This window comes from Jaculus jaculus, chromosome 7 (genome assembly GCF_020740685.1).
Source record: "Jaculus jaculus isolate mJacJac1 chromosome 7, mJacJac1.mat.Y.cur, whole genome shotgun sequence".
NCBI lineage: Eukaryota > Metazoa > Chordata > Mammalia > Rodentia > Dipodidae > Jaculus > Jaculus jaculus.
The window spans coordinates 106,824,687-106,896,775 of NC_059108.1; the positions used below are offsets into that span (position 1 = coordinate 106,824,687).

Here is a 72,089-nt window from a genome sequence, read left to right on the forward strand (position 1 = left end):
TAATTCTTTGGATTTTTTTGGTTTCTATTTCATTAATTTCTGCCCTAATCTTTATTATTTCTTCCCATCTACTGATTTTTTGTTTGCCTCGTTATTCTTTTTCCAAGGCTTTAAGGTGAAGCATTAGGTCATTTACTTGTGACCTTTCTAATTTCTTAATATAGGCACTTAAAGCTATACATTTACCTCTTAGAACTGCCTTCATTGTGTCCCAGAGATTTTGATATGTTGTGCTCTCATTATCATTTGACTCTATAAATTATTTGATTTCCTTCTTGATTTCTTCATTGACCCATTCATCATTTAGTAGTGTATTGTTTAGTTTCCATGATTTTGTGTATGCTCTATAGCCTTCTTGCTCTTGGTTTGTAGTTTGATTCCATTGTGGTCAGATAGAATGCAAGGAATTATTTCAATTTTCCTGTATTTTTAAAGATTTGCTTTGTGTCCTAATATATGGTCTATTTTAGAGAATGTTTCATGTGCTGCTGAAAACAATGTATATTCTGTAGCATTTGGATGAAATGTCCTGTATATATCTGTTAGGTCCATTCCTTCTATAACCTCATTTAGTCCAGATGCCTCTCTGTTTATTTTTTCCTGGGATGACCTGTCAATTGATGAGGGTGGGGTGTTAAAGTCACCCACCACCACTGTGTTTGGTGTTATCTGTGACCTTAGTTGTAATAGTGTTTGTTTGATGAATTTTGGTGCCCCCATGTTAGGCTCACATATGTTTGGGATTGTAATGCCCTCCTGTTTGAGTGTACCCTTAATCAATATAAAGTGACCTTCCTTATTTTTCTTGACTAACATTGGACTGAAGTCTACCTTGTCAGATATTAGGATAGCAACCCCTGCTTGTTTTCTAGGCCCATTTGCTGGAAACACCATTTTCCAACTTCTCACCTGAAGATAATGTCCATCCTTTGTAGAATGGTGAGTTTCTTGGAGACAACAAATTGTAGGATCCTGCTTTTTAACCCAGTCTGTAAACCTATGTCTTTTGGTTGGGGCATTGAGGCCATTGATATTAAGTGATATTATTGAAAGGTGTGTGTTTATGTTTGCCATTTTTTGTGTGTGTGGTTCTTGTTTTACCTTTGCTTTCTTGTGTTAATTAGTATTTGAGTATTGCTTGTTTTTTCCAGGTTCCTTATATGTGTGCTTTTCCTTCTCTTTGGCATGGAGGATTCTTTCAAGTATTTTCCATAGAGCTGGTTTTGTCTTCAAATACTCCTTTAACCTGCTTTTGTCATGGAATGTCCTTATTTCTCTGTCTATTTGAATGGATAGCTTTGCAGGATAAAGTAACCTTGGTTGACAGTTGCTATCTTTCAGAATTTGGAATACATCACTCTAAGCCCTTCTGGCTTTTAAAGTTTGTGTTGAGTAATCTGCTGTAATCCTGATGGGCTTGCCTTTGTAGATAACTTGATTTTTCTCTCTGACTGCTTTCAATATTTTTTCTTTGGATTGTGTGTTTGATAGTTTGATTATAATATGGTGAGGAGAGGTTCTTTCCAAGTTTTGTCTGGCTGGTGTTCTAAAGGCTTCCTGTATCTGCATTGGCACCTCTTTCCTAATTTGGGGGAAGTTTTCTTCTATGATTTTGTTGAGGACACTTACTATGCCTTTGGAGTGAAATTCTTCTCCTCTACTATGCCCTGAATTCTTACATTTGACCTTTTCACAGTGCCCTGAATATCTTGAAATTCCCATTCATACTTTTCTATTAGTTTGTCTTTCTCTTTGTTGAAGTATATTAGATCTGCCACCTGGTCTTCTAGCTTAGATATTCTGTCTTCTCCTTCCTCCATTTTGCTGGTGAGATTTTCTACAGTTTTTTATTTCATTAACTGTGTTCTTCATTGATAGTAATTCTGACTGGTTTTTCCTTATTATTTCTATTTCTTTATTTATGTCTTGTATTGCCTTCTTTATTTCATTAAATTGGTGTCCTGCATCTTCTTTGATTCCTTTGATTTCCTCTTTGTTTCTTTTGATTTGTTCTTTGACTTCTTTGAACATATTTACAATCATTCTTTTGAAATCTTTCTCAGGCATTTCCTCCAATTTGTTCTCACTGGAGGTCATCTCTGATGCATTAATACTTTTTGGTGGATTTATATTGTCTTGCTTTTTAGGTGTTTCTTGTGTTATAATGTATATATTTTTGCATCTTGGATTAAGTTAATGCTTAGATTATCTAGTTTTCTGGGTATTTTTAGCTGTATCAATTGATCTGATGTTATATATCTTCAGTGTAGGAGATTAAGATGCTAGGTGTGGCTCTTAACACTCTCACAGTATCTAGAAAAGTGTTCCTAGGGGTTGAGTTTGCCTGCTATGGGAGTATTCAAGTAGGCTAAGTGGAACAAAATACAGGTAGATGCTAAAATTAAACTAAATGCTATATACATTCAATCAACAACAGCACCAAGTATTTATGCAAGAGTTGGTGTTATAACAACCAGATCCTCTATAAACAAAGAGGTTAAGATTTCAGGTCTGTTGAGGGTTACAAGTCAGCTTGTGACCAAGTGAGACCCTTCCCTGGTGCAATCCCAGTTACCTTTTTGGATGATTTTGGTCTCAGTCAAGTAGGATGGCTGGGTTGCAGGACTGCTGTTCTGTTTTCTGGAGCTGGGCACTGCTTTTCTTGTGGGGCAAACCGAGCCTGGAAACTGAGGCCCTGCAGATGGGCACCCCCGCTGCTGAAACCACCACTGCTGCTGCTGAAGCTGCTGGAGCCGCTGCTGCTGCTGGGTCCGCCACTGCCGCTCCTGGAGCCGCTGTTGCTGGTGCTGGAGCTGCGGCTTCCACCGCCACTTCCACTGCTGGAGCCCGGTGGCCGCTGCCTGAGCTGCTTCGGCCTGCCTGTGCAGGCTCTGGATGCTCTGCGACTCTCCTACTTCTCTGCTGCCATTTTAATTTCTCAGACACCTCACTTTTTAGTAAAAGTGTTTATTTTGCTGGGTTTTCTTTCGCTTTTTCTCCCCTAGGCTGCTTTGGCGTGGTTCCTATGCCACCATCTTAACCCAGAACCAGAGATCTTCAACAACCACATGCAGGTTGGAAGTCAATCCTTCTAAGTCCAGCTTTGAGCTGACTCAGCACTAGCTTTTTTCCCCTAACATATAATAATTATAAATATTTGTGGAGTACAGTGAGATATTTGACACATATATACAATGTGCAATGGCCAAATTGAGCATTCCATGATTAATATATTCATCACCTCAAATGTTCATTCTTTCTTTGCATTGGAAATACTAGGTTTTTTTTTTCTTTGTTTTTTTGAGGTAGGGTCTCACTCTAGTCCTGGCTGACCTGAAATTCACTATGTGGTTTCAGGGTGGCCTCAAACTCAGCAATCCTCCCACCTCTGCCTCCTGAGTGCTGGTATTAAAGGCATAAGCCACCATGCCTGGCTAAAAGGTTTTTTTTTTTTTTTTTTCTTTTAGCTGTGTTGAATCATACAATAATTGTTAACTCCACTTTACCTTAGAACACTCGAACTTAATCTTACCTAACTGTATTTTTGTACTTAATAATCAATCTTGTCTACCGACTTCTGCTTCTGCTGCACCCTTCCACTGTTTTCCTCTTTCCTCCTGTGAGGCCCACCTTTCTAGCTTCCACATACAAGTAAGACCATGAGGTATTTGCCTTTCTGTGCTGGTTTACTTCATGTAACAAGTCCTCCTAATACATCTGTGCTGCACAAGTTGCAGGACTTCGTTTCTTTGTATGCCTGGCTGACATCTTGACTGTGGTCATGTCAGAGACTCTGAGTCTAAAACCAGCTTCCTGGCCCCATAGAGCATGAGAAATATTTTAAGTTGCTAAATTTTTGGATAATTTTTTCAATTTTTATCACTAATGCAACTAGTTTTATTGTCACTCAATTAAACACACTATTTAATCTACAAATCTATAGCACATCTTGTTAAAAATATGACATATAAAATATTTATATAAAAATAAAAATGAAAGAAAAATTTTAGGTGAGTTGGTATTCATTATGTTACATAATCTATTTTCTAGAACTTTTCCTGTTTGACTTGTTTTATATATAAATAAAATAATAAACTTTTATAATACTCTCTTATAGCAAAAATGTCTATATACATTGATTGTACAGTAGGCTTTAAAGAACATCTGAATAAATGTAAGATGGCAAAAACTGAACAATTCATTTTTTTCTGATTAGAAAACACATTTTTAGGACCGAAGAAGTGGCGTAGTGGGTACAGTGCTCATCATAAAAGCATGAGGAACTGAGTTTGAATCCTAGAACTCATGTGGAAAAGTGGGCCTAGCAGCACATACTTGCACTGCCAGCACTGGGGAGGAGACAGGGAGACAGCTGGGGCTGCCTGGTCTCCTCCAGTCTAGCCTACTTGGTGAGCTCCATGCTAATGAGAAACGCTGTCTCAAAATAAGAAAAGTAGGGCTGGAGAGGTGGCTTAGTGGTTAAGCGCTTGCCTGTGAAGCCTAAGGACCCCGGTTCGAGGCTCGATTCCCCAGGACCCACGTTAGCCAGATGCACAAGGGGGCGCACGCGTCTGGAGTTCGTTTGCAGTGGCTGGAAGCCCTGGCGCGCCCATCCTCTCTCTCTCCCTCTATCTGTCTTTCTCTCTGTGTCTGTCGCTCTCAAATAAATAAATAAAAAATGAACAAAAATTTTAAAAAAATAAGAAAAGTGGTGCAAGATACAAGAGGAACAATAGTTCAGGTTGTCCTCTGATCTCCACATACACATACACCCACATACACACGTACCTCCAACACATACAAAATGAAGTACATACTTAAGTTAAACAAAAAAAGTCAATTACATTGTTTGTTATTTCTTATGTGTGTATTATGCCTGCTATAGTAGTTTGATTGTAAGTGACTCCCATAGACTCACATGTTTGAACACCTAATCGTCAGTTGGTGACATTGGGAATGTTGTAGAACCTTTAAGAGGGCGAGCCTTTGCTAGAGAAAGTGTGTCTTTGGGGGTGGACCCTGAGGTGTTACACCCAAGCACCACTTACTGGCTCATGCTCTCTTGACTTTCTCCCTGCTGATGTGAAGGTGGGACACCAGTTTCCTGCTCTTGCCACACTTTCCCCTCCATGAAAGACTTACCCTTGAAACTATAAGCCTTTCCTTCCTACAGTTGCTTTGGTCAGGTATTGTGTCCCAGCAACAAGAACATAACTGATGTATCTACGATGCAGTAATACATTATCCATTATAGTCTCGTATTTATAGAGTGAATATCCATATAGACATAATGCAGGTTAATAAACAGAACACTGTCAGTACTAAAAACCCCTCCTGTAAAAATGCTCCCTTCCTTTTTCCCAGATTTTGAGAAAGTGGCTTTCCTTTTTTAAAGAATGTTTATCAGGCTGGGAGATAGCTGAGTGGTTAAGGTGCTTGCCTGTAAAGCCTAAGGACTCATGTTCAACTCTCCAGGTCACATGTAAGCCAGATGCACAGAGATGCAAGGGTGCAATATTACACATGCACATAAGGGGATGCACATGTCAGGAGTTTGTTCGCAGGGCTGGAGGCCCTGGCATGCCACTTCTTTCTCTCTCATTAAAAAAAAAAAAAAAAAAATCAGTCCGTTGGGCTTGCCTCAAAGGAAAAAAAAAAAAAAAAAAAGAAAGTTTGTCACCTACATGTGTAATATATATCTTCAGTATCTTTTTACTGAAGCTTTGCACTATGTCTTATGTTGGCTCCTCCCTTGCACAGGGATTAGGACAAGGATCCAGGTGCATAGGTCCTGGCAGGGAAGGGCAGAGACAAGAATGAAGTGAGGACCAGAGCTCAGCTTCAGCCTGATGCCAGGATGGCTGCAGAGCTTGGAAAAACGTCACTTATTCATTCTCAGGAATTTCAAACTTAGGTTGTGGAATTTGGGGCGGTAAGTGGCTAAAGTTCATATAGTATGGAAATCTTTTTTGTTAGGTTGTTGTTGTTGCTGTTGTTTTTTGAGACCATGCCTCACTATGTAACAGCTCAGGCTGGCCTCAGACCCGATGGATACCCCTACTCTGCCTGCAGAGTGCTAGCCTTAAAGCACACCCAGCTACATGTGGAAATCAGAACAAACCCAGATCTCTTTGGCTGGAGGTGGTCAAAGCAAGGCTCCGCTTCCCAAATTGCCACTGGCTGGGGATGGAGTATGCAAAGCGCGAGAGTCTCGACAGAACATCTGACTCAAACCCCACTCTGAGATTCTCAGAAGCCTGAGAGGACAGTACCTTCTTCCTGCAGATACTTGCATTCATGACACTGTCTGGTCTTAAGCAACATTAAACTCAATCATGAAGGCATGATGACGTTTTGGACATCCAGGTGAATTGAAATTGAGGTTACACACTCACAGAGAACTCCAGCCCATATTTTCGCCTGATTTGTACCGTCCTTTCGCTGTACTGTTCGGCTCACTTATCTTTACAATCACCCGGGGGAAGGAAGCACGAGTTGAAAATGGGCTTAGGCTTACTTTTGGCTCCTTATTAACTAAGGCAGTTCCCCTTTGAGGCCTACCTTTATGAGGAAAGGTTTTGTATTAGATCGCCACATTTGGCACAGCTTAGAATCTAATGACTGAATTTGTGGGCCTTGAGAGGACAGACAAAAATGACCCAGGCATCCAGAACATTCTCAAAAGAGGAAATTGAAAGCAAACACTCAGAAAAATATTTAACCTCAACCCAAATCAAACTAATTTTAAACAATAAAATGGCAACTTTGATTCCCTAAATTATCAAAGTGTTTAACAAACAGAAATACCCTGTACTGGGTGGGTACGTTGAAGCTGATAGTTTCATTACATTGTCTCTTAGGAAGTGATGTGGGCCACAAGGCTGAAGGAAGAGAACAGTGAATTTGAGGTCAGCCTGGGCTACAGAGTGAGGCAAGTTAAAAAAAAAAAACAAAACAAGGAAGTGATGAAGGGGCTGGAGAGATGACTCAGTGGTTAAGGGGTTTGCTTGCAAAGCTTAATGACCTGAGTTTGATTCCCCAGGACCCACATAAAGCCAGATGCACAAAGTGGCCCATGCACCTGGAGTTCATTTGCAGCAGCTGGAGGCCCTGGTAGATCTTTGTCTTCTCTCTGTGTCTGCTTGCAAATAAGTAAATAGAATTTTTTAAAAAAAAGAAAGTGATGAAGAACCATATACTCTCTTTTCAGAAAAGATCACATGCTTTGATGCAGTATTTTCGCAGCTGAGAATTAATCCTAGGAACAGAAATTCAAATGTGGAGGCTATAGCTCCGTGGCAGAGCATTTGCCTAGCATACCCAACAGCAAAGAAAGAAAGGAAGGGAAGGAGGGGCTGCCAAACACAGACAATGCTACAGGCATAAAAATGTTTAAAAACTTAAAAAAATATATTTTATTTATTTACTTGCAAGCAGAGAGGGAGAGGAGAGAGAGGGGGTGGGAGAGAGAGAGAGAAATAGAGAATGGGCATGCTAGGGCCTCTAGTCACTGCAAACAAACTCCAGATGCATGTGCCACTTCATGCATGTGGCTTGACATGGGTCCTGGGGAATCCAATCTGGGTTGTTAGGCTTTGCAGGCAAGTGCCTTAACCACTGAGCCATCTCTCCATCCCTCCAGCCCATCTCTCCAGCCCAAGTGTAATTATTCTTAAGAACTGAAAGCAACCTGCCATCCCTCTATTGGAGAAATGATTCTACTTTACTCAGCAGATAATGATTAGTACTATATTACTACACAAAAAGTACCTGTAACAGAAAGAAAGCAGGATGTGACCATATCCTGTGTACTTTATAGCTGACAGACTAGAAGGAATGCTTCAAATTATAACTATTGATCGTATTTAAGTAATACCTCTATCATTCAAGGTTTTTTTTTCTTAGATTTTTAAAAAAATTTTTATTTATTTATTTGAGAGCGAAAGACACAGAGAGAAAGACAGATAGAGAAAGAGAGAGAGAATGGGCTCGCCAGGGCTTCCAGCCTCTGCAAACGAACTCCAGACGCGTGCGCCCCCTTGTGCATCTGGCTAACGTGGGACCTGGGGAACCGAGCCTTGAACCGGGGTCCTTAGGCTTCACAGGCAAGCGCTTAACTGCCAAGCCATCTCTCCAGCCCTCATTCAAGGTTTTTTAAATAGCTAGTTAAAACTCGATTCTCCTGATTATTTCCTAATGAGATTTTCCTCATATTTTAAGCTATTTTACTTATTTGAGAAAGAGAATGGGTACACCAGGGCATCTAGCCACTGGAAATGAGCTCCAGACACATGTGGCATCTTGTGAATCTGGCATTTCGTGGGTACTGGGGAATCAAAGCTGGGTCCCTTGGCTTTGCAGGCAAGCGCCCTAACCACGAGGCAATCTCTCCCGTCCAGTGTTTTTTAATCTTGGAAATGACGGAAAGAACCTCAAACTTGATACCTATGACAGGTGGTCTTTACATGCTCCTCTAGAGGGCGCACAAGCACAAACTATCCATAGAGGCCACACACATCCCAGGGAGTCATTTCACTGGCGTCAAGATTTTAGGGGCCCCAGTAACTCAAATTCTGTCAACCTCAGAAGACAACCTCTAGTGAGAAATCTCTTCATTCCTGTTAGCTCAAGCAGAGCTCTCTTCCTCCCACTGAGTGCACAATCTCCTTCACTTACAGTTCCCAGTGGAGAAAAAGGAAAAAGGAAAAGAAATCAAGGATTGGAAACCTGCTCTCAAGGCCTAAACGTTAATAATATGGAATTGAAATCTAACAGTTTTCTCATGAAATCCTCACCCCCTAAAAAGAGATATGAATGTTGTGCTTGTTTATTAATTAATTTTTTTTTTTTTTTTGCTTTTTTTGCTTTTGTTTCTTTGAAGGAGGTTCTCCCTATAGCCCAGTCTGACCTGGAATTCACTATGTAGTCTCAGGGTGTCCTCAAACTCACCGCAATCCTCTCACCTCTGCCTCCCAAGTGCTGGGATTAAAGGTGTGTGCCACCTCGTCTGGCATTGCTTGTTTATTTTTGGATTCCTGATAAGGTTGGGTTCCCCAGAGCACCAGCTTTGTTGAGGAGTCTCTCCAGATGAGGCAAGTCTGACCAATGACCCACTTTGAAGCCTGGTATAGTGGCATATGTCTGTCAGCCCAGCACTTGGGAAGCTGAGGCAGGAGAAATGCAAGTTTGTGCCAGCCCACACTATGGATTAGTGAGCCACTGTCTCAAATTAAAACAACAAATGGACCCTGACACAGGTCTCTCCTTCTCTAGCTTTTGCAAAAGGAAATCAAGCTTAGTTTTGTCCAGCCCTTGAGTTACTTGAGCTCAGCCACTTTCTAGCTCTAAACCCACTCTAACATCTTACATGCTTTCTGGATTTGAATTTTTAAAGCCTTTAATTAAGGTGCATAATCTTCTTGCAACATAGGGCCTCCAGCCACTGCAAATGAACTTCAGATGCATGTGCCCTTGTGCATCTGGCTAACGTGGGTCCTGGGGAATTGAACCTGGGTCCTTTGGCTTTTTAGGCAAGTGCCTTTAAGAGGGTACTTCTTAAAAAGAAGGCATCCCTCCAGCCTTCTTTTTTTATTTTTTAAATTATTTATTTATTTGAGAGAGAGACGGGGCAGGAGTACAGATAGAGAGAAAGAATGGGCACATCAGGACCTCCAGTACTGCAAACAAATTCAAGATGCATGCACCACCTTGAGCATCTGGCTTACTGGGGAGTCAAACCTGGGTCCTTAGGCTAGGCTATCACTCCAGCCCTCTTCTTCTAATTTTTAATATTTATTTATTTTATACTTGTGTTTGCACATGGTATGTGCATACATGTGTGTGTGTGTGTGTGTGTGTGTGTGTGTGTGTGTGTGTGTGTCTGCACCAGGGTCTCTTCATTTGCATGCTGCGAATGAATGTACTTGTGACAATTTTTTTGCACCTGGCTTTAGGTGGGTGCTTGGAAATTGAACCCCAGCCAAAAGGTTTTGCAAGCAAGTGCCTTTATTCTCTAAGCCATCTCCCAAGCCCCAGTTCCTCCATTTTATATGCCCAGACAAAAATCAAAGCAACAAAAACTGGGCTGGTAAGCACCTGGGAACCTTGGGAGAGTTAATCTGAAGAGAGAACACCTTTCCAGGTGTTCCTAGAGCTCTTTGTACTCATAGGTACCAGAACAGACAGTAGGACTGGTTCCTGTGGGATCCAGAGGTGGAAATAGCCCATCAAACGCTCCTCTTTGAAGGTGGCTCAGGAATCTTATTCCTTCCTTAGATGCAGTTTGATGAACAAACTAAAAAGTCAGGGGCTGGAGAGATGGTTCCGCCGTTAAAGGCACTTGCTTACAAAGCCTCCAACCCACATTCAATTCCCCAGCGCCCACTAAAGCCAGATACACAAAGTGGTACACATGCATTGGGAATTTGTTTGCAGAGGAAGGAGGCACTGGCGTGTCCATGTGCATGTGTTTTCTTTCTCAAATAAATAATTTTTTATTTATTTTTGGAGAGAAGGAAAGAGAGGCAGATGTGCATTTAGAGAGAGAATGGGTGTGCCAGGGCCTGTAGCCATTGCAAACAAACTCCACACATGTGTCACCTGGTGCATCTGGCTTTATTTGAATACTGAGGAACTGAACCTGGATCCTTTGGCTTTCCAGGTAAGCACCTCGACTGCTAAGCTATCTCTCCAGCCCTAAAATAGGTGTTTTTTTTTTTAATATTAGGACTCTATTATTATTGTTGTTATATCTATTAAGTAATTTTAGTCCATTACAACCATGAATTCTTTGCCTCAAACAGAGAAACTGTGCTTCACTATTTGCTGGTAGGCACCTCCTGGCCAAGTTGCTTTGTACATTTGCCTACTAGCATTGCTGTTATTGAAATTATTGTTGTCATTATTATTATTAAAATGTATGCTGTTTTAATTGTTTAAAAATCAAGAGAAATGAGCTGAGATGGCTCAGCAGTTAAAGACGCTTGTTTGCAAAGCCCATGGGACAAGTTCCATTCCCCTGCACCCATGCAAAGCAAAGCTGGATTCAAAGTGGTGCCTGAGCCTGTGTTCCCGCCGCGCCAATGACAATGGGGAGTGGAAGGGGGAAGACCCCCCCTCACCCCCCCCCCCGCGCCACCAGCCAGCTAGTCTGACTTTCATTTGCAGTCTGGAAGTGGCAAGAGACTCTGTTTCAAAGGAAATGGAGCACTGTCACCTCTAAGTTGTCCTCTGACCTCCACATACATGCTGTGGCACATGCACACACACATAGGCACACAAATTAAAGAGATTTTTAAATATAGCCAAGAAATTACCACCACAAATACCTTAATGTACACCTTTTAAAATATCTATGTGGGGCTGGAGAGATGGCTTAGCGTGAAAGGACCCAGGTTCAATTCCTCGGGACCCACATAAGCCAGATACACAAGGTGGCACATGTGTCTGGAGCTCATTTGCAAAGGCTGGAAGCCCTGGCATACCCATTCTCTTTCTCTCTCCTTCTTTCTCTCTTTTTCTCAAATAAATAAATAAGAATAAGGATATTTAAAATATTTATGTGTTTGTATGTTACTGAAATATAGCACTGTATGTTTTTGGTATCTACTTATTTCACTCTAGGTTTTTCCACTGTCCATATCAATGTATTTTCATCTTGTCTAGTAACAAGTCCATATTCAGATCTCTGCATGGTGTTCTCAAAATTTCCCCAGTGGTTTATTTTTTGAAACCACAACCTAGTTAAAGACCTTGTTTAACTTCAAACACCCTCTTTCTTCTTTGTAATACTCCAACTTATTGCAAAGACTTAGCCAAGTGTCCAACTTTTTGAGTTAGCTTTTTGCTTGCCACCTTACTCTGATATTCAACTTGCTTAGCAACACTTGGAATTTAACTCTGAAGGGTAAAGTTAAAGACCAGATGAGTCAAGTTATTTTATATATCACAGATGTTGTACTACATGTTGCCTTTTTTGTTATGTCAGAAAAAAAAAAAGCATTAATTGGTTGCAAAGATCTGAAAGCTGCTTTTTATTGGACAATTATTCCACTTCATCCTGCTGACATGGACATGGTCTCTGCTTTGGTATTATGTGAATTTCTAGTTCTTGTCCATCATATACTTACATATTTTAGGGCAATTGGACATACTTGACTCACTCAGTAATTACAGATATTACATATTGCAGATTGCTGATTTTTCTGATCATATATATTTTTTCTTCCCTTTATTTTTCTATAAAGTAGAACTGTCCCTCATCAATTGGGGCTACTTGGCTACATTTCTTACAGAAAACCTAGGTAATGCTTAATTCTCTATTTGGTTACCAATTTTCAAATTAGGAACTCAACATACAAGCCATTTCAAATAATAATAGCCTCTCCCATGCCTTATAGGTTTTTATACTCACATGTGATTCAACCCACTAAATCACTATTATTTTAGACATTTAACTTGTTGCAGATTTCGGATGTGGTTGGGATCTCGAGTCTGACATCTATTTTAGTTAAGATTTCATAAATACTACTCTTTCCTCTGGGCCCTGTTCCAATTCTCAATAGATGCTTATTTTTTTGTTTGTTTGTTTTGCTAACCTCTTATGTCCTCACTCTAGCCAATATTCTCATAGATGCATGGATATATCTGTATACCTGGGTATGTGTTTATCTGACTTAAGCAACTTTCTTTATTTTAAATTTTTTTCATGGAAAGTATCTCTGATCTACCAAATCAGTGGTATCCATTTTTTTCTTTAATTTTTAGATTTTGATGGCTGTTGTTTCTTCTCCCATGGTCTTTATCTTCATGGGGAGGATGTCAAGAGTCAGGAAACCAAGTCTTGTATGTCAAGATGAGGAATTTAGACTTTGGTTTGGTGACAGTTGGGAACACTGAACCATTATAACCAGGGAAACTTCATGATAAGACATTTTGGGAATAGCTGCTTGACCTATCATATAATTTTACAAAGATGAGCAGCACTAAAGACTGAAAACCTGGCTAGGAGCCCTGCCGGCGTAACTGAGGGAAGTAGATCTAGGCACAAGGTAGGGGGGACAGAGATCAGCAAAGAGTAGGAAAAGTCACCAACAAGATGTGGTGGTTAGATGTGGTGACCAGGGAAGAGGGAAACACCAAAGATGACTCCAGTTCTGTGTGCTGTGCTGTGACGTGTGGCTTCACTCGGGGAGATGGGGAGCAGTGGATGAGAAAGAGAAGTGTAATCTTTCCTTCATGAATGTGGAATTCTACCACACCTTAACCTACCAGAGAAAGAAATGACCACACTTCCCTATGAGCACATTTTCTACTCTAGAAGGCAAGAGAAGAGTGCTGAAATCCCCCACAATTCCCTCTCCTTCCTCCAGCAAATCCCTCAGGAAATTCTTCCACAAATTCCCCTGTCCTGCAGGTACTGGCACCAACACCCACTGACTCCTCTCCAGCCCTAATAGAAGCAGCGTGCCCACGCCTGGTTAGAGCACCTTGCTGCTTGGGTCCTGAATCCTTCTCACAAACCCTTGAGGTGCTTATGCCCCCAAGCACTGATTTCCCCCTCCACATCTTTTTCTCCTTTTCTCCTAGAGGGTTTTCATTTACACACTTTGCCCTATCTTCCAAAGATTTCTCTCGACCCAGTGACCTTCCAACCACCCCTCAGTGTCTCTGCAGCCCCCCTAGTTCTGCAAACTCATTCTATTGTTGTGTTTGTATTTTTACTTTTCCTCTCTTCATTCCCCTCCCAGTTCTCTTCTCTAGCTCCTCTCTAGGTTGGGCTTTGTCTTTAATACTCCACCAAGAGCTCTCAGGAAGATCACCGATGTAAGGATATTCTGCAGAAGTCAGGCTAGTTCTTCCTCCACCTTATCAGATCTTCCAGAAGCAGTGGCTGGTCCATCTCTGTCGCCTCCCTCCCTGACTCCTTACTCTAAGCCAGACACAGCTTCTCTAGTCCTTGAGGCACAATGGTGATGTAAAGACAACACAGCCAGGGAGATGGCTCAGGGGATAAAGCACATGTCATGCAAGAATGAGGTCAGAACTCGGGTCCCCAGTGCATCTGTGAGTGCCCGATGTGCCAGCCCTCCTCTAACCCGAGCACAGAGACAAGGGACCCCAGGGCAAGCTTGCTAGCTTGACTCGCCAAATTGGTGAGTTTGGGGTTCAAAGGCGAGATCTGGCTCAGTAAATAAAACGGGAGCAAGTATGGAAGACACCCAAAGTCAACCTTTGGCCTCCATATGCATACACGCCACACACACACAGGTATATAAGAATACAACATTACTGAAATGGCAGGACATTATTTTCATATATTTCTACAATCACTAATATTCTACTTGATCTTAACAGAATTATAATACTTAATTTCTGATTTTAAAAATATTTTATTTTATTTTTATTTATTTGAGAGGAGAGAGAGAGAATGGGCATGCCAGGACCTTGTAGCCACTGCAAATGAACTCCAGATGTGTGCACCCCCTTGTGCATCTAGCTAATGTGAGTCCTGGGAAATCAAACCTGGGTTCTTTGGATTTGCAGGCAAATGCCTTAACCACTAAGCCATCCCTCCAGCCCACTTAATTTCTTTTTAAAAATTTTGTTAAACTTTTCCTTGACAACATCAGACATATAGACAACATACCATGATCATAGTTACTTTCCACCAGCCTCCCTTTCCTCCCTCTCAAATCCCCCCCACACACATACACTGAGTCCCTTCTTTTCAGCTAGTCCTGCTTCTGTTATGTTGTTGTTGTTGTTGTTGACAATTTTTAGACATGTAGAAAATGTATGTTGATCACAGTTCCCTCACCTCCCTATTGTTTTACCCTAACCCCCTACTTCTTCCTCTGTCTCCTTCATCCTGCCAAGTAGTTCCTCTACTATTTTTTAAAAATATTTTATTTATTTATTTGTCAGCAACAGACAGAGTGAGAAAGAGGCAGAGAGAATAGGCACACCAGGGCCTCCAGCCACTGCAAACGAACTCCAGACACATGCGCCACCTTGTGCATCTGGCTTACGTGGGTCCTGGGGAATTGAGCCTCAAACTGGGGTCCTTAGGCTTCACAGGCAAGTGCTTAACCGCTAAGCCATCTCTCCAGCCCCCTCTACTATTTTTTAAATGATTATAAACTTTATTGTATGACCTTATTTGGGGTTGATTATATTGCCCTAACAGTCAATTTCTTTTAAACTTATTGTGTACAGGATAAAATACAAGTTCTGGTTGTAAAAAATAAAATCACAAAGATTCCTACCCTCTAAGAATCTATATTCTACTGTGAAAGTGGCTAACAAGCAAAAAATTAATAAATAATTAAATTCTGTGGAATGTTAGAAGGCCACAAGAACCATGGAAAGCAGAAACCATAAAGCTCAGTAATGGCTTTGAGGAATTTCCTGCTTGACACTAACATAAAACACCCTCCACGGGCCTGTTTACCATCAAGTCAGATTCTAGGATACGCTCGAATAGCATTTTCACTGAGGTCTTAAGTCAGGCTTGATTCCCTCCTACTTCTCCCGCATTTGATGTGAGGGTTCTGGAGCAGACAGCAGGAAGTGTGGACACTCAGGAGGACAGATTCGAGATGAGCTCTTTTCTAGTTTCCTGGGTTTTGCAGCCTGCGGTAAGCAAGAGGAATGGGCACAAGCTAACTGCTCTTCGGCCCACCTTGCAGTTTTGTCAGGTGCTAACTCCTTCACATATGCCAGTAAGCCAGGAACTCAGAGTGGATCGGTGGTCCAGGAGTGGAATATCTGTGGGTCATAAGTCTTCTTTTCATCTTCAAGAAAATGAAGATATTGTGCAAATGTAAGAACTGTAATCAGAACGAATCCCATAGTAGAAATGGCAGATGGTTTGTGGCAATCTCTCTATGCTGTGTGCACCCCACCCCATCAATCAGTGAAGTTGGCCTTTTCACTGAGCTGCTTCTGCCAACGCTGCCTTGGGAATCACTCTGATTGCTAAGCAGTGCTGGAACTCCCATTTACGCTCCTTATAACTTCTACTTTGACCCCAAAGGGACACCATGCCACCACGTGAGCCAGCTCAAGCAAACCTGCTGAAAGGAACTTCTTTATACTTACAACTTGGAGTGTTTATTGTCTCAGCCTTAGTTTCCTTATTTGTAAAAATAAGAAAATATGCAGTTTGGTGGCTATAGTGAATCTCCTATGGTCTTTTATTCTTTTTCTTCATCATCATCATCATCATCATCATTATAATCTCATTATTGTTATCCTCATTCTAGGCTTTGTTAGGGCACAGGTTTTGTCAGCATCATGCAGAGCCTGGCGCATAGTAAGTGCTCAATATTAAAATAGCTGACATCTGCTGAATGGAATCTTTCCCAAATTTGCCAACTTGTCAAACAAAAAGGTAATGTTTAAATTTTGCTGAGTGATTTCCATTGAGGTCTAGTTCTGAATATAGATATCTTTCCAGGTACTGCTTTCTGAATAATATGTCCAATACAGAGATCAGAAATTTTATACATATATCATGGTCTGACTTCCATACTCCCAGATACACTAACTAACTAACTAACTAACTAACTAACTGCATGCCCTTGGGAAAGCTTCTTGTCCCTTCTAGGTCTTGGTTTCATCACATGCAAAGGAAAGAGTTGGACTAGATGTTTGAACTCCTTTTCCATCTATAAAGAGGGGAATGATGGGGAATGTACCATGCAGATCTCCAACAGATAGGGTATTAGTAACAAATGCCCAGACTTTCCTTTCCCTGCCTCTAAAGGAGATTGGAAAAGTTCAATATCCCCCTCCTTTGGTGTCAGGGATGTTAGTGTTACGAAATTCTAGCCCATGAAGCATGCAAAGAGGCCTGTTGGGGTACTCTTCTGATGACAGGGACAGGCAGGCACAGGAGAGGAGAGCTCATCGCTGCTGCTTTCCCTTGCCCCTGCCTTCAGCGCAGACTCGATGTCTGGAGCCACGGGGCTATGTGGTAACTTTGTATGTGTTAGCCAGCCAAGCAGAAAACATCGCCCAGAATCTATGCACTGCTCCAGCTTAGTGCCGGTCACCAGGGATGTGTAGTACGCGATCTGAGAGGCAGCAGCAAAGCAGCAGCCTCGTGTGTTACGCTCTGAAGGAAAATGCAGGGCTCTGGGTTGTTGGCAGTTAACGCACTGCTGCGATCAGCTGTCTTGCTTTGCTGCACAGACCCCCAGGCGTACAGCTCCTCTGCTTCCTACCACATCTCCCCCTTTGTTTTCTTCAGGTCTTAAGCCAAATGCTACCTCAGATTCATGAAGGGAGGCAGTTTCCTCTGCAGGACATTGACACCACTGAGGTTAGAGACAAGGAGACACATGCCGATGGCACCTGCCTTCAAGACTTTAGCCATTCACGGATTTGTCTTCACACTCGCATCTGTTCTTCTGCTCCTCCACAACTGGCTCTCTACCCTGACTGCCATGGCTGACTAATAATGAACCTCAGGCTCAACACGGGCACCAAAGACAGCAAACAACCCCACACAGTCTCCTCTGCCAGCTCCCACGTCATGAAGGCTTCAAGGCAGCACTGTCTGATAGAACGTCTGCGATGAAGGAAGTGTTTTGTGTATGAGCTGCTTAGTGGACAATAGACTGTAACTGCTTCCTTTCCAGTATTCTCTTTCCAGTCTTTTCAGTGGCTTCTGTTCACTCCAATGAAAGGGTGTGATCTTTGTCTTGGATATTACAAGGAACACATGGTATTCTTATAACTCTATTTGGAAAAAAAAAGGATACATACATAGACATCATGAAGTAAAGATTTAAATTAGTATTTTGCAAGAAATAAATAACTAGATCTATGAATAAGAATTGAGGTTGGCTTTCTCCCCATACAGTTTTCTTTTTTTAATGTTTTCTTTGCTTTCTTTTGAAAAAATGACCTACAGTAAGCTACTCATCTTCAAAAGCCCTTGAATTTATGGACACATACATGAAAGCTATGAATTTTAAACTTTAAGTAATGTATATTTGTCAGGGTGCTCCACGGAAGCATTCCCAATGCTGGGTGCATGTGTGCCCTGGATATATACAAGCATATGCTAAATGATATTTTGGTCAACAATGTAGCTTATACACAAGCACAAAACTGTCTAACAACAATGTTCTCAGGCCATGTCCCAGTCATAAAGTGACATGTGGTGTAGGGATATGTCCATCTGTAAAGCCGAATATGTAATGTGTAGTAGTCTCAGAGCTGAAGAGCTGATGGTGTAGACTCCAGTCTGGGTCTAACGACCCAAGAACCAGGAACACCAAGGGCAGGAGACCAATGTCCCACATCAAGCCAGGAATCGACTGTCCTCTACCTTTTCATTTATTCAGGCCCCCAACAGATGAGATAAATCCCACCCACACCAAAGAGAGCCATCTGCTTTATTTAGTCCATGCTAGTCTCTTCTAGAAACACCCTTACAGACATGGTTTCATTGTTGAACCAGTTCCTTTGGACATCCCATGGCTGGTCAACTCGACCCATAAAATTACTCATCACATGGTGTTTCCCCAAATACAATGGCTTCACAACAGGAACTAAAAACTAGCCAAGCTTTATGGTTCAATATTAGGACTGAGGGTGTTAATAATCTGTTTTCTGTTAAGAAACTGTAGACTCAGGATGAACTGAAGTTGTATAATAGCTGATACAAAAATTAGAAATGGGAAGCCACAGCCTTTAAGCTACATAAAGCCTTTAGGTTCCAGCTGAGGAGCTAGAGGTGGCAAACTAACCCTTCTAGGCAGACATCTCACCAGATGAACACAGCAAAACTGCTACCTCCCACGTATGCATTTCCCCCCTCTCTTTTCCCAAGTGCTGGAACAAATAAGAAGAGGACTATGAATGTCTGGCAACAACTGAAACCGAGCAACACAGTAAAGCAATTGGTAACATCCTATCATCTAGGATTTACAGGCCCCCACTCTTGCCACGTCACTTCCCACAGGCAGAGAGGCTTCATCACTTAGACCAGAGCTGCCTCCATTGTAGACAACCTCCGTGCACCTCTATCTCCTGAGTTCATGGGATTCCCTGCTCACATGGTGGCCTGAGCTTACTCTCTGAGCTTCATGCTGGCTTCTTCTCCCAGTCCATCCAAGAGTCAGCTACATCCATGGGGTGCACATCTGCAGGCTGGATAGGTGGCCTTTGGGGAAGGGATGTTGTCTGCCACCTTTGTGTGAGTATCATGGTGGTTCATGGCTGAGTTGGAAGTGGAGATTAGCAAGAAAAAAGGTAGTTGAGGTGAAGCTCTTGAGCTGTACTCTGGCTCTGGTGTCCATTAAAGTCACGTGAGTCCTTCCTTTACATATCCAGAAAAGCTGAAGACAAATGCATAGAAAAGGTTCAGTAATAGGCTTTTGTTATGAGATTTTTTAAAATATATATGTTTATTTACTTTATTTGCAAGCAGAGAGACATAGAAGAGAGACAAAGAGAATGGGCACACCAGAGCTTCCAGCCACTGTGCATGAACTCCAGATACATGTGCCATCTTGTGCATCTGGCTTTACATGGGTACTGGGAAACTGAACTCAGGTCATTAGGCTTTGTAGGTAAGCACCTTACCTGCCGAGCCATCTCTCTAGCTCTTGTTATAAGAGGCTTATGAAAACAAAAGATATTTTGAAACAAGATTCAGCAATAATCCCATGACTTAAAAAGCATTCTCCTGGGCTTGGAAAGATGGCTTAGCTGTTAAGGTGTTTGCCTGTGAAGCCTAAGGACTCTGGTTTGATTCTTCAGGACCCACGTAAGCCAGATGCACAAGGGGGCCACATGTATCTGGAGTTCATTTGAAGTGGCTGGAGGCCCTGGCACACCCATTCTCTCTCTCTCTCTCTCTCACTCTCTACCTCTTTCTTTCTCTCTCAAATAAATAAATAAAATATAAAAAATATTTTTTAAAGGGTCTTACCTGTACAGAGTTAGTCTGTACATCATGTTTATGGTGTTTTCCTATTGAAATCAATTTGGAGTCATACAAGTTTTCCCCATTGCTTGGGATGAGATAGGGCAAGGTTAGGGTCAGGGAGAGGTCAGCATTGGGTGGCAGGGTTGATGGTGCCACTGGCCTATAGTTTATAGTCTGAGAGAAAACGGTGCGGCTTCCGACACTCCCTCCATCTGAGCCTTGGAAAGGTTAGCGACTGAGGGAATGGTTGCTGACTTGGAAAAATGAATCTGTACGTTTTGCAAGCGACCCAGTAAATCATGCTGCTTTATTTTATTGGAAACCCTCTCTGCAGCACAGTCTCCAGCCCAGAATCAAGGTGAGCTAAAGTTATCCAGAGAAGAAGATTATAGCAGACAACCCTTCCTTTCCTCCATTATCATTCCTTCTCACTACCCAGCTCCCTGTGCAAATCTCTCTGTCTCAGGACTCTCCCTCTCCTCAAGTGAATATGACCTTCCAAGTACATAGAATTACCCATACTTCCTGTCAAATTGGCCTTTTTATTTTAAATATCAGTGTATTTTTATGATTCTGTAACTATGACAACAGATGATAGGCAACATTTTTCTTTTTTTGTCCACTCCATTGCAAAACTGGCCAATTATGAACACACTGGCAGGCATGACTCTTCCCAATGGGCTCTGCAAGGTTGGTTAACTGAATGTGAAAAGATTAATGGCTAAACAACTTATCAAGTTTCTTAACAAGACTGAGCTTGAATAGAGAACAATAAAGTGCCGCAGCTTTCAAGCTGTGGCCACAAACACAATCCTATATAATGACAAGAAAAATTCCTTTTTGGAAAAAAAAAAAAGGTTGCTTAAACAGGTGGTTATTCGTTATGGTGTTGGCACAGGAAAAGGCTAAATGTTAGTGACAGAATCAAAGCGACAGCGCCGCAGGCTGCTCTGTGGTGTGCGTGTGTGGTTTCGTTCCTTAGATGAACACACTTGCTTTTCACTTCCTCTTAGATTTTGTCCCGCACTCTTAGTATCTGCCAGCGAAAGTAAAAAGAAAATGAAGAGGAAAAAAAAAAAGAGCGCATATGGGTTCTTACCACACTCTGTCTCTGGTTCTGCACATCTGATGGTCTGGGTCCACCTCCTAACTCCTCCACTGTGTGGTGAGTCACTTTGCCTTCCTGTTGCCCTGACCTTGTGAGCATTCTGCCCAGACCCCAAAAGCACCCCTGCACTCCCTCCCAGTCCTTGCGGATGCTGAAGGCTTCCTAGCCGAGGCCCCTGCAGCTTGCAGCCCCAAGACCCAGAGGGAGTGAAGCCCCGAGCTCCTGCTGACCTGGGACAGAGCAGGGGACACCACTGCCCCCTTCCCAGAACCAGGGCAGTTCTCAGGCTCTTGAACTTGACCAGCCTGGACGCCCCTGCTGGGCCCGCCCCAGAACGACGCGGGCGGGGACAGCAGCTCCCCGGGGGAGCTCCGGCCAGCGGACCAGGACGCAGCGGGGAAAGGCGCGGGAACCTCGAGGGCTACCACCAGATGCGACAGTGGCGCGGGCCACTTGGGTAGTGGCCGGAGACCCGGGGCGAGGCTGCCCAGGGTGTCTGTCGGGGGCTGGAAGGGCGGGGGGGGGGGACTCCGGACTTCGGTCCCTCCCCTTTTCCCCTCTGGGTCTGGGAGCGTTGGTGCTCTGGGGACCCAGGTGCCAGCCTGGAGAGGAGAGCGCATCTCTGTCCGTTCGCTCCACCATGGGCAATGTCTCCAATGCCTCCCGGCTGGTGGAGGACTGCGAGAGCCGTCAGTGGCTCCCGTCGGGCGAAAGTCCAGCCATCAGCTCGGTGATGTTCTCGGCCGGGGTGCTGGGGAACCTCATCGCGCTGGCGCTGCTGGCCCGCCGCTGGCGCGGGGACACGGGGCGCGGCGCTGGGGGTGGTGGTGGTGGCAGGACGTCCATCTCCTTGTTCCACGTGCTGGTGACCGAGCTGGTGTTCACCGACCTGCTGGGCACCTGTCTCATCAGCCCGGTGGTGCTGGCCTCGTACGCGCGCAACCAGACCCTGGTGGCCCTGGCGCCCGGGGGCCGCGCGTGCGCCTACTTCTCCTTCGCCATGACCTTCTTCAGCCTGGCCACCATGCTCATGCTTTTCGCCATGGCTCTGGAGCGGTACCTCTCCATCGGACACCCTTACTTCTACCAGCGCCGCTTCTCGCGCCGTGGGGGCCTGGCCGTGCTGCCCGTCATCTACGCGGCCTCGCTGCTATTCTGCTCGCTGCCCCTGCTGAACTACGGCGAGTACGTGCAGTACTGCCCCGGGACGTGGTGCTTCATCCGCCACGGCAGGACCGCTTACCTGCAGCTCTACGCCACCGTGCTGCTGCTGCTCATCGTGGCCGTGCTGGCCTGCAACTTCAGCGTCATCCGCAACCTCGTCCGCATGCACCGCCGCGGCCGGAGGAGCCGCTGCGGAGCCACGGGCGGCGGCGGCAGCTGCCGGGGAGGCCTTGGGTCCCGCCGGAGAGGGGACAGGACGTCCATGGCGGAGGAGGCGGACCACCTCATTCTCTTGGCCATCATGACCATCACCTTTGCCGTCTGCTCGTTGCCTTTCACGGTGAGTCACTCGCTTGTTTTCGGAGGCCTTTTCTCGGGTACTCTTCCCTTCTCACCCCATCCTTTCCCACTGCTCTGCAAACTTTTTGCAACAAGACCGAGAGAGAGACAGAGAGAGAGAGAAAGAGAGAGAGAGAGAAGGGTGTCCTAATTTATAAAGATCCTTGGCCTTCCCCTCTTGCTTCTCACCTTTACCCAATTTCCTTCCTCCCTCAAGCTCTGGCATGTGGGTGTCACCATGGTATCGTTTCCCCTATGGTACTGCAGGACCTCAAAAGTCTTCCATTAGCCCAGCCCGCGTCCTAGAGGCAGGCGCACGCCTATCCCAGTGGGTGGCTTGCATGGCTTCCTAACTGAAGAAACAACCCTTCATTGAAGGAGGTTATCACTGTTGCAACTGGCCACCTGGAGCTCTGCTTGCGGCTGGCCTTGGGTCTCCCACCCCCTTGTTGCTAGTTCTGCATGCTTGCCTTGTGTTTCTTCTGGGGGGAAAAAGTAGCTTCCACCCCACAGCGTTCTGACTGCCACTGAAGATGGACTGAAGTAAATAGGAAGTAAATAGGTGGAGTTCAGAGCCTCGGCTATTTGTTCCGAAAGTCCCCAAATCTAGTTTACAGGCCCCCCAGTTTACACATTTAAGTATAAATGTTTGTGGCTATGGAAATCCATGGTCATGCCATAGTGATATTGAGAGGGAAAGACAGTCGCTTAGCGGAAACTCTTGCTAAGCTTTGCCGTCCCTCACAGGAGGCACTGTAACCCTCTTACAAAATCTCCTCTTGATGTCACTGTCCGGAATATACACACACACTCTTCATTTCATAGTCATGCTCTTTGCCAGCACAAAGCTGTGTGCACAAACAGCTGGCCCATCTCAGGGAAGAGGGGAAGATAAAGGACTGCCTGGAAAGCTGAAGGCATGAATCGGGCTCCAGCATGGGTACTGCGCAGTTAAGGGAAGACTCATCAGTTCCCCGTAAGATAAGTTCTAAGCTCCCCAAGTGAACATGGCAATTGAGTGTGGCAGTTAGAGCATGTTCCGGCCTCGTGTAGAGCTGTGAAGTAGGAGTCTGGAAAAGAAAGACAGGACAGTGCCTAGCAGTAACAGAACTAACTTGGAGAGGCAGGAGAAATAGTTTTGCTTGTTTTTTTTGTTTTTTTTTTTTCCTATGTCCTACCCCATCACTACTTCTAATAGTCTTCACCTACTCATCTTTAGGGGTGGGAAAGGATAGGTTCACCATCCTCACTTCCTGATAAACTCCTCTTCTCAGCTACGTTCTCTTTGCCCTGGTCCCCACTGTTCTCACATTTCTACTCCATCAGGACAGAAGTTGGTCTCAACTGGAGAGTTACACTTAGCAGGTAATGAGATGGAGCAGGGCAAAGGTGTCCTCTTAAAAAAGGAAGCTTCACTGCTGGCATGTGCCATCTTCCTGTCCACCCCAGGAGGAGAGTTGGTGACTTGGTGGAAGCCACTGTGGTTTCTATGCTCTGGTTTTGTTTCACAGATGCAGCCTTTGAATTAGGGCAGGGGACGAGTCAGCTTTGGGGGGTTTGAAATAGCATGCTCAACATTGTTATGAAAGAAAGCACTTCGAGTTCCACTAAATCACAGAATTCAGCTTGTTGAAAGTAAACCATTTCTGAATGAGGGAATGCCTGACTCAGGCTGGTGGGAGTTAGGGGGTCAGTCCTTGAATTTTATCTGCCATTTGTGAGTGTTTGCATGAAACAGCCCTCTACCTCCAGCTACTTGGCGTGAGAATGAGCTCAGGGGTGACCACACACTTGTGAAAAGGATATGCTACCCTTTCAGAGCATTGAGAGGAGACAAGCAGAAAGGAAAAGGTCTCCCCTTTGACCATGATTGGCCCACTCCCAACTGTGTTTCTAAAGGTGCTGATTTAGACAGGTTTTCCTGTATCCATGTAAGTTTTACCTTTTATATTGGGGAATCCATTATTGCTGTACATTGATATTCAAACATTTATGTGTACATACATACCCCCCCCCCCATTTACTATTGGGTCAGGGACAGTTCTAGCACTGCCAAAAAGGAAGGGGCTTAGTGCCAAAAGTCTGGTGAGAAGGGATGAGAAGGAAGTAGGAGGTTTGCTCTGAAGCTGTTTTTTTATTTAGAGTGTCTGTTTACGATTAGTGGAGGGGTGAGGAAATGAGGGAGTTTTTGTTCTGCCAAACTATCCCTTGGCATTGATATCAGGTCTGGGGATATAGCTCAGTAGCACACTTTCTATGTGCAAGGCCCTGGTTTCAAGCCATGGCACCACAAAAAAAAAAAAGACACTGTCGTCAAACTATTTTCTAGGGTCACTTTGGAAAATATTCATAGCACAGATTTCCAAAGAGCAGAAGAAAATCCCAGTCTGAACATAATTAGAAAGATGGCTTCCCTGACTTCTTGCTTTGGGATTGCCATGAGATCATAACCACATGAACCATGGATAATCCAGGAAGCACAAAACACAAAAAGAGGATCAGGTGCCCATTGACTATGCTTAAGTTATCAGAACACGATCACTAATAATTGTATCTTTCACCTCTATGAAGTTCTGTGCTATTTGATTGTTTCTTGAGGGCTAACAACTCAAAACTCATATCTACTATTTGGTTAATTTATTCCAAATGCTTGACATATGCTCCAGATGGTACTTTCCCTTGAAACCCTTTTTTTAAATTTTTTTTTACTTAATTTTTATTAACATTTTCCATTATTATAAAAAAAAATCCAATGGTAATACCTTCCCTCCCCACCCCCCCACACTTTCCCCTTTGACATTCCATTCTCCTTGAAATCCTTTTTTGTTTCTAAACCTTTTTTTGTTTTGTTTTTGAACTGGGCTTCGTGCATGCCAGGCAAGTGCTTTGCCATGAAGCCCCATCCCCAGCCCACCCCCCAAGTCCTTTCCTTCTATTTGATCCACTCTAAAATTATGGTCAGAAATGGCCTACTGGTCTCTCACCTGAGGTAGCGATCATTTGCATGCATCCTGACTGGAAGCACAATGAGACAAGGCTAAAGCTCATGGTTACACCTAGAAACATTCTCATTTCTCCAACAGAATGTACAGATGGTCCAATAGAAATATAAAGAGAGCCATAGATGGAATTTTAGATTTGTTTTTCCCTAGAAGCCATACAATGAAAGTAAAAAGAAACAGGTGAAATTTATTTTAAATACATATTTATTTAACCCAACATATACAAACTATTATCAACTTTAAAAAGTTATTATGTGAAAAATTATTTTTTTAAAAAAATATTTATTTATTTATTTGTTTGCAAACAGAGTTGCAGGGGTGGGGGGAATGGACATGCCAGGGCCTCCAGCCACTGCAAACGAACTCCAAACACATGCACCTGTGCATCTGGCTTAGGTGAGTCCTGAGGACTCAAACCTGGGTCCTTAAGCTTTGCAGGCCAGTGCCTTAACCAGTAAGCCATCTCTCCAGCCCCTCAAAATAATTTTTACAAAAAAAAAAGCCAGGTGTGGTTGTGCACGCCTTCAATCTCAGCACTCAGGAAGCAGAGGTAGGAGGATTTCAGTGAGTTCAAGGCCACCTTGAGAGTACAGAGGGAATTCCAGGTCAGCCTGGGCTAGAGTGATACCCTACCTCAAAAAACAAAAATAATAATAATAATGATTTTTAAAAGCGGCTGGAGGGATGGAAAGATGGCTCAGCACGTAAGGTTTCTACTTGCAGAGCCTAATTCAATTCCCCAGTCCCCCTGTAAAGCCAGATATACAAAATGGTGCATGTATGTGTGCGGGGGGAGAGAAGCCAGACATGGTGGCACATGCTTTTAATCCCAGCACTTGGGAGGCAGAGGTAGGAGGATCACCATGAGTCTGAGGCCACCCTGAGACTACATAGTGAATTCCAGGTCAGCATGGACTAGAAGTATTCCAACTAATTCTTTCCCTTGTATCCTAGAAAATAGCAGAAATCCACCCTATCTCTTTCCATTTTTCCTCAGAATAGCAAGAACTGCTTTCTAGATCCATCAAGAGAGGACCAAACCAGGGCTGGAGAGATGGCTTAGTGGTCAAGCACTTGCCTGTGAAGCCCAAGGACCCCAGTTTGAGGTTCGATTCTCCAGGACCCACGTAAGCCAGATGCACAAGGTGACACATGCATCTGGAGTTCATTTGCAGTGTCTGGAGGCCCTAGAACACCCATTCTCTCTCTCTGCCTCTTTCTCTCTCTGTCTGTCTGTCACTCTCAAATAAATAAATAATTTTTTTTAAAAAAAGAGAGGATCAAACCACTGGCCAGCATGGAAGAGTGTTCATAGAGTATCCAGTGGAACCCAAGTCAGGTCCACAACACTCCAGCTCCAGAGAATGGGGTTAGGAAACTTCAAATTACCCATGAGCTACTAGTCAGCCATTGTCCCAGGGCATGAGCAGAGTGAAATTACTGTTATTTCTAGGATGCCAGTCTAAGGCCTGTCGGCTTTGGGAAGTAAAACTCTTAAGATGGAAAAAAAAAAAGTCCAACCCCCTTAAATAAAGTAAAATCCAACCCCATGTATCATTATTGTCAATACACAAAAGGCAAAGGTGTTTGAGTGCTAATATTTACATTAACTTGTTATCTTCACAGCAGCCTATAAAAATATTCTAGGTTATTATAGGATAATATTATGATTTCCCTTATGCAACTAAGGCAACTAGCTTCTTTTAGGAACTACAGATATTGAGTAGTGGAGCTGGGTCTGAAAGACCAATCAGCACATGCTAAGAGATTACGATGCATTTAACGGCAATACGGTCAAACAGAAAGCACTCATTTCAAGGGTAACCTAGGAGAGCAGTAAGCCAAGATTTCATAAGAGAACTGTGAAGACATTATAAATAGCTGGACTTCTTTGCAGTTTAATGCCAACTTTTTAACTTAAAAAAAAAAAAAAAAAGGAAAGACCTTTTTCTGTGTGATAGCCCAAGGGAACTAAGCAGGTCTAAATGTGTATCCTTTTTCTTCTCCACAGTCATCTGGAATGAAAGTCTGAGACTGAGATTTTAAAAGATTGGCTAACGTAAACGCTGGTCTAAATTAAGAAATAATCAGATTACCCCTAACATAAAATCTTCCATTGGTACACATAAAACATTCTTTAGTGATTTTTAAAAAATGTGGTGTTTAGGAAATGACATTATTTTGGTTGTCTGATATGAAATCATGCATGAGACCAATAACGTATTCCAAACTGTTTATTTGCCAAAGGAGCATTATGTAAATTAATAAATTCCTCCTTGTGTTAATCAGATATTCTTAGTATTTTACAGTAGTAAATAGAAACTTTTGCTTTTACCAAAATGGAACAGAACACAGGACAAGCACGATACCTCCATTCTTGTCTCAAATATTGTCTTGTGTCTTAATTTCCAACCCATATGCAGTCACTTTCTTAGTGCTTTACTAATTGCAGATAGCTTGTGGTCACTTTAATTTGTTTTCCACATGCCATTAGGATAAGAGTGCTTATTTCCTTTATTAAGTTCTAAAATTTCAAGAGCAAACCATTGTCTCATTCTAAAAATGTTTTCATCTTCACAAATTCTTCAGGGTTATAATTTCTAGGTAAATCTGATTAGTGGAAATCCAATATTTGCAGCTTAGAACAAATTCAAGTAGATAGTCCTGGAGTTTCCTGTTCATTTCTGGTATTCCTTGTGCAAAGTGTAATTGGAATGGGAGTAGAAAAGTTGACATGCAGTTAACCAGTTACCACATATAAACTATAATAGTCCACATAGTGATGAAAGAGAAACCCAGAAATCTATGAATACCCACTGTAAACTTTGCCCGTGACATTTAAGTGAATGTCCATGACAACCAGGAGGTCCTTTAACATTGAGACATCATAAATGATGTGTTCAGTGACTGTTGGAACAGTTTTAATACACATTGCCTTTTAAGAGAAAGTTACTCTACATGAGAGTTTCATTTCATATCTTTTACCTTGCTAGTTTGATATTACACAGTGGTGACTGCCAATAAAGACATATGTCATCACTGGTTTTCAAGTTTAGACTACAAGTAATACAGTCCTTCCCTACCCCACCCCCCTAAAAAAGAAGCTGAGCATTGTGTCTACTATACTCTTGGCTAAGTGGATCTTTAATTCTGTTTCAGACGATTTAGGTCTTCAGCTAAAAACAAAACAACTTTTTGAGATGGTTATTTTTCTTCTTTGTTGTGTCAACAACCCATTACATTATGAGGTTAAAAAAAATAGGCACAGTGTTTCAGGAACGCACTTGACAGATCCCTTTCCAGCTAGAGGCTTAAGATCCAGTTAATCTGCAACTTGTTTGCTCGCTTGGCCTCTCCTGTCCTCTGTTTTGAGTTTCTGATAACCAGTCCTTTCCTGACCTTGACTTCAAGTCTATTGTACCTTAACCCACATGGTCAGCATGGGCCAAAATCCATTTATTTTTGGAGAAATTCTTTTTCTACCTAACATTATCTCCTAACCAAAAATAGATGTGAGCACTCTGAAATTGGGACTTATGTGTGATGGGAAGGGTTAGGAAGGGAAAGTCCACTTAGAGAATTCTGAAGTTCCAAGAGACCAAAGTTGTCGATTTGTGTTCCATAGACAGTAGACATGGATGCCTGTGAAACTATTTGTAAAATGCTATGTTTATGGAAGTCCTGGGTAGGTGGATCACAGTGCCCTTTATTTTCTCAAGAAGCTATTAAGAACCACCATCCTGGACTCCATTTGTCCAGAGCTCCTCATCTCAGTTGTGAAACGCACAAGACCAAGGTCATGCTCATCCTGGAGCCACGCTTCACTGTTTCTTGATGATAAAATAGTCAGCTTCAGTTCCCTGTACTACAGAGCACCTGTGTTTTGGAAAAAAAAGAGAAAGGATTACATATACCTGGAAAAATACTCCCACCAAAAAAATAAAAGTATATATTTTTTTTAAAAAAGCAATTAATTGTACAAAAATCTGTTGGTAGGGCATCTTAGTGTCTGTCAGAAGGCAGCTAAACAGAACAAGTGATCCTATAATTTAGCTGTGGTAAGTACAGAGGCCCCAGAGCAAACCAAACAGCTACTTAGAAACTGAGTCACAGTTTTTTCCATCTGTAAACAGGAAGAGTGATTGCCATTATCCTCAGTGACACCGCTGAAGAGAAGGGTGGACAAACCCATAATTCAGCCAGTCACCTGGGAATCTACTTGAATCTTTACTATGTAAGGTTGACACCAAAAGCTTTGTCTATAGGTGGCCTGACAGTGAGGTTGGTACCCCATCTTTACAGTGAAACTCCTCACCGTAGCTGTCACGTTAGGCAGAGTACCTAGTTTCTAAATCTTTGTTTCCTCTTCTCTAAAGTGAGAATAATGGTGCTTTGTAGGTTTGTGTAAGGACACAAGCAAGCGGCGGGTGTTTCATAAATGTCAGCTGCTGCTTCCATAGGATTCAGTTTCCAATACAAAAACCTAATTATATACTAATGATCAGGAGCTAAATTCTGGGAGCTCAGTCATTCTTTGATTAAGCAGGCTTTTTAATTTTAAGGGTGATAAATAGCATGAAGCTATTTGGGGTCGTAGACAAAATTATAAAGCTATGATTCTCAACTTAGGCTACACAATATAGAATCATTGCAGGGGGGTGGGCTTTTAAAACCCACAACACTCATGTCTTAGTCCAAACCAAATAAGTCTGAATTTCCAAGGGAGAGAGTAAGACATTGGAATTATTTTGCATGTATGTGTATGTGTGGTATCCATGTCTGTGTGTATGTTTATACATGTGTGTGGCACCAATATGTATATGGGTGTGTATATAATATGTGTACACATGCATGTTGAGGCCAGAGAGAACATGGAACGTCTTCATCGGTCACTCTCTACCTCACACTTTGAGACAGGGTCTCTTAGTGAATCTGAAGTTCACTGATGCAGCCAGGATAGCTAGCTAGGGAGTCCTTGTCTGTGCCTCTGAAGTCCTGAAATTAACAGTGTACATTGTCTTGCCCTACTTAACATGTATGCTGGGTATGTGAATTCAGATCCTCATGCTTGCATAGCAAGCACTTTACCAGCAGAATGCTCTCCCTAACCTAATACTAAATATTTTAAAGCACTCTTTATAATTTTAATGATCTGTCAAAGAAAGCCACTATTCACTCTCACATTCTCAACCTACTTTGCAGCTGCATTAACAATAAGAAAGTAATTTAAATAAGCATCCCTTGCTGTTTCCATGATGAAACTTTCCATGGGCAGCTTCCTCGAATAAGACTAACACAGGACTGATTTCCATCTGTGCCACTCAGTAAAGGACACAGCTCTATATCCTTTTTCTTTTTTTAAAACCCCTTTAGAAGGGATGGCCTTGAGGGATTAACTCACTTGACTCATTTAGACTAGCTCTTGGTATTTTTCTCATAGCAAACATATTAGTAGTTTATGCCCAAAGTACATAAATCCTGTCAACCTCTGAATTTGAATTTCACTGACATATCACCCTGGTGTCAGGTTTTTCTTAAAAATCCCAAGATCAGCTAATGAGAAAGGATGTGCAGCCATTCCCCTGTGTTAGTTACTTTTCTCATTGCTGTGACCAAATACCCTGATAAAACCAACTTTAGGAAGGAAGGAAGGGCTTATTTCAGCTTATGGTTGGAGGTTACAGTCTGTCCTGAAGGGGAAGGCATGGTGGCAGGAGCATGGAGCAGAGCTGGTCTCATTACATCTGCCATCAGGAAACAGAGAGCAATGAGTACTACTTCTCAGCTCACTTTCGCCTTTTTGTTCAGGTTGGGACCCCAGCCCATGGAATGGTGCCATCTAGTTAGGGTAAGTTTTTCCACCTCAGACAATATCACAAATATTCCCATATATCTGTTCCCATGATTATTCTAAATCCTGTCAAGTTGATAACCAGAGATTAATCATTGTAAATCCATCCTTTATCAATCTGGCACTCAAATATAACACTTTTAGGCTATAGTCCCTTGTTGCCATGGTTCATGGTCATCTCATCATGCAAAATCAGTTCAGTCATCCTTCAGAAGTCTCTGGAGTCCTTAAAAGTCCCAACACATTCTCCTCTGAGACTCAAGCAATGAGTTCCTGTAATATTCAAAAACATTTTACATAATTCCAACATAGAATGGCACAGAATAAACATCCCTAGTCAAAAAAGTAGGGATGAGGACATAGTAAGGATCAGTTCAAAGCAAAAATCAAAACCCAGGAGGGGAGCAGCTCATGTAATATACTAACAAACAAACTGTCTGTATTCTGCCTATGTCCTGAGAACCTGAATGACACTGAACTCAAAAGCAATGGATTAATTTGCTTGGCAGATGAAATCTCAAGCAGAAAACCATTCACACTAGTGCTGAGAAAAACAGCTGTGATCCTTGAAATTTTGCAGCTCCATGTCTGGGACTCATGACAGAATCACCTAGACTCCAGAGGGTTTGGATAGGCCTGCCCATGTATCATTCATAGTCTTTCTCTTAGATCAGCTCTACTCTAAGCCTGCAGCTTTCCTCGGCAGATTTCCTATGGTTTTGGCATCTCTGACATCCTTGTGTCTCCATTACAACTTAGAGCTCACTTTCACAGCATCACACAGTAGCCTCTCAGCCCCTGCCTCCTTACATACTTTTGACTGTGGCATACATTGACTGACCTCAGTAGCTCTCAGGAACTATGGTGCAACATTCTGTGACCTCCTTAATTTTTCATGCCTCCAAAACTATTACCATATAGATTTTGCTGCCAAGTTCTGAGGCCAGCTTAGGATGAACCCTGGACAACAAGGAACACAGATATAGAGGCCCTTGCCTGCCTTCCAGGCAAATTTTATTGAAGTATTTCCCTACATAGTTGTGTATGAGCACTAAACCCCCTCAGTTAAGGCTTTCTTTCCTCAAGTAAATTTGGATTTTTACAAAGGAGCCTCCAGTGGGTGGTTTGTCTTCAGGACAACTTCCTTATTATCCCAGCATAGTGCAAGCAGTTTCTCTTCAATGATGCTCATCTCTTTAACAATTACAGAATTATAGTTTTTAAATTTTAAAAACATATTTTATTTATTTATGAAATAGAGAGTGGATGGGCATGCCAGGGCCTCTTGCTACTGCAAACAAACTCCAGATGCATGTGCCACTTGGTGCATCTGGCTGTATATGGGCACTGGGGAATCAAACCCAGGTCAACAACTTTTGCAAGTAGGTGCCTTTAACTGCTGAGCCATCTCTCCAGCCCAATTATACAGTTGTTTTTATCAGCACTAGTGGTAATGGTTTTCTGTTTGAGATTTCCACTGCCAAGCAAATTAACCCATTGCTTTTGAATTAAACATCACTCAAGTTCTCAGGACATTGACAGAATATAGCCAGGTTTTTAAAATTTTTATCTTTTTAAAAAAATATTTATTTTTATTTATTTGAGAGTGACAGACAGAGAGAGAAAGAGGCAGATTGAAAGAGAGAGAGAGAGAATGGGTAAGCCAGGGCCTCCAGCCCTGCAAACGAACTCCAGATGTGTGCACCACCTTGTGCATCTGGCTAACATGGGTCCTGGGGAATCAAGCCTTGAACTAGTCCATAGGCTTCACAGGCAAGCGCTTAACCACTAAGCCATCTCTCCAGCCCACAGCCAGTTTTCTGTCATTATATACTAGGAGCTGCTTTTAGCCCAGTTCCTGAAAGAGTTCTTATTCCCCTCTGAAACCTCATGAGCTGAGCCTCCACGCTCCACATTTCTCTCAGCATTCTTGCCTTCCAAGATTCCACCAGAATGACCCATTAAATTCTGATTAGAGCATTGTAGACCTTCTCTAGCACAAGGTTCCAAACTCTTCCACATTCCTTCTGCAAGACAAGTTCCAAAGGCATATGAACCACATGTTCACATTGATCATAGCAACAATCCCAATTTCTTGGTACCAGTTTTCTATATCATTTACTTTGTAGATAGTGTGACAGAGACACCTTGACAAAAGCAATTTCAGGGGCTGGAGGATGGCTTAGCAGTTAAGGTGTATGCCTTCACAGCCAAAGGATCCAGGTTTGATTCCCTAGGACCCACGTTAGCCAGATGCACAAGGGTGTGCATGCATGTGGAGTTTGTTCACAGTGGCTAGAGGCCCTAGTGCACCCATCCTCTCTCTCTCTTTCTCTGTCAAATAAATAAATAAAATATTAATTTTAAAAAGCAATTTCAGGAAGTAAGGGATTATTTTGGCTTGCAATTCTATCATGGCAGGGAAGGCATGGTGACATGAAGTACAGCTGCTTCCGCATCATGTAGGGCAGAACCTGGGTCATGACCTTAACTTAGTTTCCACAGGAAAGGATTGTCAGGTTAAACAGGTTAGCATTGGTAAGATTGTATCATTTCAGCTGGCTCTAAGTTGTATCTCAGTCCCTACTTGTCTGATATCTGTCCTAGATGATTAAGGTGGAGAAATATTGCCTCTGGGCTATGAGGTTGGTAGAGGGTGGAGATCTTAGAGCTAGTTAGTACTGGGTAGTAAGAACATACTCTCTGCTGAGCCCTTCACTAGCTCCAACAATTATCTAGCCCAAGGAGGTGGGGGCAGTCTCCTCCCACATCCAGAGATTTGCTAAATATCAAGAAATTATAATAATCAGAAAATTATAAATATACAGTTGAATGATAATATGAATATGCTTAATGTCGCAGAACTGAGAACTCAAAAGGTGCTAAGATGGTAAAATTTATCTTATGTATGTTTCACTGTGGTTGATCCAAGACACAGAGGCTCCCAAGACCTCATCACTGAAGCAGACCTAAAATGAACCCAACATGGCTCAGGGAAATTTGCAGAAGAGGGGGTGGAAAAAATGTTAGAGCCACATGTTGGGTCATGATCCACAGAGACATTGCCTCCTACCCATAACTGATGGCTAACCCTGCAATGCATGACCCATATTCCCCAATGAGAAGGGTTTCTGCAGAGGGGGGAGGACAGGGAAGAGGCTAACTAACAATGGTACCAAATTGACTGTATACACTGAGTACAAAACTAATAAAAAATTCAAAGCAAGAATGCACAAATTCAAAAGTGGCATACTACAGGCAAAAGAATCAAAAGGGAAAATAGGCAGAAAGCAAAGCTTACATCAAAGACTTCAGAGGGCTTTGAAGCAGGGCTGTTTTCCAAATGTAAAAGGACTTACCTTCTACAACATATTGGCCACCTTCTCCTATGCATATTTTAAGCAATTCTAAAACTTACCCAGCATGAGAGGAAACAGTACAGAATTGCTTCATTCTTTTAAGCCTATCTTTCACTTCTCGTTCTTCTGTCATGCTGTAGAAGACCCAGGAACTGTGATGGAGGTCATCCTGTGCTGAAAACATGACTCATCTTCATGGTGAAACTGTGACATCCAACTGTTGGGCTCTGTCTACCCTACTTGGCTTGGCTGGCCAGCTCAGCAATATCATGGTCTATAGCCAAACTAGATCACAGGCTCAGCTGGGACTCTATAACTGTGTGCTGTTATTTATACATGAACTTGTGTATGTGCATGTGTGCACATGTAAGTGGGGTGACTAATATTTTAAGCATCAGATTTTTATAACCATTACCCTGAATTTTTCCCTCCAAAATTACTTATTTAACATGCCATGTTGTATATTTTACATCCTAAGCTATATAACAGACTAAGAAACAATTGCTCCATTTCATATCTCTACCTAACTTTCTTCTGCCTACAATCTGAGAAGCCCACCATCAATTCTTTTTCCCTATGCATCTGCCAAATCTTTTCTCCATTCCCTATGCCAAGTTTCTCTGACATAAACACCTCTGGCTGCCAAACCTTCCTGCTATTGTCCTAACATAAGCAACCCGAAGATGACTCCTCTTCTCTCCCTGCAATTTGCTTGGTACGTCCAGTTCCCAGATGCCTGAAGAGTTAGTACCAAGGAAAGGAAAGGAATGACTTCTTTTGAAGAAGGAGTATGGGAGAAGTAAGCAATGGCTCCCTCAGTCACACACTGTTTTGGTCAAAGGATCCCTGAGCATCCTGAAGAACTAGTGTTAAATGATGAGGTTTGCTCCACATTTGCCTGCCAGTCTGTAAACTAGATGCATGTGTTCAGTCTCTATCAAGCACATATTGTTCCTGTCAATCTGACCAAAAAATCACATTCTGGGGGTGGAGAGATGTCACAGTGGTTAAGGTACTTGCCTGTAAAGCCTAGTGACCTGGGTTCAGTTTTCCAGCACCCATGTAAAGCCAGATGCACAAAGTGGCGCATGCATCTGGAGTTCATTTGCAACAGCTGGAGGCCCTGGTACACCCATCCTCTCTCTCTCTCTTTCTCTGTCTTGCAAATAATAATGCAAATAAATAAATAGATTTTTAATTTTTTTGTTTTTTTTATTTTTATTTATTTATGTGAAAGTGACAGACAGAGAGAAAGAGGCAGATAGAGAGAGAGAGAGAAAGAATGGGCATGCCAGGGCCTCCAGCCACTGAAAACGAACTCCAAATGTGTGTGTCCTCTTATGCATCTGGCTAACATGGGTCCTGGGGAATCGAGCCTTAAACCGAGGTCCTTAGGCTTCACAGGCAAGTACTTAACCGCTAAGCCATCTCTCCAGCCCTTTAAAAATATTTTTTTTTTGTTTTTTATTTTTATTTATTTATTTGAAAGTGACAGACACAGAGAGAAAGTAGATTTTTAAAAGTTTTTTAAAGTTTTTTTTTTTAATAGCTAAGAAGTCAGATGAGGTTAGATTTACCAATTTGAAAACATTCATGCTGGGTGCACCTTCAATCCCAGCACCTGGGAGGCAGAGGTAGGAGGATTGCCAAGAGTTCAAGGCCACCCTGAGACTGCATAGTGAATTCCAGGTCAGCCTACCATGAAACCTACCATGAAAATTTTTTTTTTCTGAAATAAGAAAGCATTCTTTTGTGTATAAGCATGTGCCCAATTCCAACAGTTTAGGACATCATTCTAAAGACCATTGTTCTAATATAACAAACAGTGAGCATTGTACTGGTGTCAAGAGAGTTTGAATTTATGTCATCACTAGGCCACTTTAGCTTTGGGCACTTCAGCAAGTCACCCAACTTTTCTGTGCCTTGAGCCTCATTGGTAAAATGCGATAACAACTGACTTTGTGGAGCACCTATTCTGTGAGCACCGCCAAGGTGGCTAACATGCATTGCTTCCTGTCATCCTCCAGGGATTCCTGTGAGGTTTGTGTTGTTATAGTCAACATTTCACAGGTGCACAGTGTTTAGTTTTTTTGTTTGTTTGTTTGTTTGCCTGTAGTACTAATGCTAGATACAGATCTACAGTTCAAACCCTGGATGTCCCATGGCCAGAACCCATAACCCCACTGATGGTGCTCTGTTGCTTATCTCTCTTGATGAATTGGGATTGCTAAATCAGATCAGGTGACATTACTATTAACATTCCAGGATCTTACTTCCTCATCTGTTAAAAGGAGATAGTACTTAAGCTTCAGAGCTTTTGTAAGGAATAAAGCAGGTATAGTGCCTGATACAGCTCATGACACATATACTAGACTATTGGTAAGTGGGAACTGCTAATATTTTCATTATTACTTTTGGTATTGTTAAAAGATTATATGCAAAAACAAAAGATTATATGCAGCCAAACATGGTGGCTCATGCTTGTAATCCCAGCACTCAGGTGGCTGGACTTACAGGTAAATCGTGAGTTTGAGGGCAGCCTGGGCTATATAGTGAGATTCCCTGTCTCAAAATTCTTATATGCCAAAAAAAAAAATTCCCTCCACTTCAAATGTCAAGAGCAGAAGGTTGTACATGATATCAATGTTAATTACAAATCATAGAATACATGTTTTCCAATAAGTTCAAGGGGAAAAATCTGCTGTGATTGCTATGATGGAAGTATGAGATTTTGCTACTTGCTCACTTCCCCACAGTACCACATAAACCCAACTTAAACCTCAAGAGCTGGCATAGCATCCAAGCTTGCCTACTGCTGCGGTGTAGAACTAACAAGGTTCTCCCTCTTTGCTTCTTACAGATTTTTGCATATATGAATGAAACCTCTTCCCGAAAGGAAAAATGGGACCTCCAGGCTCTTAGGTTTTTATCAATTAACTCAATAATTGACCCTTGGGTCTTTGCCATCCTTAGGCCTCCTGTTCTGAGACTGATGCGTTCAGTCCTGTGTTGCCGGACTTCATTAAGAGCACAAGATGCACCAAAAACTTCCTCTTCTACACAGTCGAATGCCAGTAAGCAGGCTGACCTTTGTGGGCAGTCATGAGGATGTGCTCTGCATCTGGAAGATCCTCTGGAAATGATCCTTGGAAAAATATGAAAAGAGTGTAAACAAAATGAGACTACCCCAGTAAAAGCGAGTAAACAAAGTTTTACACAGTGGTTTGGGCTGCAGACGTGACGACAAGGCACTTCATGAACGGTGTCAGAAGGAGCTATAAAACCTACCCTCAGTGAGCACGTTCCATGGCCTTTGAAGGGCAACCAGCCGCTTGAAGACCCAGTTGTCTTTTGATTTAAGCCTTCCTGTTAAATGACAAAGTGTGTGGTTTTGTAATTTGTTTAAGACTCTACCTAGTCACTGTCCTGGTTTGACCTTCTATGCTACTACTGTTATATATGTGTGGTCTGACCAAATAAAGCTTCAAGAATCTTCTCTAGAGGGTTAATATGTGAAAGCAATGAAGCAACAAAGTCAGACAAGCTGCTGTCTTGTGATTGCTTAATGGACCCTTTATTTGGATGTGAAGCTGAAAGTCATGTGCGTCTTTCACTGTAATGCCTGTGCATCTGGACAAACTCTCAGGCACCCCAGCGCCACCCTTCCTGGGCTGAATTAATTTTGTTAATGTCAGGTTGGTTCACTCATCCTTTAGGAACTGTGTTAAATTGTCAGATTATTTATTCTATAGTTTCTATTGTGACCATGTTAAGACTTCAGGAATTTTCTTCTCAAAAGGAAATAATAAACAGGTTGTTAATTCTGATCAGTGTTCTCTGTTTCCAGGAGAGGAGGATGTATATGGTCATGTCTGAAGCCAAATTTAGGATCAAAATCTATAAAAATCAATTCATTTTTCAGGTGCACTGGAACGTTTTTCTGATGTTGATATTAGGGGCATGAGTAACATACTTTTAGCAGGATGGCTGTGTCATAGCTAAATTCATGTGTCTGTGTTTTTATTTAAGGAATATGGCTTGACTCATACTACAGAAAAAAGCATGTAACAGTGAGTCATATCTTAATATATTTCTAAACGTTTGGTATTGTGTAAACTGAGCATCAAAATATTTTTGTGAATTTGCACATTTAATCATAGTGACTGTATAAACTCATATGAAATGTTACAAATAAACTATAAAACAAAAATTCAAAAAGTAAAATAGTATTTAATGTACTTCCCCAAAGAACATTTCACTATTAATGTAGACATAGAATCTTTTTTTTTTTTTAATTTTTTTTTTTGTTCATTTTTTCATTTATTTATTTGAGAGTGACAAACATAGAGAGAAAGACAGATGGAGGGAGAGAGAGAGAATGGGCGCGCCAGGGCTTCCAGCCACCGCAAACGAACTCCAGACGCGTGCGCCCCCTTGTGCATCTGGCTAACGTGGGACCTGGGGAACCGAGCCTCGAACCGGGGTCCTTAGGCTTCACAGGCAAGCGCTTAACCGCTAAGCCATCTCTCCAGCCCAAGACATAGAATCTTTTAAGTGAGCAAAGTAGAAACATTAGCTTTAAGTTGGCAGGTTTTAAAGTGTGGTTGCATTGTAAATTAGAGTTTGAAGTTTTCAACAGCATTCTTGGTATTCAAAGATAATTTTGTCTTCAGTTTCCTAACATAATCTTTAGAATGATAAACCCATCTTATGTTTATTTATTTACTTATTTACTTACTTGCATGCAGAGAGATACGGAGAGAAGAATGAGAGAGAATGGATGCACCAGGGCTTCTAGTGTGCAAACAAACTACAGATGCACACGCCACTTTGTGCATCTGGCTTTACGTGGGTACTGGGGAATCGAATCTAGGTTGTTAGGCTTTGCAGGCAAGCACTTTAACTGCTGAGTCATCTCTCCAGCCCTTATTTTTGGCAGAATATTACTGTCGGATGGCTGGTTTGTGTTTTATTTTAAGGATTTGATTTGAATCACAAGTTTCATTGTTTACGTAAAGCCATTTCCCCTAAGTAGTTATCAAAGTTGATCACTTAAGAGACTTGAAACATCTAGGCATCATTTTGACACAAACAATCTATGCAAGTCAGTTCTTATTTTTTTTTAAATAAATAAGTGGCTTAACTAAAATCTAGACAGGTAAATAAATCTTTCCTGTCCACTCATTGTTCTAATGTTAAGAAATTACTCTCAATGGGAATATGAGGCCTGTGGGCAACCATTAAAAGTTGAATTATGAGGGCTGGAGAAATGGCTTAGCGGTTAAGCACTTGCCTGTGAAGCCTAAGGACCCTGGTTCGAGGCTCGGTTCCCCAGGTCCCACGTTAGCCAGATGCACAAGGGGGCGCACACGTCTGGAGTTCGGTTGCAGAGGCTGGAAGCCCTGGCGCGCCCATTCTCTCTCTCTCCCTCTACCTGTCTTTCTCTCTGTCTGTCGCTCTCAAATAAATAAATAAAAAAAAAATTTTTTTTAAAAAGTTGAATTATGACATTGCTTTAAATCTGGAAGACTTACTCCTTTTAACAGATGATTTTGTACAATCTCTGAGTGAAAATGGTAAGTACAGTCCTCACTCCACTTTACTATGCCCCAAACTTCCAGAATAATTCCCAAGAACTATTTTTAAAATGGATATAATTTCCCTAGGAAAAACAAAATGATTCACTTTGGAAGCCCAAAATGTAAGAATCTATGTTACTTATTTAAGAACTAGTAGGTTCTAAAACTTGTTCCTTTGTGTTCCCTTGCATGTGTTGGATGACTGAATCCTGTACACCAGTGAAGGAAACAGTATAAACACAGAAGAAGCTGAAAGTAACAATATTTTGTCATAATCAATTGCCTAATATCAATAGCATTTTAAAGGTAACTTAGAAAAAAATACTTGGATGAGGGACCCAAAATTTTCCCTTCTAAAAGTCCTATCATATAGAACATGCTTGTTTTAATTACTGTTTCTTTTTGTTTGCTTGGTTGGTTTTTGGTTTTTCGAGGTAGGGTTTCACTCTAGTCCAGGCTGACCTGGAATTTACTATGTAGTCTCAGGTGGCCTCAAACTCATGGTGATCCTCCTACCTCTGCCTCCCAAGTGCTGGGATTAAAGGCATGCAATACCACGCCTGGCTTACTATTTCATTTTTAAGCTAAATAAGAGAAACAGTTCTTACATTACATCTTACAGAGCAGTGATAGAAAAACAAAAAAAAACATGTTTTATTTATTCCCTCCAACACTGGATGGAAGGGAAAGGGAGGAGAAAACGCTAGTGTGTATTCACCTGAGAAAGCCAATCCTAATTTAAGGTGCCCCAAAGTAGGATGGAACCCAGTGTCTGTACTGAGCTAAGCTGTTCCTAGATGGTTAAGTGTGAACCCAGTCATCTTTCCTAGGCAGACCTGGGAAATTACAGCCTTGAATCTCCAAAGATCCAGTGGGAAATGATTTGCTTCAATACTAGAAAAAGCCTGTGGAAGACCTGAATGTCAAATTCTTTTGGACTCATAACAACATATAGCCAGGCAAAAGCTCTACAAACAACACCATCCTCAAGCCAGTGATACTGGCAGAGGTTTGAGTCCTGAGCAGGGAGGCCAAATCTCAGCCCACCCCATTCTTAGCATCACTTGTCAAACTTTGGCCCCTGTCCCCAGTGTCAGCACACTTTAAAAGAGGGGTTGTCCTCATGGGAAGGTCACGTGTGCTCTGGTTTGAACTAAGGAAAAACAATGTATGTTATTTGATAACTTTGAAAGGCAGAGGAGAACGATTAGCTCTCACTTAGGACGAAGCTTGTTTATTTCACTTAGCTTAAGCCCAATCTGATGGTTTTCTGAACTTGGGAAGGGCCTCTATTGAGCTGTTGCAGAAAAGAGAGATGCAGCCCTCTCTGTGAGTGTTTTCTCCAGAGTGGCTCCGAGGCTTGTGCCTTCGAGCCACATTGCAATGTGAGTGTGTCTTTGAGTTCATCCATCTCCACTGTATTTCCTCTCTGAGTGCACTTACAACATACTCCCAAACACCTGACAGCGATCTAATGGGCTTCTGAATTCACAAAACATTTGATTATCTGAAATACACTGTATGGAAAGAAGCATTTTAGCAATTCACAAAAGCTACAGACAAAGTTAAACACAGGTGAAGGCTGCATGTTGGGCATTCCTGTTTTCAAAAAGTTACTCTTGGGCTGAAGAGATGGCTTAGCAGTTATGGTACTTGCCTGCAAAGCCTAATAACCCAGGTTTGATTCCCCAGGACCCATAAAGCCAGATGCACAGAGTGGCGCATGCATCTGGAGTTCGTTTGCAGTGGCTGGTCGCCCTGGCACACCCGTTCTCCCTCTCCCTCTCTCTTTCTCTCTCTGCTTGCAAATAAATAAATAAATTTTTTAAGTTACTCTTCAGTTTTCTGTTTTTTGTGATTTTTTTAAAATTATGAATAATTTGTATTTCCTATCAAACATATATGCTATTAAAGGATAATTTTAGTGATGTAATTCTGTGATCCATGCATGCCATCCTTAGAACTTTAGGGCCAAATGGGTCAGTGATGATTCCAGTAGAAAGAGATGACACATTTAAGGGTAGAGGAGGATTGTTTCATGAAAAGGATATTTCCACAGGGCCAACAGGGTGGAGGGAATCAACGCAGGGTGATGGAGGATTCCTTGAAAATGGATGATGTCCACAAAGCACACATGAGTAGGGAGTAGCCTAGACAGAAAAGTAAAGGCTATCCAGAAGTAGGAGATTAATTATACCAACGAAAAAATGAGACACCACATTGGGCAGCCTCTCCTTTTACCTCCAACTCCAAATAGATATCCACTAACAGGTGCAGGTGCTTTGTTGATATGGAAAGGGATAAAATACTACAGATCTCGTTCCCAGCCTGCTTGTCCTAGACCTTGCTCCCTGAGGCTCAGTGTTGACTGTGAAGGCAGATTATATGATGAGAGAAGAGAATAGATATAGAGGGGAGCATCTTTCTGTTTTCCCCTACCCACAGCAGTACAGTATGACAGCCAAACAAGGAGGGAAAACCAGGATGGAGGGATAGCTCAGTAGCAGGGCCCTTGCCTAGCACTGTGGAGCACACGGTGAGGGGAGCTAGAGGGAAGGGAATCCCTATATATTGGTTTAGAACAGAAGCTTTATTTTTCTTAAGATTTTATTTTATTTTTACTTTCACGATTTTTATTAACATTTTCCATAATTATAAAAAATATCCCATGGTAATACCTCCCCCCCCCGCACTTTCCCCTTTGAAATTAAGATTTTATTTCACTTACTTATTTGAAGGAGAAAGAGGCAGATAGAAAATGGGTGTGCCAGGGCCTCCAACCACTGCAAACAAACTTCAAGCTCATGCATCACCTTGTGCATCTGGCTTACATGGGGACTGGAGATTCGAAACTGGATCCTTAGGCTTCTCTGGCAAGTGCCTTAATTGCTAAGCCATCTCTCCAGCCCTGAATTTTTTTTATTTCTTTTTTTTTGGGGGGGGGGCTTGAGGTACTATCTCACTCTAGCCTAGGCTGACCTAGAGTTCACTATGTAGTCTCAGGCTGGCCTCGAATTCACGACAATCCTCCTACCTCTGCCTCCCAAGTGCTGGGATGAAAGGCATGTGCCACCACACCTGGCTGAAATTTTGTTTTTAAGAGGGACCACTAGGGTGAGAAAAATCTAGAAAAGCTTCACCGTGTAGGGCTGACCACATCCTCAAACCTACCATGAGCTCAGATAGGCCTTCACTGCTGTTGTAAAGAAAGGGTGTATGAAACAATTCAGTGTCTAAATGCTAATGAGCGTATCAAGGAAGATGAGCATTGTGGTGTAGACCTGTAACCCCAACACTTGGGAAGCTGAGGCAGGAGGATTGTACTGAAGCCAGCCTGAGATACTTAGTGAAAAATCTATCTCAAAAAAAATAAAAGAAGGAAGGAAAATGGAGGAGGAGAAGACATTTAACAAAATAGAAAAAGACACAACAAAGTACAGCCCCAAGGATGTCCTCCCAAGCATCCGTGCCTGCCACATGGGATTGGTCTTTCCTCCTTCACATGCATCCCTTACCCTGTCACCCTCCTGTGACACAAAGCTGCCCTCAGACTCAAGGTACTTCCGCCTCAGCTTCCAAAGAGCTGGGATTATAGCTGTGTACCTCCACAACCAGTCTGTTTCACTCTTTTTTTTCTTTCAAATATACTTTTAGAAGTATTTTATTTATTTACAGAGAGAGAGAGAAAGGGTGCCCTAGCCACTGCAAGCAAATCCCAGATGCAAGCATTACCATGGACATATGGCTTTATGTGGGTTCTAGGGAATCGAACCTGGGTCCTTAGGCTTCACAGGCAAGCACCTTAACCACTCAGCAATCTCTCCAGCCTTCCTTTTAACTCTTTAGTGATCAGCTTTTCTTAGCACAGACTGTATCCTTCCTGTCTGTTACTACTTACTGTCTTCTTTGATGGGCGCATTCACCTTACAAACTCTGGATGTGTTCAGGTGTAGTACAGACTTTCTTAGACTGCCAAGGATTATCAGATTATTTTATTATTTCTTCCTTCAGCGTCCAGAGTCTCAGTTTCCTCATCTCTAAACTATGAATAATATACCCACCAGCACAGTTATTTTAAATAGCCAGGGCATTCGGCACAGTGAACAGTAAATGCCAAGAGGCTGAGGAACTAGCATTATCTTCCATGTCCAGTATAGAGGTGGCCCTGTTCTCTCCACACACAGCTGGTTCCGAGTTCTGATACTCGATGCTGGTGTGGGAACTGGGGTCATACTCTGTACTTGTTACTCTGCCAAGTAACAATCAAGAATGATGATAACTGTATTTCAGAGAATATAATGCTGATAAGTCCCCATGTGCAGTGTGGAGGAATATGTAAGTCTAAAAGAGAGAGGACCAAGAAAAACAGAAGACTAATAGGATACACAACATCCTGCCCCTTTGGTGCCCATTTTCAGAACTGATCCAAGTTAACAATGTGCATCTACTGTGCTGGGCCAAAACCAAACACCAGGGAATTTGAACTAGTCTTACCTATGCTGTGTTCTGATCTGTTGGTTCCTGGCTTGATCTAAACTCCATATTTTCTATTAATGCTACCCAAGATTACCAAAATTTCTTGGAGGGAAGGTCAGATCTTGAGAACCTTAAGCACATTAAAGAAGTCATATGGCATTCCAATTTGCATGGAGGAGAGCTAAGCACACAGGGGTGGAATGAAAGGTCACCAAGGACACCCTCCACATCACCCCTACAAATATGGTGCTGATGTTGCTATCTGAAGCCACACAGCCATTTGGTTTTTCTCTTGGATTGACTCTGGACAAGTGGGGGGGGGGCTGTGGGCTTTTTGGCTGAATCTGGTCTTCTGGACCAATAACTTGACTTGTAGATGACATGGAACTAGATGTCACCACAATTGCCTAGAAAATGGAAGTTTCTGAGGAAACGGGACTCCCTGGCTCCTAGTTATCAAATGATATTTTCACCAGGATAAATTGACCAATACCCATCTCAACTTGAGGGCGTACAGGATAAATTTAAACTGAAAACTGCAACAGCTGCGCTGTCGGACCTTTGAAGTCATAGCCGAGACTATCTCTCAGCTCTTAAGAGAGCATCCTGGCATTGCTGCACTGGGAAGCATTGAGAAGAACAAGCCAAAAGTGGCCTAGACTTTTGAAAACAAATGTTAATTTTTTATGTTCTTAAAAATAAACATCCTTGTGCAATTTGAGAATGAAAGGCACGGTAACCAGAACACGGTAGGCTGAATACTGCGGTGTGCTGCTCTGTGACCTGTAACAATAAATCCCCCTGTGTGAGTAGGCATTCCGATCAAAGAGGAGCAAGTCTAAGTATAAACTCGAGACCTGCATTCTCTGTACTGCCTATTATGGTGATGGGGGAGTCAAATGCCCACTCAGAGAGGAAACTCCAGCTCGCATGTTCACATCTCTCCATGACATGCGGGTTTGGAAAACTAAGGGAGGTGAAGAGGCAGATTCCTGTCTTCCTTCTACAATTTTCTTTCAGTGCTGAGGACCAAATCCAGCCTTGTGTACACCAGGCAAGCACCACATCACAGAGTGGAATCTCCCTCCCTTCTCAGTCTGCTTCAACAAAATCCTTCTGTTTTATTCTATGAGATCAGAGTGAATCACAGTGGTTGTTATGAAACATTAAATGGGAAACACAATTATTCTGTTATCAGTATTAAAGGCCTCTGCAGGACTGGAAAGATGGCTCAGCAGTTAAGGTGCTTGCTTGCAAACCCTGATGGCTAGGGATTCAATTCTGTAGTACTCATACCCACGTAAAACCTGATGCACAAAATAGTACACACATCTGGAGTTTGCTTACAGTGGCAAGAGGCCCAGGTATACCCATTTCTCTCCTTCTCTCTCTCTTTCTTCCTCCTCCACTTACAAACAAATAAATAATATTTTAAAGCCTCTTCAAATAATATCTTGCCTTTAGTTTCTCTGTTGAGCACAACCATCCCAAACAGCCACCAGCTGGGGCAGGAGCAATTGTTCAAACACATGCACCTACGGGGAATATTTTCCATTTCTGAAAACCACAACATTCCTGTAAGGATATTTTGAAAAGGATCTCATACCACGTGATACCATATGTCCAGTGCTGTATACACATTAATCTCAACTCTCAAAACAACACTTGCAAAGTAGGTACTGTCTCCATTTTACAGATGACAAAATAGATACTCAAGGTTAGGCAACTAGATCAATTATACACAGATTTTAAGGGAAGTTAGAAAGCAAAATTTTAAGTCAGTTTCTGATTTCAAGCTCAGGGATCCTTCTGACTTAATACAGCAGAGATCTATCACAGCTCTCTCTTTCTAACTCTATTCCTCTGAATATGGACCCTGCCTATCTTTATCACAATATTTGCACTACCTAGAATAGGTTCCGGTATGCATCTAGTGTTCATGAATATTTGTTGAATGAATGAATGTGTGGCTAAATGAATAAGTGAAATCAAGTCTACAATCTCTGTTAAAACTTAATGTAGTTTGTCTTCTGCCTCTTGTCTTTTCCCCTGCTCCAGGCCTTGAGCTCTGTAAGTGGGGCACTGATAAGGCGTGCTTCTCTAGCTGTGGTGTGAAAGCTCCAATGAGGAAAGTGCCACAGGAGGAGCCTGGAGTGGCACGTGAAGCCTACGCATGGTGAGGTGGAAGGGTGGTGCATGGGGGATGTGGAGCCCCACAAGATGGAGGACAGCCTGAAGAAGAGCATCAAAACCCAAATGGTAAAGAGGTTATCCACATAATGACCCAGTGTGAGGAGCCAGAACACAAGCGGAGTGGGTGGGGTGGCATCAGGATATGGAAGCCAAGACAGAAAGATATAAGGGAAGTGCCCAGTCAGAGGAGGTCTTGCATCAGTTACCAGAGCTTCAAGCTGCACATGGAGTGATATGCTATGGGGTATTCACCAGTGTGGGAGAACAGGATATTCTTCCAATGGGGTGGCTCAGTGACCAGAAGTCTGAGCAGAGTGAAGGGCAAATGCTTCTGGGGTGGCTTGGCATGGGTTGTCAGGACCCAAATAGCATGAAGATGTGGGGCAGCTAGGGGCCAAGATTTAAGATTAAGGGCTTAAGCAGCAGTAGGAAGGCATGGGAGAAGGTGATGGGATGAGAGATGAGCCACATACATAGGGATTTATCAAACAAGCAAACACATTAATGATCATGGAAGTCAGATTTATCACTGAGAAAAATGTAAAGAAGGGTTCTGGAATGAATGCTGCAATGTTGGACTGGAACTAGGGAAGCGTTGGTACTAGCTCACAGTTTTCTAAATACAGATGACATAGAAATCAATAGAGGTATGTATGTGCTCTCTAGGTGTGTTCATGAAGAGATCCAGAAACAGGCAAACCCTTTCCCACCCAATAGCAACAAGCACTCCTTGCAGACCAACCTGGAGTTCTATATACCGTTTTCCAGTCAGGGAAAAGAATAAAAGAACTTGAAATATCTGACAGCACAAGAAGAAAATAAAGATATATTCGAGGAATGAAGAACAATGGCATTGATGCTGGCTTAAAACAAATGGGAAAATTTGAACATCAAAATGTCTAAGGATAAGATGATGACTCTGAATAAAATAGATTCCACATAGACAAAATAATTCCACATAAATAAAAATAAACCTAAATGTGAAAGTGCCTTCCTCTAAAATAACTATTCATGGTGAGGAGAAAGAGTAACGTCATAGTGAGAAATACCAACAGGCTCTAATTTAATCAGGGGACCAAAGTAAACATCATCAGTGATGAAATCAACTCAAATTCGAATCCAGAAGAGTGTATGCAAGAGGAGCAGAGTGTCACCTTGTGAGGCTCATAACTTGAGGAAAGCTCAAACAAACCCAAAGTGAAGGATTTCATGCAAAATGACCAGAACATGAAAGTCAAGATAAGAATAAAGAACTATTCCTGACTGGAATATCCCCAAAGAGACAGGACAAGTGGACACAAATGGCTCTGAATTATATCCTGTTGCTACAAAGAACATTATAGGGATAATTAGCAAAAGTTTTACACAGGCAGTACTTAATAGCTAAATGGTAATAGTATTTCCACATGAACATCTGATGTTGGTTATTATATTGTATTATGTAGGGTAAGACAATGTTCTTAGAATGACACACTGTAGTCTTCAAGGGTGATGAGGTATGAGGTACAGAACCTAATTTCAAATTACCGAAGGGAAAGGTTATGTCCTGTATTCCTAATGTTCCTGTGAGCTTATCATAGTTTCAACTTTCACATAACTAAAAAATAAAGCAGGACGCATGCTTCTTTCAAGGGAAAGAAAATAATACAAAAGCTTGTAGATTTTGTACATAGGAAGAAATCAACATATATTCGCAATCTAATTTCTATCACTTGGATTAGTTTTATATCTGATAATTTTTGGAGTTGTAAAGGGGTGGTTATGTATGAAATGGGAAAAAAAAAAAACTGAATACAAGCCAGGCGTGGTGGCCCACACCTTTAATCCCAGCACTCGGGAGGCAGAGGTAGGAGGATCTCCATGAGTTGGAGGCTACCCTGAGACTCCATAGTGAATTCCAGGTCAGCTTGCACCAGAATGAGGCCCTACCTTGAAAAAACAAAATAAATAAATAAATAAACACAAATGGATATCTTACTGGCTGGAGAATAAGGTGGTACATGAAGCTACTTTTTAATTTTTGGTTTTTTTTATATTTTATGTTTGCTTTGAGACAGGGTCTCATATAGCCAAGCTTGGCCTTGAATCTGCTGTAGCCTACTATAACTTTGAACTTCTGATCTTCCTCTATCCGTGATATACTGGGATTACAGCCAGGCCTGCCCCATGATACCTAGTATATGTGGTTCTGACGATTGAACCCAGGGTTTTGAACTACATGTACTGAGTCCTGAAGTCACTTTTGATAAGAATTGTTAGCCTAACGAACCTGCCCTCCAATAAGTCAAGCTGAACATCAATGTGACATAAAAGACTAGGCTTAAAGAATTTATATACTATGACCCTACACCCTGTACATCAAAACAAGCCAAATACATTTACAACTATGAACTGACATTTAAATACACATGGAGTGTTTTGAAAATAAAATGCCTTTCCCCAGCATAGATTTAATGAAAATTTTAGAAATAACATGAGAAATTGATTATTTCCCAAGGAAAACTATAAGCTACTGATTAGAGGTCCACCTCATTGTAGTTGTTTGAGCTTAAGAATTTTTGCAGCCTCCTTAGAACCTTTTTTTAAATTTTCACTTTTGTGTAACAGATTGGCCTTTTTTATTTTTAATGTGAGAGAGTGAGCAAGAGAAGGGGGGAGAGAATTGGCAGACCAGGGCCTCCAGCCACTGCAATCAAATTCCACATGCATGCACCAGCTTGTGTGCATGTGCAACCTCACTCACTTGTGTCACTTCTGTGTCTGGCTTATGTGGGACCTAGAGAGTCAAACATGAGTCCTTAGTCTTGGCAGGCAAGCACCTTAACTGCTAAGCCATCTCTCCAACCCTCAGAACCATTCTTTACTGCAGAATAGCTAATCCTGAACATGCTTACTACTCAGTTCAAAGTATGCTACCAACGACACATGGGGTATTTCAGCAATAAAGTCATAAAAGCCATCTAGTTCTGATGAGTAACCAAGAGCATTGGCTCTTGTTATCCTGTCTTCTTTAGGGGGCTTCAAGGTCCTCTCTGACCAACAATTCATTGGGAGGTATCCCACCCCTGGCATTTGTTTTCTGAGCCTGGGTTACCTCACTTAGCATAATATTTTCCAGCTCTATTCATTTTTCTGTGCTCCATAATTTCATTTTTTTTACAGTTGAATAATCTCCATTGTGTATGTGTACCACATCTTTATTATCAGTTCATCAGTTTATGGGTATCTGGGCTGATTTCATTTCCTAGCTGCAATTGAGATTTGCTACTCTTTTTTTGGTATGTGTATGTGTGATGTATGTATGTATAATGTATGCACATATGTGTGCAGATGCGCATGTAAGCACACGTTTGGATGGCAGAGGAGAATGTCAGGAGTCTTCCTTTAACACTCTTCTATGTTGTTTCTTTGAGTCTCTGTCTCTGAACTGGAAGCTGCTGTTTTTAGTCAGGCTGGCTGAGTGAGCCCTGGTGATTCTCCTACCTCTGTCCTCCCCTGGACCGGGATTGCACACATACATGACGATGCCGGGCTTTTTATGTGGGTGCTGGGGATTGAACTCAGGCCCTCTCAGGTCCTCATGCTTACAAAGAAACCATTTTTATCTGCTGAGCCATATCCTCGGGCCCAAGATTCATTTTTCCTGGAAGTGAATTTCCATGATACTTCTTCCATAATGAAATTTTCATTAAACTTTCCATGAATACCCAGCCAACCAGCAAGTTGATCTGTTGCTCATTTTCCCTATCCATCATGAATACACATTGGGAAGCAGGGAAGGGCTGTGTTTACTCTGAAGTCTATGTGGTGGCAGGCCCAAGGGAGGGAACATCTTGCCAGAAAATTTGGCAATAGCACAGTCTAGTCCTGATTGGCATTGATGTCCTTCCCTGCCCAACTCTCCACTGCTGTAGGGACTTTGCCCTCAGAGAAAGGATGGCAAAGTGATTAAAATAAAGCTTAGCCTTTGGAATTGAACAACTTCATTTCAAATCTTGCTTTTACCATTATTATATGACTTTGAGCAAGTTTATATAGACCTTTTCATCAGGGTAACAGTTACCTCACAGATTTAAAAGAAACAAATGATATGTTCTATACAATAATTAAAAGAATGATTGGCATACAAATGCTTTTAAAAATGTCAGGTAGGCTGGGCATGGTGGTGCACACCTTTAATCCCAGCACTCGGGAGGCAGAGGTAAGAGGATCGACATGAGTTCGAGGCCACCCTGAGACTACATAGTGAATTCCAGGAAAGCCTGAGCTAGAGTGAAACCCTACCTCAAAAAACAAAACAAAAAAAAAAATTCAGGTAGTATTATCATTATTTTAAAATGAAATTCTTCTCATGGTTTTAGAATCCCATATTGACAGCATATTGACTTACAGTCCTCTGGTGCTTAATCCTTTCTTATTATGATAGCAATACACATGCACATTACCACCAGCACTACCTCCACTACGAATGTTATCAATAATGCTGCACCAACACCAAAATTACAAACACTTTGGGGAAAGATAAAATTATATATATATATACTATGCATGCATTAGGAGTCAAAAATAAAGATAAAAATTATATACATTTACACATGGAGTGAGAGACAGAGGTTAATATACTTAATCTACCAAAAGTTCTTAGTCATCAGTGGGAAAAAAAAAAGGCAAGTCAGATGGAAAACTGGCAAAGGACAAGAGCAGTTTAAAATGAGATGAAATTTGAGTGTCCAATATAGACATACAATATCACTTTTTCACATGAATAAAGAAATGCAAAATTAAGCATTCAATTTTTTGGATTAAAAACATATATCATGCTGGATAGGTTGCTAGGCAGATAAGGTGCTTGCCTTCCAAGCCTCATAACACATTTTCTAAGCTCCAGGTCCCACATAAGCCAGATGCAAGTGTGCTATGTCGCACGGGCACACAAGGGGTCACAAGCGTCTGGGGTTCATTTGCAGCGGCTGAATGCCCTGGTGCACCCATTCTTTCTCTCTCTCTCTCTCTCTCAAATAAATAAAAAATAGTTAAAGAAAATCTATCAACATCAACATTAACACCCCACTCTCCTCACCACCACTAGCAACACTACCAACACCAACATCAACAGATGAATGGAAACATCATCATCATAAACAATACCAACATATCCATCCCACCACCACGAACATTAATACTACTATACCTTCACCATCAACATTAATGCCATGATCTTCGCCATCACTCCCTCAAACGTTAATATCAACCCCCTTACCACCACCAACATCAGCACTTCTGTCCTCACTGCCAATAGCAGTATGACAACTTCAACCACTACTAAGAGCATCAAAACTACCACCCCCCAAAACTAACACCATCGGCCGCAACAGTACCATCATCAAAATCAACCATTTTTGTTGCTGTCATTTGCCTAATAACTCTAACTGATGTTATTAGCAGGTCTGAAGCTGACTGGACCACTGAGGGCCTGAAGTCAGAGGTCATGCAGCTGACGGAAAATGCTTTTGTGTCCACAGGATGCCATCCAGAAGAAAGCAGTAATGGCCACAGCATGCACAGGAATAAGTCTCTTTCTCCAGGAGTCTTGCTCACTCTCATTTTACTCAGGTCTCTGTGAAATGTTTTCTCAACAGAGAAGTCTTCTCTGCCCTACATAAAGTAGAAAATCACTCTACAAAATGTGCCATTACTCTTCTCCCCTTCCTTTGATTCTGCTTGTTTGTTGTTATTGTTGTTTTTTTGAAATTTTATTTATTTACAAACAGAGGGAGACAGACAGAGAGAGAGAATGGGAACACCAGGGCCTTCTGCCATTGCAAACAAACTTCATATGCATGTGCCACTGTGTGCATCTGCTTTACATGGGTACTGGGCAATCAAACTCGGGTTGTTAGGGTTTTCAGGCAAGCATTTTAGCCTCTGAGCCATCTCACCAGCCCTGTGCTTGTTTTTTTTTAAATTTTTAGTTTTAGTTTTTTAATTTTAAAAAACATTGTTATTGACAACTTCCATAAATAAAACAACATAACATGATCATGATCCCCTCCCACCACCTTCTGTTTCCCCCTCCCAAAGTCCCCCTCCACTGAACCCCTTCTTCTTTTCACAACTAGTGCCTCTGGTATTTTGATGCCATCCATTTTCCCCCATCATGCAGGTCTTGTGCAGGTAGCATCAGCCCCTGTGAGGTCATGACTATCAGGGCCACTTGGCATCTGGAACACAGCATGGTAAGCTCTCCTCCCTCCTTTGACTCTTACATTCTTTCCACTGCCTCTTCCGCAATGGTTCTGGAGCATTAGGTGGTGTGGTAGAAATGTTTAATTTAGTGCTGAACATTCCACTGTTGCTTCTCAGCACTTTGGTGAGTTTTGAGTCATCCCAGTGGTCACCACCCTCTGAAAAGAGAAGTTTCTCTAACTGAAAGTGAGAGTAGCATTAACATATGGATACAAACATAAGTATTTAAAGAGCAGCTTGGTGGGCATAATATATCCATTTAGCCAGACAACAGTAGTAGTTTTCTTTTAGGGCTTATGGCCTCCCCTGACACAGGCTTTGGTTAGGTTTTCAGGACCAGGTAGGAATTCCCTCCCATGGAGTAGGCCTCAATCCAATCAGAGAGTAGTTGCTTTCTCCCATAACTGACATGCCAGCATTGCACCAGTTGGTACCTTTGGCCTTGCTGTCTACCTGTAAAGCTTGCAGGGTCCACTGATGGTTAAGACCATTGATGACTCTTCTTCTCCAACAGGCTACATAAGTCTTTCCAGCATCCTGACAACTACTCAACAGGGAGGAGGCTTCTAGCTTAGCTCACATGGATTTTTCTTTTTAAATACATTTTATTAAGTAGAAACTTTGGGACTAGAGAGATAGCTTAGTGGTTAAAGGCTCGGTTCTCCAGGACCCACGTTAGCCAGATGCACAAGAGGGCGCACGCATCTGGAGTTCGTTTGCAGTGGCTGGAGGCCCTGGGGCGCCCATTCTCTCTTTCTCTCTATCTGCCTCCTTCTCTCTCTGTCTGTTGCTCTCAAATAAATAAATAAAAATTTATAAAAAAAAAAAAGACTCTCCTTTAAAAAAGAAATAGAAACTTCATATGGACACATCATGTGTTGGTACCATCATTTCCCTTCTCCCTGCCCCCACTCCACTGAGGGCCCTCCTTAGAGACATTGCTGGTATTCACCATGGAGTTGTGCATTATGAGTTATGAGAGCAGCAGTCTGTCATTGTGGGGAGGGGGCAAGGCATCGGGATAGTCCTTCCCAACCTGTGGCTTGGAGTGAGCTATTTTTTTCTTGCCTTGTTGATAGATTACGGTTGTCCTTGGTATCCTTGCTTTCTGAATAAGATAAACAGATTCTCCAGTGGAGCATGAGATCAGAATAGGTTAAACAGGATAAGCATTGTTAATTTAGAGAGGTTTTGATGGGTGTACCCTCACTTTTGGACAAAGGCTAGTGGGAGCTTCTCACTGGAGTCCATTATCTTTGTCTTCATAGGGTTCAGACTTGGTTTCTAGTTCCAGTTACAGGTTCTATCCACTGAGTGGATCTCCTAGCCAATCAAAGAGCCATTGGTTACCCACCTATGCCACTATTGCACAGGGGCATACATCTTGTCAAGCTGGTTGTTTTCATATAGCAGTGTCCCCTGCTTGCTCACAACATTGTTGGTCATTTTCCCCCAGCAGCTCATGTAGCACTTTTTAGCACTGTATGGGCTAATCATCTGGGAACTGGCTTCATTCCAGACTTAGCTGGATCTCTCAGTGTTCTGCATCAGCTATGCATGGTGTCTTCAGCAACAGAGTCTTACCATTGATCTCAGGTGGGTAATTAAGAGCTTTGACAGAAGCCTGTCTTGTTGTAGTAACCTCATAAGTCTCTCTGACCAACAGCTCAATATGCTTGTTTTTTTTATAGTCCTCACCACCCTTCTCACTTCCTGGAATGATGGTGTGTGTGTGTGTGTGTGTATCTGTGTATGTGTGTTTATTATCTTTCCAAGTAGATAAGAGTCTCCAGGATGGAAGGTCTTTGTAGTTTTCACTTACCATTATAACACTATCTCAAGTAGCAGATGTTCAATAAATATTTACTATATGAACAAATAACTGAATCTAGTTTCCAGCCAGCAGTTTAGAGACAAATGAACCTAATTTTTAATGGAGGCCAAAGGTCCTTGGGAAAATGAAACATTGCCATGTTCATCACAGGGAGATTTACACAAAAAAGAATACACCTTTGATAAGGTTAATATTAAAGAATTAAATGTCCTTCAAAATGCTTTCACCACAATGTTCTTCATATATTTCTGTATATGTATTTTCATGGTTGCTTGACCCTCACTCCCAGCCATGAAGTAGGATTGAAGAAACTGTATCTCTACTCTCTAGCATTGCATGTGGGAGTCTACTCTGTGACTGTTACCTGAAACCAGTTCATTCCTAAGTTGTCAATTTTTCCCACACCACTGATTCCCATCATCTCCAGGGTAAGCTCTCAGCTCCAAGGGGACCAGCAGGGTTGGATCTGCTCTATTCAGCTCATATAACCTTGCCCACAGTTTAAGCTTTCTATGTTTATTTCTTGGAGCCTTGGCTTCTGCTGCCCTGCAGCTTCGAGTGCCTCAGATTCCCTGTTCCAGGTTATGCTATCCACCTGTGAGTCTGTCTTCTTACCATGACCATAATGAAAATCAAACTAATTGAACATTATGATTATAGTATGTTTGTAACCTACTGCTAAAACTGGTTGAAGCAACTAAAAGTAACCTAGCCTCTGAATGTTCCTCATATCTTTAAACAGTATTTTCTGAAAAGAACTCACCCTATTCTGTATCAAAATCTGACTCTGAGATTCTAATCATACACTGAGATTCATTTCATCCACACTTGTGCAACTGTACTCTAATGCAAATCTACAAAAAGAAATTGGATACAGAAAGAAAAATAAATGTCAAACTAGTTGCTTTTCTCTTGCAGATGATCAACTTTTAAGAAGAAAAAAAAACTCTGATTCAGTCAGATGCAGCTCTGTGAACATATTCTATTGTCTTAACTCAGCAAGAACATTAAATAAGAAACCTAGCTTGGTCAGTCACAAAATTACATGTTCCAGGAGGATTTTCAGAGTATAAATTACATATTGGAAGCAATGGTATTGTACTTAGATTCATCATTTTCATGAACTTTTCTCCATGCAAAATAAACCTGACCTCTGATAAGCATTTGTATTTCTTATGCCAAAGAACAATACCCTGGGGGTTAGGGCACAGCTGTTTGGGCTTCCAAAGAAATCAAGATAAGATCTCAAGATAGTAACATAAATAAAAAACCAGGCCAGATACTATATATAAAAAGTTTTTAGGACTGGGGAGATGGCTCAGTGGCTACAAGTACTTGCAACTTGCTTAAGCATGAAGGTTCTTGAGGCCAGAGGTGACCAAGTTTGACTCCCCAGAACACATGTAAAAAGTTTGGCATGGGTTCTGAGGAGTCAAACTTGCTCATCTCTGGCCTAAAGGATCTTCATGGAAAAGTTGGGCATGGTCCCAGCACTTGGGAGGCAGAGGTAGGAGGCTCGCCATGAGTTCGAGGCCACGCTGAGACTACATAGTGAATTCCAGGTCAGCCTGAGCTAGAGTGAGACCCTACCTCAAAAAAACCACCAAAAAAAAAAAAAAAAGTTGGGCATGGCCACCTACATCTGTACCCCACGTGAGTGGAAGGAGGTGACTCGAAGACAGGAGAATTGGCTGGGAATCTCCAACAAAACACAATTCTGGGCTGAGGAAGAGACCATCTCAAAGAAATAATGGTGTTGAGCTATAGAGAAGGACAGCTGACCTTCTCCTCTGGCCTCTGCATGCATGTGCATGTGCACACACTTGTTCATATAACATGCATCACACACCATGTATCACACCACACACCTACTTTACACACACATGCAAAAGAAAAAAATCTTTTTACTAGGATGGTAATTTAACTCTTTGCCCCCCAATTTTTTTCTGCTTATACTATTTTAAATGAATTCTTAATTTTTATTTTATTTATTATTATTATTATTAATTATTATTTTTCGAGGTAGGGTCTCACTCTGGCCCAAGCTGATCTGGAATTCACTATGTAGTCTCAGGGTGGCCTCAAACTCATGGTGATCCTCCTACCTCTGCCTCCCGAGTGCTAGGATTAAAGGCATGCTCCACCATGCCCAGCTGCTTTATTTTATTTTTTTAAATATTTTACTAATTTATTTGAGAGGGAGGAGGGAATAAGTGCACCAAGGCCTATAGTCACTGCAAACAAACCCCAGATGCATGTGGCCCCATATGCATCTGGCTTACGTGGGTACTGGGGAATTGAACCTGGGTCCTTAGATTTTGCAGGCAAGTGCCTTAACCACTAAGCAATTCCTCCAGCTCATTTTATTTTATTTTATTTTATTTTATGTATTTTTTGTTGTTGTTGTTCTTGTGGTGCTAGGGATTAAACTAAAGGCGTGGCACATACTAGGCAAGTGCTGAGCCACTGAACTATACCCCCAGCTGTGGAGTAAGGAATTCTTAACCACGAATTAAGGCCCACATGGGTAGCAAGGTTTGGTAAAAATTAAACAAAAAAAGGAAGAACCAAGAAGTATATCCTTGAACTTTAATTTGAAGATATCATTATGAATGTATATTTTATTTCTAAATACCAATAAAAGAAAGTGTTCACTTAGAGGAGCTGGGGAGGTGGCCCAGCAGTTAAAGTCTGTTATTTCTAAGTCTGCTAACCTGAGTTCAATTCCCCAGCACCCCAGTGGCTGTGGGTCTGTGATCACATCATGCCCATGGCAATGAGAGGCAGAGCCAGGAGAATCCAGAAGCTCATGGGCCAGTTTGACTGGTGCACATGAAGTGGCAAAAAACAAGGGAGATTCTGTCTCAAGTAAAGGTGAGAGGAAAGGACAAATACACACATGTCCTCAGACGCCACACATGCACTGAGGCGCCCACATCATAACACATCCACATCCACATATGTACACACATACATAAAACAAGTGTTCTCTAAGAGATTTCATCTTCAGAAATGTGAGTGTAGCAGAACATCAAGTGATCTGACTGGAATCTGGAAGGCAGCCAGTTCCCAGCCGGCTAGCTCATATACTGCTGGAAAGTGCTTCACGAGCTGCTGTGGGAAAATGGCCAGCAACATTGTGAGCAAGCAGGAACAGTGCTATCCAAAAGCAAGCAGCCTCACAAGACTACACAATGGTGGCACACAGCCTAGGTGGGTAACCAGTGGTTTTCTGGTTGGCTAAGAGAGCCACTCAGTAGGTAGGAACATATAGCTGGAACTGGGAATCGAGTCAGAATCCGACGGTAACCAAGATTATAGTCTCCAAAGAGAAGCTCCCAGTAGTTTTTGGCCAAAAGAAAGTCTACACCCATCAAAATCTCTCCAAATCAACAATGCCTATCCCCTTTAACCTATGCTGATCTCACTCTCCATTAGAAAATGGTTTTCTTTTTCAGAAAGCAGTGAGGAGGAAGGACAATCAAGATCTATCAACAAGACAAGAAAAGATAGCTGACTCCCTCTTAGGAATGAATCCCCCGCTCACACATCAGCTAGGGCCCAGGTGAGACCACAGAGGAATTGGGGAGATGAGCAAGAGTGATGCTGCCATAGCGAGCCTGACAACCTGCACCAGGGTGAGGATACTCAGAAATCCAGAAGTTGTTGAGAGTTCAACAGTAAAGTAGACTTAAAACATGCCCACCAAAAGCCAGGCATGGTGGCGCACGTCTTTAATCCCAGCACTCAGGAGGCAGAGGTAGGAGGATTGCCATGAGTTCGAGGCCACCCTGAGATTACATAGTGAATTCCAATTCCAGGTCAGTCTGGGCCAGAGTGAGACCCTACCTCAAAACAAACAAACAAACAAAAACACCCATCATGGCTCAGGGAATTTTTCCAAAGAGAGGGGCAGAAAGGCTGTAAGAGTCACAGGGTGGGAAGGAATATCCAGAGGCATTGCTCTCCCCTCATAACTGAGTGCTCTCTCACAGCTCATAACCCACCACAGCATGGTGAATCCCAGCAATCCCAAGGAGGGCCCCCAGTGGAATCAGGGCACGGAGGAAGGAAATGATGGTACCAACACAAGATGTGCCCACACAATGTTTCTACTTAAGGAAAAAAAGAAAAAAGAAATGTGAGTGTAGATTGAAACAATGCACAATTCTTCTTTAGACTTTCCTTGGAAAGTCCTGTGAAAATCAAGTCATGTTTTGGTTTTATTTTTTAGACTTTACACGAAAGAATGTGAGGAGAGTTACAATGGTGAATCAACACAACACAATAATCACACACAACAATATTCAGATGTCCAATAAACTTCTCTTTCCTTAATACTCCACTGCCTGTGCCTGTAACTGGTTTGTTTTGTTTTGGTTTGTGTTTGGGTTTTTTTTTTTTTTTTTTTGGTCTTTTGAGGTAGGGTCTCACTCTAGCTCATGCTGACCTGGAATTCACTATGTAATCTCAGGGTGGCTTCAAACTCTCAGCAATCCTCTTAAAGGTGTGTGCCACCACGTCCAGCTTGTTTTTGTTTGTTTGTTTGTTTGTTTTGTTGTTTGTTTTGTTTTGTTTTTCAGCGTATATTCTCTCTCTGACCCAGGCTGACCTGGAATTCACTATGTAGCTCAGGGTGGCCTCAAACTCATGGCGATCCTCCTATTCCTGTCTCCCAAGTGTTGGGATTAAAGGCGTGCGCCACCACCACACCCGGCTCTGCCTGTCACTTTCGTTGATGGTGGACATTTTTTATCTCATATTAATAAGAAGAGAAGAGAGTTAAATGTCTAATAATGAAGGGTTCTATAAAATATGATGGATAGTTTTTAATATGGGAGCAAAAGGAATAGTCTTCAAATTAAATATTCCTAATGAACTTTTATCAAAAATAAACTAAGCCAATAAAGATCTTCTATATACATTCAGGAAGATGCCATACACATAAGATACATTTTTAAAACTTATTTATTTACTTGAGAGAGAGAAAAAGAGGCAGAGAGAGAGAGAGTGAGGAAGAGGCAGAATAAGTGCACCAGGGTCTCCAGGCACATGCGACCCCTTGTGCATCTGGCTTACGTGGGTCCTGGGGAATTGAACCAGAGCCCTTTGGCTTTGCAGGCAAACGCCTTAACCTCTAAGCCATCCCTTCAGCCCCACATAAGATACTTTTTACCTAGCAAACAATAACAGTGATGTATTTTATAATTTCAAGGTAGCTGATTTCAGTGATGTTTGTCTAGAATTATCCCTTCCTCTGCATGACTCTGTGTTCAGGCTGAACACAGGAGGCAGTTCTGCCAGATTTGAAAGGGCAGGAGCGAAGCAGCAGCCTATTGCAGCCCCGCTGTCATTGTTGCATGGCCACGACAGGCCTGGATCTCCTGTGGGGGGCGGGGAGGAGCCCTGCAGCTTCTCTCGCAGCTCCTTGGTTCAGCAGCCTGCCCCTCACACCTTCCTTAGGAGCAACATTTCTTCCTTTAGCTTCTGTGAATCCTGTGCCAGGTTCATGGAATGTTCCAAGCTAGTGCCCACCTCCTTTGCAAGTTCCTTACATCACTGAGGAGTTGGTGGGAGCCCTAGAAAAGATATTGTAGACACCTAGCCTCCATTCCTAGGATGATGAAAGTGGTCATACTAGATAGCATGATCATGGATTTTATTTGACTTATTGCTCTCTTGGGATTATTTTTAACTTTGTACCATAAACACAGGGTTTATAGAAGTGAGCCTACCAACTTTCCCAAGAAGGATGTCTTTTAGGCCAAGGAAAACAAATGGTATGAAGATGGGTATCATTCTAGAAAGATCTTTAGAGAACTGACAGAGTAAAAGAAATAGTCTCCATGGTTAAGATGAGTTGTACCCAAAGCCAGACAGGTTATTTGTTTTAAATAGAAAATAGTAATCATAACAAATAAGAAGCAGTAGGTCAGAGGAGGGAGAAAACACTGTCACAGTCCCATGCTATTGGCCCAGAGGCCTCATCAATGCAGTTAGACAAGAACAAGAAACAAGTCTGAGGATTATAAAGGAATTCACAATCCCTGTAAATAATGATTGTCGACATAGGAAATCCAATGGGCACTTCAGGCAAAATATTTGAACGTTATTTTTTAAGGTTTGGCCAGTTTACTGGAAAATCCACTTTGAAAAATGCATAGTGTTATACATACTGACAGATGAGAAAAATGTAACTTTCAAAAATTATGTTTCATGAACAAGAAAAAAGTTTACAGTATTCCTTCTGCCTTCCAACATGGACTGAAGATCAGAGGATCTCCAGGAATCTTCCAAGCCTTCCAGGCCAGTTGGGGACTGCTGAGGCATCCAGCCTCATAGACTGAGCAGCTACCAGGTTCTCAGTATCGCCTGTGTGCAGATAAAATGGCCATTATTGGACTACTTAGCTCTGTATTGCATAAACTGATCCACTCAATTCCATTTTATTTTATTTTATTTTTGAGGTAGGGTTTCACTCTAGCCCAAGCTGACCTGGAATTCACTACATAGTCTCAGGGCAGCCTTGAACTCACAGCGATCCTCATACCTCTGCCTCCCGAGTGCTGGGATTAAAGGCGTGCGCCACCACGCCCAGCTCTCAATACCATTTTAATATACACTCATTTCATGGGACCTGTTCCTCTAGAGAACCCTGATCAGTGCATCACTGCGGGTGTACCCTTGTAGGGGAGAGAGGACTCTGTCCTCTTCTTGCTCTTTCTCTCTGTTCCCCAGCCTCCTTGAGATGAGTAGTTCTGCTCCACTATGCCTCTCTGCCAGGGTGCTCCGCCTCGACACAGGCCCAGGACAATGCAGCAAGTGACTATGAGCTGAAACCTTTCAATCCATTAGCCAAAATCAAACTCTCCTCTTTAAAAAGGAAAGTAGCCAGGTGTGGTGGCACACACCTTTAATCCCAGCACTCGGGAGGCAGAGGTAGGAGGATCGTCGTGAGTTCAAGGCCACCCTGAGACTACATAATGAGTTCTAGGTCAGCCTGGGCTAGAGTGAGACCCTACCTTGGAAAAAAAAAAAAAAGGAAAATAAAGGACTGATGTATGGTATGACACAGCTTAAATGAACATGGAAAGGCATCATGCTAAATGAAAGGAAAGGCCACAGATTGTACAATTCCATTTATATGAATACTCAGGTCAGCAGATTCATAGGTTAGTGGCTTCAGTGGCCTAGGTGGAAAGAGAGAGAAATTGCTTAATGTGCATGGGTTCCCTTTTTGGGCGGTAAAATTTTTCTGTAACTAGACAGAGGTTGATGGTTGCACAATACTGTGAATAACTAAATTTCCCTAGTGGTAAAGTTTGTGCTATGTGTATTTTACCAACATAAAAAGAGCATGAGTAATAAGTAGTATATTTCAAAATGTAATACTCCTACACAATCAAATATACCACGCATACTATAAAAAGATAAATCACACATTAAAAAATGTAGCCAGAAAAAGGCATAATACCAAAATTATAAAAAGAATGTCTATAAATCTTGAAGAAAATTAAACTAAAACAAGGGAAAAATGAGCTGAGGGCCAAAAGAAATTTATACTAAAGTCTGGGGCTAACAGGTCATGAAAAAAGTATGAACTTAGGTTCAGCCTCATCAGTGATGGGGGAAAATGCAAATTAAAATACACTTCATGGGCTGAGGTGGCTCAGTGGGTAAAAGTGCCTGCCATGACTTGAGTTCATACTTCCAGAACCATGTAAAACCACATGTTAACATCTATAACCCCAGCATACCTATGGCGGGATGAGCAGAAATATGAGAATTCCCAGAAGCTTGAGAGCCAGCTAGCCTGGCATACACAGTGGTAAACAACAAAACATCATACCTCAAGCAAGGTGGAAGGCAAGGACCAACACCTCAGGATGCCCTCTGATCTCTGTGTGTGCACAGGGGCATGTCTATACCCACACATAAACACACACACACACACACACACACACACACACACACACATACACTGTGCACACACAAACACCCAAACTTAAAATTTTTTTGGCTTTATTTTTATTTATTTTTTTGAGAGTGACAGACAGACAGAGAAAAGGAAGAGAGAGAGAGAGAGAGAGAGAGAATGGGTGCACCAGGGCCTCCAGACACTGCAAACGAATTCCAGATGCATGTGCCCCCTTGTGCATCTGGCTTACATGGGCCCTGGGAATTCGGGCCTCAAACCAGTGTCCTTAGACTTCACAGGCAAGCGCTTAATTGCTAAACTATCTCTCCAGCCCCCAAACTTGTTTTAAAGTACCCTTTGTGTCTTATCAGACAAGTGATCAAATATCAGTAAAAATAAATAAATGAACTAAACATAAAAAGTTTACTATGGAAACATCTCAAAAACAATGCTGAATGAAAAAGACACATTTCAGGAGAATTTGTAGAATAAACAGGCACTCATATAAGTTTTTAAGACACTAACTGTGAGCACATTAAAAAAAGGTTGAAAACATTTACAAGAAAAAGATCCAGCAACTTTTCAGTGCTGGTTATCTTGAGGATGGGAAAGGGATGTAGATGAGGTTGACACTAAAGAGAACTTGTGTCTCATTTTCATTTCTTAAAGAACCCTGGAGCAAATAAGACAACTTGTTGATATTTGTTAATTCTGAACAGTTTTCTCCCATACCTTTTTATATATTTTCAGTGCTTTTTGTGAGTGAAACTTTTCAGAAATAAATAATCAGTAGTTTAGAATAGGCAATGCAACTCTACAAAGACTGCCTAGCCATGTGCAAGCTTTGCTATGGTGAGAAAATTGGCTAAGTGTGAGTGTGTGTGCTTGTGTGTGGTGAGGGGGGGGAGAGGCCACTCAATGGAAGTTGCTAAATTGGGCATCTTTGAAAAGGAGAGCTCACAATGACAAGTTTGGTGACATTCAGTAATAGGGGGCCTGGAGCGATGGTTTAGTGGTTAAGCGCTTGCCTGTGAAGCCTAAGGACCTGGGTTTGAGGCTCAATTCCCCAGGACCCACGTTAGCCAGATGCACAAGAGGGCGCACACGTCTGGAATTTGTTTGCAGAGGCTGGAAGCCCTGGCACGCCCATTCTCTCTCTCTCTCTCTCTCTCTCTCTCTCTCTCTCTCTCTCTCTCTCTCTCTCTCTCCCTCTTTCTCTCTGTCGCTCTCAAATAAAAATAAACAAAATTTTTTTTTAAATAGGGAATCCCTGTACTGTGCAGTGCCGGAGACTTGCATGTTTTCCCAGGACAATGTGTCCTACAATTGACTAAGGGTACTTCCTGCTCATCTGAAGGAGCCAGCTGAAAAACAACAAAATCCTGGGGGTGGGGGGGGACTCTTACCCATCCTTGGCTCATTCCATTTTCTCTCTACATCTTAAGTTCATTTATTCACTTATTAATCTAAATCTGATAGAAGACATAATCTTACAGATTGTACCAAGCACAGCTTTTCAGATGACCTTTGCTATTTCATTCACAGATTAAAAAATAAAATGTCATTTTCAAGGCAGTTTCTAGTGTGATAGCAGCTTTTGTTTTCTGAAGGCTTATAAATGGAGACTCTCCTCACTCACTGATCTAAGAAACGAGCTGCTATTGATTTCCTGCACTGTGTTGTGAGTTAGCATTCAAGCAGCCACACAGCACTAGCAATTTACTAACAAAGTGGGCAAAGAGCTTCAGCAGCCCACAGCAGATCTCGGTCTGAATATGATACAGATTGCCTGCCTGCTCAACACATAGGAATGCTTCATTTACATGCTATTTTCCCCAACTAATAAACACTCCTTCCTAATGCAGGCCTGTTGGAAGAAGTCCCTGCTTAGTGTTTTTAAGCTACTTGAGCCTTGCCGGGGAGCTAAAGTAGGGAAATCTGCCTCTACAAATCATCAGGAATTTATAAATACTAAATGGCAGCAGTAAGACGGGATTCTGTTTGATGGGATTGGTGACTGTTATTTGCAAATAAAATAATTGCTCCTTAAGCAGAAAGCACATTAAAATTTATAGACTTTCCCCAGATCTTATTATTCACAATTTTCTAGAACATAGTATCCCTTGCTAAAATATAAACTTCTTAGGAGCAGGGAATGTGTCCCACTTATCTCAAATGCACCTGGCTGATACCTGTTGTGAACCCATTGACTGGATATCAAGCAAGCCTTTAACATGTAGGATTTTGGAGGACACTTTCAAATCACAGCTCGGTAATGGTGATTCTGAAAAAAATAAAATAAAAAGGACATAACCTCAACGATATAATCTGTAGTGATAAATAGCACACACAGGTACCCACCAATGTCCATAAAGCCATTATTTAAACTGAAGGACACAGACTAATGTTTTTGTGTATACAGATGCCTACAAAACAGGAAGAATAGTGCTGTATGACTTGACATCCTGGTTTTTTTTTTTTGTTTTTTTCCTTTCTGGCCAGCAAAGGGGAAAACCCTTGACTTAACCTGACCTGGTTATATTCTTTTTTTTTTTTTTTAATTTAGAAATGGAAACAAGAGAGTTGAGTCAGAATCTGTGAGTGACAATACTCGTGACAAGTCATGCTGGGCACTTTGAGGAGGCTAGGTTTTCCCTGAAAATTGAAGAGCAGAAAAAGTCAATCATTAGAGAAAGAAGAGAGAAAAAATGAGGTAAATACTATATTAATTTCCTGTTGCTGCTGTAACAAGTGACCACAGACAGTAATTTAAAAATATGCAAACTTTTTATTATCTTATATACCTGGAGAGCCGAAGTCTGAACTGAGTTGGCTGGACTGTGTTTCTTCTGAACACTTGCTTGGCCATCACTTAGGGCTGCCTGAGATCCTTAGTTTATGATCACATCACCTCGGCTTCACGATCCCAGCTCCTCTGACTCTGAGCCTCCTTGTAGAGAGCCTTGTGATCACACTGGGCCCTTTCCTTGCCTCTTGATGTCTTTAATCATATCTTCAAAGTCTGATTTGCCATGTACAATGACTTTCATAAGTTCTAGGCATTGGGATGTCATCACCAGCATTAAAGGGCATCATTTTTCCTTCCATAAGTATGGAGGGAAAAACAGGGGTCAAAGGTGAAGATAAAGGGCTCCAAGAGATGGCTCAGCTTGTAAAGCCTGATGACCCAGGATTCAAATTCACCAGTACCCACATAAAGCTAGATGCACAACATAGGTCATCCAGCTGGAATATGTTTGCAGTGGTAGGAGGCCCTGGAGGGCCATACTCACTCTCTCCCTCGATGTCTGTCTACCTCTCTCTCTCTCTCTGTGTCTCTCTATCTATCCCAAATAAATACATTAAATAAGAAAAGTTTCCCACAGTCCACTGCTTTTTGACTTTGTTGAGATATTCCTGCATCACTGCCCTTGGGTGCCATAACATACTCTCATATCCCTAAAGAAAGCCTCTTGGGTAATAGTTGCTTGGAAAGAATCCTAAAAGTTTATTGGAATGACAAGATCAGGCTGCAATGTCTTCCACAGGTGCTAAACAGGACAGTTATGTATGCCATAAATTTGCCATCCTTGCTCTAGTTCAGATGTGGTGGGGCTATTTTGACTAGGTGAAAAGACTTTTTTTTTCCTTATGAAAATTAAGGTTAATATACAGCCATACCACTCTGAATGCACCCAAGTTGGTTTGAAAATTGAGCTTAAACTATGAAATTTTAAATCCTTGTCCATAGCAAAACCGTAAGTAATATGCATATCTCACAGGAGGCTCGGGGGGCATGGCCGCATCCACCAATGGGTTTCTGACTGCACGAGACACTTTTTCATGTAGGAGCACTTTCTCACAAGAGAAGGTCAGTGGTTTGAGGAACTAGAGTTTTATTTCTGTTAGTTTTGTTTAGTGTTGTGTGCCAGGAGCTCACTTATGCCTGGATGCTTGGCCTGGCTTGTGTAGGGAATTCTGCCTGAGTGACACTGTATAACTTCTCTAATGGCTCACCCCTGGGCTCTCAGTGACTTCACAGTGCTGAGATGACACTGTCACCATCGCTCCAGATGGAAACCGAGATAAGAGGAGTCCATCATACTGCAAGATTTATGAGGAACCAAAAAGAGCCCTGGAGGGCATGGCTACACGTTTAAGTGGTACCAAGAACTCCTTCCTCTCCCAGAACCAGAGGGGCCAGCAGGAAAGACTCCAGACTAAATACCTCAGCATACACAGCCTCTTCCAGGGACCTGCCCTGTCCTCTTTTGTGAAGAATTCTTTCATTTCTGAAGATTTAAGGAAGCATATGTGTTTTAATCTCCCATCAGAGCTTTTAAACCCTTTAGAATAAGTGTGTACAAAATAGAATCTTTTATTAGATGCTGTCGAAAGGATGTCTGTGTGCATGTTTTGCCAAGAAATTAAAATCGAGTCTTTGCCAAGGAGCATAAATATACTTGGCATAACCCAGAGGCTCAGTAGCAAAGATAAAAGTAATCATTCCATTCAGCCAATTGCTCACACTTATTACAAAACATCTGTCTTCCCCTGCGCTGGCTTTCTCCCTGACAGTCTGGCTGGGAGGGCCTGTGAGAGGTGCTGAGAGTCAGCTCTGTACAGCTTCAGGTGTATGTGACCACAGGGGCTGCTGCTGGCCTGAAACATTTCTTCCCTCAGCAGTCTGCTACTTTTCCTTCCAGTTATCACCAATTTTTTGTTTGTTTGTTTGCTTGTTTTTCAAGGTAGGGTCTCACTCTAGTCCAGACTAACCTGGAACTCACTCTGTAGTCTCAGGGTGGCCTCAAACTCACTGCGATCCTCCTCCCCTCTGCCTCCCCAGTGCTGGGATTAAAGGTGTGCGCCACCACACCTGGCTAGTTATCACCAATTTTTAAAGACCAACTAATTATCACAAAGGTAAAATTTTGCATGCACTCAAAATCAAGATCAGCCTTTGTAAAAAAAAAAAAAAAAAGATTGAAAAATTTTAAATGTGATTTAAAGGTCAAAAAAGCCTAACATTTCAGCAGACACATGCGTCATCATCAGCAAATAAAATTCAATAATGCTTGTTGGCATGTAATTCAATTTACTCTGTGTACTTAATAGTAGTACAGCTGCATTTCTTTAGAAAATAGCCTATAAAGCTTTTAGAATCACTCATGTACCCATTTGTTTAGAAGGATAGTTGAGTTTGGATCGCATTCTCCTTTTGAACCCTGTGTTCCTGGAGAGGAGGAACACCATAGCACAGCACAAGGAAGGTGAGCCAAGTCAGACTTGACCCTTGCCCGTCAGGACCTTAAGAAAATATGGTGCCATCTGCACAGCAAGAGCCGGCCTCGTCCTCTGCCCTGTCTCTTCCTCTTCTCTCTCAGGGCTGCACAAAGCCAGAAGCAAAGCCTGCAAACACTTGGCATTGCCTATCCTTTGATTTTTATCAAAAGTTTCTATTAAAAAAGAGTCATTGGGGACTGGAGGGATGGCTTAGTGGTTAAGACATCTGCCTGCAAAGCAAAAGGACCCAGGTTCGATTCCCCAGGACCCACGATAGCCAGATGCACAAGGGGGGGGCATGCATCTGGAGTTTGTTTGCAGTGGCTGGAGGCCCTGGTGCGCCCATTCTCTCTCTCTCTCTCTCTCTCTCAAATAAATAAAAATAAAATATTTAGCAGGGTGTGGTGGTGCACGCCTTTAATCTCAGCACTCAGGAGGCAGAGGTAGGAGGATCACCATGAGTTCAAGGCCACCTTGAAACTACATAGTTAATTCCAGGTCAGCCTGGGCCAGAGTGAGACCCTACCTCGAAAAACAAAAGTGAAAAACAAAACAAAACAAAGCAACAACAAGAAAAAAAGAGTTGCTGGGCTAGAGAGATGGCTAGGCGGTTAAGGCTTTTACCTCAAAGTGAAAGGATTCAGGTTCAATTCCCCAGGATCCACGTAAGTTAGATGCAGAAGGTGGCACATGCATCTGGAGGTCAGTTGCAGTGGCTGGCTGCTCTGTTGCGCTCATTCTCTCTATCTTCCTCTTTTTACCTCTTTCTCTGCCAAATAAATAAAATAAATATATTTTTAAAAAAAGTCACTCCTTACCCTTTGCTAAAAAGTATTATCTACATTATAAATCACTCCTATAAATCTTCATAACAGCAAACAACAGAGCTACTAGTTGAGGTTTTGGAGGCTGGGTGCTGTGGTCAATAGAAGGCAGTTTCTCTGAAAATGAGTAAAGCAGACATTTGGCAACATTGTAACATTGTAGCTCATATTTTATTTTTACTTCTTATTATTTGTTTGAGATGGAGTCTTACTGTATATCTCAGGCTAGACTTGAACTTATAATTCTCCTGCTTTAGCCTCCTGAATGCTGAATTTATAGGCATGTATCACCATGCCCAGGTGTAGCTAACATCTTTAAATAAAGGCCATACATCATAGATTTTAATTAGATTTTATATATATATATATATATATACACATACATACATATACACACACACACACATACATACATATACATATATATTTTGGTTTTTCGAGGTAGAGTTTCACTCTAGTCCAGGCTGACCTGGAATTCACTCTGTAGTCTCAGGGGGGCCTCAAACTCACAGCAATCCTCCTACCTCTGCCTCCTGAGTGCTGGGATTAAAGGCATGCGCCACCACGCCCAGGTTAGATTATAAATATTTTTTAACAATTAAAATTCAGGGCTGGGAAGATAACTCAGTGGTTAAAGGTGCTTGTTGTGCAAGCCTGCTGACCAGAGTTTTAATTCCTAGCACCCATGTAAAGCTGAACACGTGCATCTGAAATCCCACTGTGCCTATGGCAATAGAGGAATAGTCAGGAGACTTCTGAAGCTCGTAGGCCAGCTAGTTTGGCCTTCCTGGGGGCAAATACGAGAGGCCCTGTTGAAACAAGGTGGTGGGAGGAGAGGATCAACACACCAAGGTTGTCTTCTGACCTCCACACATGCACCATGGTGTACACACACACACACACACACACACACACACACACACACACACACACGGGGGAGGGGAAGAGAAGAAGGAGAGGAGCAGGAGGAAGAAGAAAACATGCAAGGAAATATTTTTAGTAGATTAACATTATGGTCAAGATTATTTTCCCCCCACAAAACCACCAATGAAAAGGTATGAGATGTCACGGTTTTGCCATTTCATTATCTGACAAGTAGCTACATGATCCAGAATTGCTTATTACAAAACACACAAGTTAGTCCAGAATAAAAGGAAAACTGAATGAAAACTATGTGAAATCTACCACAAAGATTCTCAGACAATAAGCCACTTAAGCATGATTGCCTTTCACCCAAGAATTTATTTTTTCAGAAAACCTAATATGCTAGAACTTGGATTGAATACTAACCATAATCTATGAAATACTTCTTTGATAATATGAAGTCAAATTTCTTTGTGTCCAATGTTTTTATTCTGCAAAGCAGTTTATTAACAAAACATTAGAATTATATAGGTCAAATAAAAGCAAAGTACAACATAACAAGCAACAAATTCCCTCATGGACAAAACACAAATCTTCCAAGATTTTGATAGAAAATGAAAGTCCTCAGAAAGGCATTCCAGAGTGGGGATCCCGTCTGTTTTTCTCATGGTGGTTCCCACTGTCCTGTGACTCCACAATGGACTCCTCGCTTCTACTCCATAGCCTAGTTCCCCTTGACCCAGTTGAAACTGATTTATTATTTTCTTTTCTACTTTTATGTTAATATTGCTGTAATTCCTTTTGATTTTTATTGTGGCTTATCATTGACCTTAAAAAATTTTAACTAAATAAGGGAGAACATAATAAATAATTATGGAACATCTAAACTCTAAAACCAGGCATATTTCCAAAGCACATATTTATGATTCTAAAATAATCTCCCTGGAGCCCTACAGGGCCGGCAGGACTTGCGATCACCTTGCCTAGCTTCCGCCTCCTCCGCTTTCCTACATCACTCAAGTTGGCAAGTCTTAGAATCAATCTTAGAGACCAAATGGTTTTTGATTTTTTTTCCTTCTCCCCCCTTTCTTTAACTCTCTCTTACCCTCAAAATCCCCATTTATGCCTAGTTTCTCATCCAAGAAATAAAGAATTTATAGAAATATGGTAATTTGAATAATGAACTATTCACACCTCTCTAACTCAAGTTACAGCTTCTTTTCATCTCTGGGGCAGGGTAGCTATGGCTCAGTAACAGTTCACAAGAATAAATCCAAGTATCCCTGAACCAAGAAATAGCCACCACACACACACACACACACACACACACACACACACACACACACACGCATGCACACACAGTACCACATCTTGCTGGATGCCCCTGGCTTTGGAAAGCATGGGATTCAGAGGATTTGGGGTGCTCATGTCTCCTCCACTGAGCCAACAGCCAAGCAAGCAGTGGACAAAGCTCCTCAAAACAGGTGACCTAAATGCTTAAAGGACACTGAAAGACTATCAGATAAGATTTTTGTTGGGTTGTTTTTTTGAGGTACGGTCTTGCTCTAGCCCAGGCTGACATGGAATTCACTATGTAGTCTCAGCGTGGCCTTGAATTAGCAACAATCCTCCTACCTTTGCCTTCCAAGTGCTAGGAATAAAAGGCACGTGCCATCACACCCAGGATTAGATCTTTATTTTCTAATGGTGCTAGAGATGGGACCCGGGGTCTTGAGAATGCTGGGTAGTTAGTTACTCAACCACTCTGCTCTGGAACCTTATAACTGACAGGGCAAGTGGCAGAAGAATTAAGGAATGGAGTGGCAGAGAAATAAAACTTCAGTTGAATAACCCAAACCAAGTGGGATGTAACTGCATGCTGTTTAAGACTCAATACAGAATGCTATCAAATTCCATTCGCAGAGTCTAATTCCATATGCAAAAAATATTAATTAGTGAAAGAATTCAATAAAAATTAGCAACCAACTCAGTAATTAGAACAGGTTTTATTTTTCTGCTGTGTTTAGAAAAATTACAGCTTAAGGGCTAGAGAGATGGTATAGTGGGTAAGGTGCTTGCCTGTGAAGCCTGAGGACTCATGTTC

At 42.0% G+C, this 72,089-nt stretch overlaps 1 protein-coding gene and 1 long non-coding RNA gene across 2 annotated transcripts; one reads left to right on the forward strand and one right to left on the reverse strand.

The window, feature by feature from the left end:
* Window positions 1–15,073: 15,073 nt before the first annotated feature.
* On the reverse strand, window positions 15,074–21,403 carry LOC123462057. The gene is made up of 3 exons (XR_006638070.1): window positions 21,045–21,403; window positions 19,089–19,352; window positions 15,074–17,745 (listed from the first exon to the last, which is right to left on the reverse strand). It is a non-coding gene; the product is annotated as an uncharacterized LOC123462057 (long non-coding RNA).
* Window positions 21,404–21,587: 184 nt separating this feature from the next.
* On the forward strand, window positions 21,588–38,865 carry Ptger2 (prostaglandin E receptor 2). Its single transcript, XM_004649185.2, has 2 exons — window positions 21,588–22,557; window positions 37,629–38,865. Exons 1-2 carry the CDS (start codon window positions 21,694–21,696, stop codon window positions 37,872–37,874), a joined length of 1,110 nt encoding a protein of 369 aa, XP_004649242.1. The 5' UTR covers window positions 21,588–21,693; the 3' UTR covers window positions 37,875–38,865.
* Window positions 38,866–72,089: the final 33,224 nt, after the last annotated feature.

What these genes read in the sequence shown, in the direction of transcription:
- Ptger2 (XM_004649185.2), top strand. Translation starts at nt 21,694, where the DNA reads ATGGGCAATGTCTCCAATGCCTCCCGGCTGGTGGAGGACTGCGAGAGC. An exon ending in TCTGCTCGTTGCCTTTCACG is followed by an intron (nt 22,558 to 37,628) that starts GTGAGTCACTCG and finishes TGCTTCTTACAG; the next exon opens with ATTTTTGCATATATGAATGA.